Raw genomic sequence first — 55795 nt, forward strand, 5'->3', positions numbered from 1 at the left:
TAATTTCTTATGTTCCATGCTACTTTTATGATGATACTCACATGTTTTATACACACTTTATGTCATTATTATGCATTTTCCGGAACTAACCTATTGACGAGATGCCGAAGTGCCAGTTCCTGTTTTCTGCTGTTTTTGGTTCCAGAAAGGCTGTTCGGGCAATATTCTCGGAATTCGACGAAACGAAGACCAAACATCATAATTCACCGAGACGGACCAGGACACCGAAGGAGACCCGGAGAGGAGGCCCAGGGGCCCCACACCATAGGGCCGCGCGGGCAGGCCCCTGGCCGCGCCGGCCTATGGGGAGGGCGCCCTGGTGCCCCTCCTGCGCCGCTTCTTCGCCTATATAAGCCCTTTCGACCTAAAAACGCGATACCAATTGACGAAACTCCAGAAAGACTCCAGGGGCGCCGCCACCATCGCGAAACTCCAATTCGGGGGACAGAAGTCTCTGTTCCGGCACCCTGCCGGGACGGGGAATTGCCCCCGGAGCCATCTCCATCGACACCACCGCCATCTTCATCGCCATCGCTGTCTCCTATGATGAGGAGGGAGTAGTTCTCCCCCGAGGCTAAGGGCTGTACCGGTAGCTATGTGGTTAATCTCTCTCCCATGTACTTCAATACAATGATCTCATGAGCTGCCTTACATGATTGAGATCCATATGATGAGTTTGTAATCTAGATGTCGTTATGCTATTCAAGTGGATTTTACTTATGTGATCTCCGGAGACTCCTTGTCCCACGTGTGTAAAGGTGACAGTGTGTGCACCGTGTGGGTCTCTTAGGCTATATTTCACAGAATACTTATTCACTGAGTTATGATTTGAGTTGGATGTCTCTATGAAATTGTGGTGTGTTAGTACCTCCTGTGAATGCTCAAAGTGACAGCGTGGGGTGTTCATTAGTACTTGGGAATACATCTTTAAGGTTTGCCTACATGATGAATTAGAGTTCGTTATCTTGCCAAAGAGTAATTCAGAGTAGCATAGTGAAGTGCTTATATTTATATTCAATTATGATTGCAATGTTGAGAGTGTCCACTAGTGAAAGTATGATCCCTAGGCCTTGTTTCTAAGCATCGAAACTCCGTTTACTTACTGTTATGTTGCATGTTTACTCGCTACCATATTTTATTCAGATTGCTATTACCACTCATATACATCCATACTACTTATATTTCACTATCTCTTCGCCGAACTAGTGCACCTATACATCTGACAAGTGTATTAGGTGTGTTGGGGACACAAGAGACTTCTTGTATCGTGATTGAAGGGTTGCTTGAGAGGGATATCTTTGACCTCTTCCTCCCTGAGTTCGATAAACCTTGGGTGATCCACTTAAGGGAAAACTGCTGCTGTTCTACAAACCTCTGCTCTTGGAGGCCCAACACTGTCTACAGGAATAGAAGCATGCGTAGACATCAACCATGTCTGTACATGCTAGGCTCGTCAAGGCCACCTTAGTATCCGCATGTGCAAAACTGGCTTGCACCCGTTGTATGCACTTGTTGATTCTATCACACCCGATCATCACGAGATGCTTCGAAATGACAAGTCTTGGCAACGGTGCTACTAAGGATGAACACTTTATTATCTTGATATTTTAGTGAGAGGGATCATCTTATAATGCTACCGTCGCGATCTAAGCAAAATAAGATGCATAAAAGGATTAACATCACATGCAGTTCATATGTGATATGATATGGCCCTTTTGTCTTTGCGCCTTTGATCTTCATCTCCAAAGCACGGACATGATCTCCATCATCAACGGGCATGATCTCCATCATCGTCGGCGAAGCACCAAGGTCAATGGCGCCGTCTTCATGATTGTCCTCCATGTAGCAACTATTACAACTACTTTGAAAAACTACTCAACATGAAATTTAAAGACAACCATAAGGCTCCTGCCGGTTGCCACAATACAATAATGATCATCTCATACATAGTCATCATCACATTATGGCCATATCACATCACCAAACCCTGCAAAAACAAGTTAGACGTTCTCTAATTTGGTTTGCATATTTTACGTGGTTTAGGGTTTTCGAGTAAGATCCAATCTACCTACGAACATGAACCACAACGGTGATACTAGTGTTGTCAATAGAAGAGTAAATTGAATCTTCACTATAGTAGGAGAGACAGACACCCGCAAAGCCACTTATGCAATACAAGTTGCATGTCGAGCGTGGAGCAAATCTCATGAACGCGGTCATGTAAAGTTAGCCCGAGCCGCTTCATCCCACTATGCCACAAAGATGCAAAGTACTCAAACTAAAGACAACAAAAACATCAACGCCCACAAAACCATTGTGTTCTACTCGTGCAACCATCTATGCATAGACACGGCTCTGATACCACTGTAGGATAACGTAGCATAGAAAACAAAAATTTCCCTACCGCGAACACGAAATCCAAGCCAAGATGCAATCTAGAAGACGGTAGCAACGAGGGGATTATCGAGTCTCACCCTTGAAGAGATTCCAAAGCCTACAAGATGAGGCTCTTGTTGCTGCGGTAGACGTTCACTTGCCGCTTGCAAAAGCGCGTAGAAGATCTTGATCACGGCGCCACGAACGGGCAGCACCTCCGTACTCGGTCACACGTTCGGTTGTTGATGAAGACGACGTCCACCTCCCCGTTCCAGCAGGCAGCAGAAGTAGTATCTCCTCCTGAATCCGACAGCACGACGGCGTGGTGTCGGTGGCGGTGGAGAATCCCGGTGGAGCTTCGCTAAGCGTGCGGGGAAGAAGGAGGAGTGGGGCAGCTAGGGTTTGGGGAGAGGGGGGCGCCGGCCATCTAGGGGTGCGGCCACCTTGTGGTGTTTGGGTGGCCGCCCCCCTCCCCTTGGCCCCTCATTATATAGGTGGAAGCCCCAAGTGTTGGACTACAAGTCTCCGAATAAGACCCGAACCCAAAACCTTCCATGTGATAGGGAAACCTACCCAAGGTGGGAATCCCACTTGGGGTGGGATTCCCCCCTTCCATGTGGGGGGGTGGCCGGCCCCCTTTGGGGAGTCCACTTGCGACTCCTCCCCCTTAGGGTTGGCCGGCCATGGGAGGTGGAGTCCCTCCAGGACTCCGCCTTCCTTAGTGGTTTCTTCCAGACTTTTCTAGAACCTTCTAGAACCTTCCATAGAACCTTCCGGATCATTTTAAATCACATAAAATGACTTCCTATATATGAATCTTATTCTCCGGACCATTCCGGAACTCCTCGTGATGTCCGGGATCTCATCCGGGACTCCAAACAAATATTCGAACTCCATTCCATATTCAAGTTCTACCATGTCAACATCCAACTTTAAGTGTGTCACCCTACGGTTCGCGAACTATGCGGACATGGTTGAGTACTTACTCCGACCAATAACCAATAGCGGGATCTGGAGATACATAATGGCTCCCACATATTCAACGATGACTTAGTGATCGAATGAACCATTCACATACGATACCAACTCCCTTTGTCACACGATATTTTACTTGTCCGAGGTTTGATCATCGGTATCACTCTATACCTTGTTCAACCTCGTCTCCTGACAAGTACTCTTTACTCGTACCGTGGTATGTGGTCTCTTATGAACTTATTCATATGCTTGCAAGACATTAGATGACATTCCACCGAGAGGGCCCAGAGTATATCTATCCGTCATCGGGATGGACAAATCCCACTGTTGATCCATATGCCTCAACTCATACTTTCCGGATACTTAATCCCACCTTTATAACCACCCATTTACGCAGTGGTGTTTGATGTAATCAAAGTACCTTTCCGGTATAAGTGATTTACATGATCTCATGGTCGAAAGGACTAGGTAACTATGTATCGAAAGCTTATAGCAAATAACTTAATGACGTGATCTTATGCTACGCTTAATTGGGTGTGTCCATTACATCATTCATATAACTAGAACGGTGGCCCTCGCAAATGCGAGGGCAACATCTGAATGTGTCTAAAAAGTTTGCGAGAGCAACTTCTGAATGTGTCTATAATGAGGTTTTAATATTTTATTGATATGTCATGAGAAAAACTATGATATAATTAAACGTATTTCTTAGTACAAATATATATAAGCATACACGACTACACATCACTTTTTTTTTGCGGGTTTGACCACTAACTTTTTTGCGGGTACATAATATAACTAATGGGTATATACAAACTCAAGTGTGTGATACTATAAATGTTATGGCATGACTTCTTGTGCTTTGTCGAAGCATAGCATTGTAAAAATATAAATGACAATTCTTTATCTGTGAGTCATTATTCCCTTATATATTAGCACACATAAATTGACATTCTACAGCATACACTTTCGCTTTAATTCAAAAGCAAGATGAACACCAACGCATGACCTCTGCTCGTCTCAAAGGTTACATAAAAATCCGTGTACTACTCCATTCTTCAGAAATACAAATCATTTTAGCATCAAACATTTTCTTCAACATGCAACTTTGACCATGGATTTTCACACGAATATATTGGCCAATATTTATAAACTTACAATACTATGGGAAACTATGACTAACAGAATGTAATAATATCAATTTTATTTCCGATCTTAACATCGCAAATTTTAGGAGGGCTTTGTCGAAGCATAGCATTGTAAGCATATAACTGAGAAATCTTTAACCGTGAGTCATTATTCCATTTCTAGTATATGTTAGCACACATAAATTGACATTCTACAGCATAAACTTTCACTTTAATTCAAAACCAACATGAACATCAACGCATGACCTCTGCTCGTCTCAAATGTTACATAAAGATCCATGTCTAAATCCTTCAGAAATACAAATCATTTTAGCAGCAAGCATTTTCTTCAACATGCAACTTTGACCAAAGATTTTCACACGAATATATTGGACAATGTTATAAACTTACAACACTATGGGAAAACATGACTAATATAATGTAATAATATCAATTTTATTTCCGAGTTTAACATCACACATTTTATTAGGAGGACATGCATTTATGAAAAGATTCATTAGATGATAGTAATTCCGAGTTGTCAATGGAGCAGTGGTCTGCTTTATTGAATGGTCGGTAGCTATTACTGGCTCAGTGTATGAGTTAAAGATACATGACATGATTAAGCCACACTGTACTTGCCTTGTATTTGGAAGCCCATGCGAGTCGGTAAGTATATTGAGCCACGTAGTGGCAATCATGGTCTTTAATACTGAAGGCGATCTCTCATCATTCATGGTCTTTAGTGATGATGGTGAACTCTTGGGTAGTAATCAGTATAACTGTCAGCAATAGCTTGCAAGATATCAGTAGCGTGTGCAATGACCAATCAAACATATAAATTTTAGTTCATGAGTTGTAGAAAAAAATAAATACCAAGAAGAGAGTTGACCTCAATTATACATGAACTAACATGTCGATAGTAAAGAAGCTAAATAGTTCTATCCTTGAAATTCTCACATTTAGGCAATAAAGGTAATGATCTATCTGTGTCGGTTTATTTTTCTTTGGGCAGAAATACCCCCAATAATTATTATTTCGGCTTTGAATCAGATACGTTTCATTGATCTCCAAAAATATGTGTTGCATCTAGTATTGATACCTTCTTTTAATGTTTGATCTCCAAGAACTTACTTATGAGCTGGTCAAGTTCCAAAATAAACAATTATGATCATATAGTTAGGATGCATTTGGCATTGTGATAGTTTATAATAATCTTGCTTCTAAAATCTATCAAACCAATGTTTAGTATATTCATATCAAATTGCAAAATAATTTCAGCGCAAAAGAACTCAATAGCTGCAAATTGAGTCTTAGTTAGGATAAAAAATTCTCGGTTGACTTACCAAAATCCTTAATGTATTTATTCTATTTACAAAAATAACACGTCTACAATGATATATGTCCTTCGAATTTTGTACTGCACTTGAACCTCGGAAATCACACTGTCTGACATCATTTAGCAGTTCACAAGAATTTCCTAGCAGATAGACACAGTATGCGAGAAGACAAATCATATGAACAATGGACTATTCGACTGGTTTGTATTCACTTTTAGATAAGTAGATGGAACTAAACTTCATACCGAGTGACTATGTATTCATGATGTCAAATCAGGAAGTACTAACTGATTTAAATTTAACGAAATCCAGGAGTACATAGAAAACTTTCTTTTTGTTTCTTTAGTTGATATCTTCCACCAATCATTTTATAAACCGGCAGAGTATCTCTTTTCATATTTCCTATATGTGTTAGATTACATCTGCTACATTCATGTACCGTGGCGTGTGTCTGATAGAATGCAATTCTAATCCATTGTTTTCTTATGAGAAGCGGTTTTAATTAATAGTCTTTTCGTCTTCACAATACACATCAATCTAGAAATGCAACATGTTCAGGAGAAAAAAATAAGCTTTCTCTAGCCGTTTTGGCTCTTCTTATGTGCAGTCGATTAAGATTCACAAGAAAACATGACATACAAAAATTGAGTTTCTTAAGATAAAGAAAGAAACCTGATATTTACATCTGTGTGCTTGAGACTGGATAGGTAGTATCAAATTACAGCTATAAAAAAGAATAAAGTGCCGATGTTTGTGAAACAATTCTTCCCTGCAAAAAGCATCTGGCGTGTTGGGATTTAGGACCGTGTCAAAAATGAAGAAAAAGAAGAAGATACATGGGTAAATGCTCAAAGCATGCATACAGCTGCTTACCTTTCCGGCTCGATCTTACTGCTATGGTCGTCGTGGTCATGCATGTCCCCGCGGCATCCAGATGCTTGCCGGTCCAGCTTGATCTTACGGTGATGGGCGTCGTGGTCATGCACGTCGCTGCGGCGCCTAAACATGGGCTGATGTTGTCCGTATTGCCATATCGGTCTGTCTTGTTCTCCTTGGCTATTGCAGTCTCAGAAACACCTGTGTATTTATAGTTAAACTGTCAAGTATTTCCTCCATCTAAGAATAACTGTCTTAACTTTTTCTAGATACAAATGTATCTACCACTAAAATGTATTTAGATATATCTATATCTAAATAAAACTAATTCATTGAACGTGTGTACCAGGTGGCTCGCCTGCCTCGCCATGATAATGCCATCGGACACTGCAAATTAATTTCAATTAAGATGACCTGTTAGGTGAATGAACATGATGCTGATCAGGAACAGGAACATCTTGCCGTATTCTACATCCTTCAGACCTTAGACGTCGACCGTGTAAAAATGTGCATCGGGCATGCCTTTCTAATCAATGAGCGCGGAAAGTACGTTTTCAGCAACACATCTGCACCAAGATGTTAGACTGAAATTTTACCTTACGTGATAGAATACAAATCCGGTATGGCTTCACATGCACATGCATCTATAGCAACATCAGCATATAATTGCAAACCCTAGCAAGGCTTTAGCATAAGTATTGGAGAAAATTACTAAGACACGTTTGGACAATCTATAATTTACCTGATAATTATCAGCGTATGATTGTAGAAACCAAGAATAGCTTGATCTGCTCATCCAGGAGCATGAACACTGAGCGCTCTGCTGCTCTCCCGGCAGGTGCCAGGAGTTTATACGGGTAACGTGCTGCTGCTCTCCGTACTTGCCAGGCGTTTATTTCTCTTCGGCTCCTTGCTGCGAAGCCTGCGATCGATGCAGATCTGGTGACCACTGCCGTCTCCTAGATCCTTCAGACCAGAGACGTTCACCTCGATAACATGTGTATCGGGCAGGATCTTCTAGTCATTGCGCGCGGCGGCCAACATCATGGTTTCGGCTGAACCAAGATGCTTGATTGAATTCTACCCTACGTGATAGAATATCCAAAATATTGCAAACCCTAGATGTGTCGCCATGTGCATGGTCAATTGGCCTTATCGGGAAGAAAAGGAAGGATGAGGAGGCATGTTATTCTAACGTAATGGCAATGACGGAATCTAATCTAACAATAATAGAAAAAAACTTATCGGTGGTATTGGTGGGTAATTTTCTTGAAGTTAGATCTAACGGATGTACTATTTTATTCCGATAAAATTAAACGCTAGATGTTTCTAATTTTTGTGGGAATTTCTAGATAATTCTCTAATTTCTGATAAGCATCAAAGAAATCTAACTGAAACTTAGCACAACAAACCAATTTGGTGATTTCGTTAATAATAGATATTTACAACAGATAACAAAAACCATTCATATCAGTGTAACGCTAGGTTTAGGGAAACACAGATTTCTAAACTAAGAGATCGGAACTGAAAGGGAGTCAGAAATTACGAAGTTCAGAAAAAGGAACATTGCGTTGCCTTTTTGTTGTTGCTCACACTGTTCAGTCATCCATATGTAATAGAGTCATATATTGCACTGTGAAGAAATAGATGGAGCATTCAAAGGAAATCTCACCTGCTATTACATGTCCTTGGGATGTTCGTTCGTTGTGCATGAAGCAAGTTTTAATTCCATGGATCCAATCCTTCTTGCATGGATGCCTGGCCGCATGTCAGCTGCGTGCATGAAATTATCATCACCAGTGAAGCATCTTTTATTCACTAATCGCGTTCCATATAATAATTAGATCAAACAACACAGAAATATATAGCAGTCAGGGAAGCGATCGATCAAGCTTGCGGCTGATCGGCCAACGACCACATGGGCGTGGACCAGGTGCAGCGTTAGACATTGCTCCTCCGTCCATCCACTGTTTCAATCCCATCTATCTGCAATGAGAACAAAACGGAAGGAAAGAAAATCGATCTGAGAGAGACCAACTGGGAAAGATCAATCACCACAAAACGGATTGAAAAACAATAGCCAAGGGAAGGAGAGCCGACGAACGGGATCAGGATATACCTTCAGATCGGAGCAAACCATTGAGAAAAATCTGGATATATTATTGGCCTAACCACACTCGTCGAGGAAACAGACTCCGGCCGGATGTACCTTCCATCGGAGAAACCCATAATCCATTGATCGATGTCTTCACCAGGTAGAGGAAGGACATGAGATCGGGACCATGGAGGCAGGCAGGGAGCGCTGCAATGGCATGCTCAGCGTTGAACATGTCTGCCCTAGGGCATTAAAAAAAAGGATGCGTTGAAGACTACATTAATGGGAGATCAAAAATAAAATAAAAATCAAAAGGTAAACGGTGAGGGATTTGTGTAATGGCAATGGTGGGTAAATTTTAAAGTTAAGTCTAATCTAATGGCTACAAATTTTCGGTCTATCAATTAAATGGCCAGATGTTTCTGATTTTTGTGGGATTTTCTAGCGATTTCTCTATTTTCTGGTGAGCCCGTAATTTACTTTTAATATATAATAGATGATATAATCTTGTTTATTAATAACATCCAATGTTCATGATTATGAAATTAATCATCTATTAATCAACAAGCTAGTTAAGAGGCATACTAGGGACTCTTTGTTGTTTACATATCACACATGTATCAATGTTTCGGTTAATACAATTATAGCGTGGTATGTAAACATTTATCATAAACATAAAGATATATAATAACCACTTTTATTATTGCCTTTTGGGCATATCTCCAACAATAGGTGCAAAGTATATGATGCAAGAGCTTAAACATGAGCACAACAATTTCCAAGTATCAAATTATCCAAGACATTTTATCAATTACTACATGTAGCATTTTCCGTTTCCAACCATATAACAATTAACGAAGCAGTTTCAACCTTCGCCATGAACATTAAAAGCTAAGAACACATGTGTTCATATGAACCAGCGAAGCGTGTCTCTCTCCCACACAAGCATTTATTCAAACAAAAACAAAAACAAAAACAAACAGACGCTCCAAGTAAAGTACATAAGATGTGACCGAATAAAAATATAGTTTCAAGGGAGGAACCTGATAAATTTGTCGATGAAGAAGGGGATGCCTTGGGCATCCCCAAGCTTAGACGCTTGAGTCTTCTTGAAATATGCAGGGATGAACCACGGGGGCATCCCCAAGCTTAGACTCTTCACTCTTCTTGATCATAGTATATCATCCTCCTCTCTTGACCCTTGAAAACTTCCTCCACACCAAACTCGAAACAAACTCATTAGAGGGTTAGTGCATAATCAAAAATTCACATGTTCAGAGGTGACACAATCATTTTTAACACTTCTGGATATTGCCCAAAGCTACTGAAAGGTAATGGAACAAAGAAATCCATCCAACACAGCAAAAGAGGCAATGCGAAATAAAAGGCAGAATCTGTCAAAACAGAACAGTCCGTAAAGATGAATTTTAAAGTGGCACCAGACTTGCTCAGATGAAAATGCCCAAATTTAATGAAAGTTGCGTACATATCTGAGGATCACGCACGTAAATTGGCAGATTTTTCTGAGTTACCTACAGAGAATTCTGTCCAGATTCGTGACAGACAGAAATCTGTTTCAGCGCAGTAATCCAAATCTAGTATCAACATTACTATCAAAGACTTTACTTGGCACAACAATGCAATAAAATAAGATAAGAAGAGGTTGCTACAGTAGTAACAACTTCCAAGACACAAATATAAAAAAAAGTACTGTAGTAAAATAAACACATGGGTTATCTCCCAAGAAGTGCTTTCTTTATAGCCATTAAGATGGGCTCAGCAGTTTTAATGATGCACTCGCAAGAAATAAGAGTTGAAGCAAAAGAGAGCATCAAAAAGCAAATTCAAAACAAATTTAAGCCTAACATGCTTCCTATGAAAAGGAATCTTGTAAATAAACAAGTTCATGAAGAGCAAAGTAACAAGCATAGGAAGATAGAACAAGTGTAGCTTCAAAAATTTCAACACATAGAGAGGTGTTTTAGTAACATGAAAATTTCTACAACCATATTTTCCTCTCTCATAATAACTTTCAGTAGCAACATGAGCAAACTCAACAATATAACTATCACATAAAGCATTCTTATCATGAGTCTCATGCATAAAATTATTACTCTCCACATAGGCATAATCAATTTTATTAGTTGTAGTGGGAGCAAATTCAACAAAGTAGCTATCATTATTATTCTCATCAAGTGTAGGAGGCATAGTATAATCATAATAAACTTTATCCTCCATAGTAGGCGGCACCAAAAGACCACTATCATTATAATCATCATATATGGGAGGCATATCATAATCAACATAAACTTTCTCCTCAATACCCGGAGGGCTAAAGAGATCATTTTCATCAAAATCGACCTCCCCAAGCTTAAATTCTTCCATAGCATTAGCAACAATGGTGTTCAAAGCATTCATACTAATAACATTCCCATTAGCATGCATAAGTTCCATGGGTTTTTTAATTTTCTCTTCAAACAAATCATGTCCTAATTCAAGATAAAGTTCATAAAGATCTCTCATTGTGTTGTTGTTTTCCATTAAGCCTAACTAGTGTTTAACAAGAAACAAAAAGATGCAATTGCAGGATCTAAAGGAAATAGCTTCGAGCACACACACAATGGCAACAGAAAAGTACTTTACCTGGGACCGGAGTATGAGTGCCTTTTACCTTTCCTCCCCGGCAACGGCGCCAGAAAAGTGCTTCGTTGCCGGGGTCCGGTGTGTGAGTGCCGTTTACCTTTCCTCCCCGGCAACGACGCCAGAAAAGTGCTTGATGTCTACGAGTGCTTCTATTCTTGTAGACAGTGTTGGGCCTCCAAGAGCAGAGGTTTGTAGAACAGCAGCAAGTTTCCCTTAAGTGGATCACCCAAGGTTTATCGAACTCAGGGAGGAAGAGGTCAAAGATATCCCTCTCAAGCAACCCTGCAATCACAAAGCAAGAAGTCTCTTGTGTCCCCAACACACCTAATACACTTGTCAGATGTATAGGTGCACTAGTTCGGCGAAGAGATAGTGAAATACAAGTGGTATGAATGAATATGAGCAGTAGTAACGGCACCAGAAAAGTGCTTGCTGGCGTGCAGTTGATGGTAGTAATATTGCAGGAAGTAAACAAGCAGTAAAACAGTAAACAAGCAGCGATAGCAGTATTTAGGAACACGGCCTAGGGATCATACTTTCACTAGTGGACACTCTCAACATTGATCACATAACAGAATAAATAAATAGATGCTAGACTCTACACCCTCTTGTTGGATGATGAACACCACTAACTGTGTAGGATTACACGAACCCTCAATGCCGGAGTTAACAAGCTCCACAATATTCGATATTCATGTTTAAGTAACCTTAGAGTGCATGACAGATCAACATAACCAAACCAAGTACTAACATAGCATGCACACTGTCACCTTCACACTACGAAAGGAGGAATAGATAACATCAATACTATCATAGCAATAGTTAACTTCATAATCTACAAGAGATCACAATCATAGCCTACGCCAAGTACTACACGATGCACACACTGTCACCATTACACTGTGCAGGAGGAATAAACTACTTTAATAACATCACTAGAGTAGCACGCAGATATATTGTGATACAAAACACATTGCAATCATAAAGGGCTATAAATAAGCACTTCACTATGCCATTCATAACAGTGAATAAGTATTCTGTGAAATATAGCCTAAGAGACCCACACGGTGCACACACTATCACCTTTACACACGTGGGACAAGGAGTCTCCGGAGATCACATAAGTAAAATCCACTTGACTAGCATAATGACATCTAGATTACAAGCATCATCATATGAATCTCAATCATGTAAGGCAGGTCATGAGATTATTGTATTGAAGTACATAGGAGAGAGATGAACCACATAGCTACCGGTACAGCCCCGAGCCTCGATGGAGAACTACTCCCTCCTCATGGGAGACAGCAGCGTTGATGAAGATGGCGGTGGTGTTGATGGAGAAGCCTTCCGGGGGCACTTCCCCGTCCCGGCGGCGTGCCGGAACAGAGACTCCTGTCCCCCAGATCTTGGCTTCGCGATGGCGGCGGCTCTGGAAGGTTTCTCGTACCGTGGCTTTTCCGTTTCGTGTTTAAGGTCAGGGACCTTTATATAGGCGAAGAGGCGGAGTCGGAGGGTCGACGAGGCGGTGACACACTAGGGGGGCGCGGCCAAGGCCTGGGCCGCGCCACCCTGGCGTCTGGTGGCCCAGTGGCCCCCCTCTGGCCTCTCTCGGGTGTTCTGGAAGCTATGTGGTTCATCTCTCTCCTATGTACTTCAATACAATAATCTCATGAGCTGCCTTACATGATTGAGATTCATATGATGATGCTTGTAATCTAGATGTCATTATGCTAGTCAAGTGGATTTTACTTATGTGATCTCCGGAGACTCCTTGTCCCACGTGTGTAAAGGTGACAGTGTGTGCACCGTGTGGGTCTCTTAGGTTATATTTCACAGAATACTTATTCACTGTTATGAATGGCATAGTGAAGTGCTTATTTATATCCCTTTATGATTGCAATGTGTTTTGTATCACAATATATCTGCGTGCTACTCTAGTGATGTTATTAAAGTAGTTTATTCCTCCTGCACGGTGTAATGGTGACAGTGTGTGCATCATGTAGTACTTGGCGTAGGCTATGATTGTGATCTCTTGTAGATTATGAAGTTAACTATTGCTATGATAGTATTGATGTGATCTATTCCTCCTTTCGTAGTGTGAAGGTGACAGTGTGCATGCTATGTTAGTACTTGGTTTGGTTATGTTGATCTGTCATGCACTCTAAGGTTACTTAAACATGAATATCGAATATTGTGGAGCTTGTTAACTCCGGCATTGAGGGTTCGTGTAATCCTACACAGTTAGTGGTGTTCATCATCCAACAAGAGGGTGTAGAGTCTAGCATCTATTTATTTATTTATTCTGTTATGTGATCAATGTTGAGAGTGTCCACTAGTGAAAGTATGATCCCTAGGCCGTGTTCCTAAATACTGCTATCGCTGCTTGTTTACTGTTTTACTGCTTGTTTACTTCCTGCAATATTACTACCATCAACTGCACGCGAGCAAGCACTTTTCTGGTGCCGTTACTACTGGTCATATTCATTCATACCACTTGTATTTCACTATCTCTTCGCCGAACTAGTGCACCTATACATCTGACAAGTGTATTAGGTGTGTTGGGGACACAAGAGACTTCTTGCTTTGTGATTGCAGGGTTGCTTGAGAGGGATATCTTTGACCTCTTCCTCCCTGAGTTCGATAAACCTTGGGTGATCCACTTAAGGGAAACTTGCTGCTGTTCTACAAACCTCTGCTTTTGTTCACACTTTATATCGTTTTGATGCGTTTTCCGGAACTAACTTATTGACAAGATGCCGAAGGGCTAGTTGCTGTTTTCTGCTGTTTTTGGTTTCAGAAATCCTAGTAAGGAAATATTCTCGGAATCGGGCGAAATCAACGCCCAGCATCTTAGGATTGCATGAAGCTTCCAGAACACCCGAGAGCCGCCAGAGGGGAGCCACAGGCCCACCAAACAGTAGGCCGGCGCGGCCAAGGGGGGGGGCCCGCGCCCCCCTGCTGTGTCACCACCCCGTCAGCCTTCCGACTCCGCCTCTTCGCCTATTTAAAGGTCCCTGACCTAAAACCTAGATACGAAAAAGCCACGGTACGAGAAACCTTCCAGAGCCGTGATACGTCTCCGACGTATCGATAATTTCTTATGTTCCATGCCACATTATTGATGATATCTACATGTTTTATGCATACTTTATGTCATTATTATGCATTTTCTGGAACTAACCTATTGACGAGATGCCGAAGGGCCAGTTGCTGTTTTCTGTTGTTTTTGGTTTCAGAAATCCTAGTAAGGAAATATTCTCGGAATTGGACGAAATCAACGCCCAGGGTCCTATTTTTCCACGAAGCTTCCAGAAGTCCGAAGAGGAAACGAAGTGGGGCCACGAGGTGGGGACACAGTAGGGCGGCGCGGCCCAAGCCCTGGCCGCGCCGGCCTAGTGTGTGGCCCCACCAGGACTCCACCGACCTTGCCCTTCCGCCTACTTAAAGTCTCCGTCGCGAAAACCCTACCACGTTCGACGAAACGAGAGAAAACCTTCCAGAGCCGCCGCCATCGCGAAGCCAAGATCTGGGGGACAGGAGTCTCTGTTCCGGCACGCCGCCGGGACGGGGAAGTGCCCCCGGAAGGCTTCACCATCGACACCACCGCCATCTTCATCAACGCTGCTGTCTCCCATGAGGAGGGAGTAGTTCTCCATCGAGGCTCGGGGCTGTACCGGTAGCTATGTGGTTAATCTCTCTCCTATGTGCTTCAATACAATAATCTCATGAGCTGCCTTACATGATTGAGATTCATATGATGATGCTTGTAATCTAGATGTCATTATGCTAGTCAAGTGGATTTTACTTATGTGATCTCCGGAGACTCCTTGTCCCACGTGTGTAAAGGTGACAGTGTGTGCACCGTGTGGGTCTCTTAGGCTATATTTCACAGAATACTTATTCACTGTTATGAATGGCATAGTGAAGTGCTTATTTATATCCCTTTATGATTGCAATGTGTTTTGTATCACAATTTATCTCTGTGCTACTCTAGTGATGTTATTAAAGTAGTTTATTCCTCCTGCACGGTGTAATGGTGACAGTGTGTGCATCGTGTAGTACTTGGCATAGGCTATGATTGTGATCTCTTGTAGATTATGAAGTTAACTATTGCTATGATAGTATTGATGTGATCTATTCCTCCTTTCGTAGTGTGAAGGTTACAGTGTGCATGCTATGTTAGTACTTGGTTTGGTTATGTTGATCTGTTATGCACTCTAAGGTTATTTAAATATGAACATTGAATATTGTGGAGCTTGTTAACTCCGGCATTGAGGGTTCGTGTAATCCTACACAGTTAGTGGTGTTCATCATCCAACAAGAGGGTGTAGAGTCTAGCATCTATTTATTTATTCTTTTATGTGATCAATGTTGAGAGTGTCCACTAGTGAAAGTATGATCCCTAGGCCTTGTTCCTAAATACTGCTATCGCTGCTTGTTTACTGTTTTACTGCATTTATACTGCCTGCAATATTACCACCATCAACCACATGCCAGTCCTGGACAGCAAAGCACTTTTCTGGTGTCATTGCTACTGCTCGCATTTATTCATACCACATGTATTTCACTATCTCTTCGCCGAACTAGTGCACCTATTAGGTGTGTTGGGGACACAAGAGACTTCTTGCTTTGTGGTTGCAGGGTTGCATGAGAGGGATATCTTTGACCTCTTCCACCCCAAGTTCGATAAACCTTGGGTGATCCACTTAAGGGAAACTTGCTGCTGTTCTACAAACCTCTGCTCTTGGAGGCCCAACACTGTCTACAAGAATAGAAGCACCCGTAGACATCAAGCTATTTTCTGGCGCCGTTGCCGGGGAGGAAAGGTAAAAGGCACTCATACTCCGGTCCCAGGTAAAGTACTTTTCTGGCGTCGTTGTGTGTGTGCTCGAAGCTATTTCCTTTAGATCCTGCAATTGCATCTTTTTGTTTCTTGTTTACACTAGTTAGGCATAATGGACAACAATGAGCTTCTTATTCTATTTCCTGATTTAAGACATGGATGGTTTGATGCGAAAATTAAAAAACCTATGGAACATATTAGTATGAACGCTTTGAACACCATTGTTGCTAATGATATGGAAAATTCTAAGCTTGGGGAAGCTGGCTTTGATGAGCATGATATTTTTAGTCCCCCAAGCATTGAGGAGAAAATTTACTTTGATGATACTTTGCCTCCTATTTATGATGATTATAATGATATTGGTCTTTTAGTACCGCCTGTTATGGAGGATAAATTTGATTATCATTACAATATGCCTCCTATATTTGATGATGAGAATAATAATGATAGCTACTTTGTTGAATTTGCTCCCACTACAACTAATAAAATTGATTATGCCTATGTGGAGAGTAATAATTTTATGCATGAGACTCATGATAAGAATGCTTTATGTGATAGTTATATTGTTGAGTTTGCTCATGATGCCACTGAAAGTTATTATGAGAGAGGAAAATATGGTTGTAGAAATTTTCATGTTACTAAAACACCTCTCTATGTGCTGAAATTTTTGAAGCTACACTTGTTCTATCTTCCTATGCTTGTTACTTTTTTCTTCATGAACTTGTTTATTTACAAAACTCCTATGCATAGGAAGCATGTTAGACTTAAATTTTTTTTGAATTTGCCTCTTGATGCTCTCTTTTGCTTCAACTACTATTTCTTGCGAGTGCATCATTAAAACTGCTGACCCCATCTTAATGGCTATAAAGAAAGAACTTCTTGGGAGATAACCCATGTGTTTATTTTACTACAGTACTTTTGTTTTATATTTGAGTCTTGGAAGTTGTTACTACTGTAGCAACCTCTCCTTATCTTTATTTTATTGCATTGTTGTGCCAAGTAAAGTCTTTGATAGTAGGGTTGATACTAGATTTGAATTACTGCGCAGAAACAGATTTCTTGCTGTCACGAATTTGGGTATGATTCTCTGTAGGTAACTCAGAAAAATCTGCCAATTTACGAGCGTGATCCTCAGATATGTACGGAACTTTCATTCAATTTGGGCATTTTCATCTGAGCAAGTCTGGTGCCACTTTAAAATTCGTCTTTACGGACTGTTCTGTTTTGACAGATTCTGCCTTTTATTTCGCATTGCCTCTTTTGCTGTGTTGGATGGATTTCTTTGTTCCATTGACTTCCAGTGGCTTTGGGCAATTTCCAGAAGTGTTAAGAATGATTGTGTCACCTCTGAACATGTGAGTTTTTGATTATGCACTAACTCTCTAATGAGTTGTTTTGAGTTTGGTGTGGAGGAAGTTTTCAAGGGTCAAGAGAGGAGGATGATATACTATGATCAAGAAGAGTGAAAAGTCTAAGCTTGGGGATGCCCCGGTGGTTCATCCTTGCATATTTCAAGAAGACTCAAGCGTCTAAGCTTGGGGATGCCATCCCCAAGGCATCCCCTTCTTCATCGACAAAATTATCAGGTTCCTTCTCTTGAAACTATATTTTTATTCGGTCACATCTTATGTACTTTACTTGGAGCGTCTGTTTGTTTTTGTTTTTGTTTATGTTTGAATAAGTTCATCCTTGTGTGGGAGAGAGACACGCTCCGCTGGTTCGTATGAACACATGTGTTCTTAGCTTTTAATGTTCATGGCGAAGGTTGAAACTGCTTCGTTCATTGCTATTTGGTTGGAAACAGAAAATGCTGCATGTGGTAAATGGTATAATGTCTTGAATAATGTGATACTTGGCAATTATTGTGCTCATATAGATCATGTTTAAGCTCTTGCATCATGTACTTTGCACCTATTAATGAAGAACTACATAGAGCTTGCTAAAATTTGGTTTGCATAATTGGTCTCTCTAAGGTCTAGATAATTTCTAGTAAAGAGTTTGAACAACAAGGAAGACGGTGTAGAGTCTTATAATGTTTACAATATGTCTTTTATGTGAGTTTTGCTGCACCGGTTCATCCTTGTGTTTGTTTCAAATAACTTTGCTAGCCTAAACCTTGTATCGAGAGGGAATACTTCTCATGCATCCAAAATCCTTGAGCCAACCACTATGCCATTTGTGTCCACCATACCTACTTATTACATGGTATTTCTCCGCCATTCCAAAGTAAATTGCTTGAGTGCTACCTTTAAATTTCCATCATTCGCCTTTGCAATATATAGCTCATGGGACAAAATAGCCTTAAAAACTATTGTGGTATTGAATATGTACTTATGCACTTTATCTCTTATTAAGTTGCTTGTTGTGCGATAACCATGCTCCTGGGGACGCCATCAACTCTTTGTTGAATATCATGTGAGTTGCTATGCATGTCCGTCTTGTCTGAAGTAAGGGAGATTTACCACTCATTTAATGGTTAGAACATGCATAATGTTAGAGAAGAACATTAGGCCGCTAACTAAAGCCATGATCCATGGTGGAAGTTTCAGTTTTGGACATATATCCTCAATCTCATATGAGAACATTAATTGTTGCTACATGCTTATGCATTAAAGAGGAGTCCATTATCTGTTGTCTATGTTGTCCCGGTATGGATGTCTAAGTTGAGAATAATCAAAAGCGAGAAATCCAAATGCGAGCTTTCTCCTTAGACCTTTGTGTACAGGCGCCATAGAGGTACCCCTTTGTGACACTTGGTTAAAACATGTGTATTGCAATGATAATCCTGGTAATCCGAGCTAATTAGGACAATGTGCGGGCACTATTAGTATACTATGCATGAGGCTTGCAACTTGTAAGATATAATTTACATGATACATATGCTTTATTACTACCGTTGACAAAATTGTTTCTTGTTTTCAAAACCAAAGCTCTAGCACAAATATAGCAATCAATGCTTCCCTCTGTGAAGGGCCTTTCTTTTACTTTTATGTTGAGTCAGTTCACCTATTTCTCTCCATCTCAAGAAGCAAACACTTGTGTGAACTGTGCATTGATTCCTACATACTTGCATATTGCACTTGTTATATTGCTTTGCATTGACAACTATCCATGAGATATACATGTTACAAGTTGAAAGCAACTGCTGAAACTTAATCTTCTATTGTGTTGCTTCAATGTCTTTACTTTGAATTATTGCTTTATGAGTTAACTCTTATGCAAGACTTATTGATGCTTGTCTTGAAAGTACTATTCATGAAAAGTCTTTGCTTTATGATTCATTTGTTTACTCATGTCATTTACCATTGTTTTGATCGCTGCATTCATTACATATGCTTACAATAGTATGATCAAGGTTATGATGGCATGTCACTCCAGAAATTATCTTTGTTATCGTTTACCTGCTCGGGACGAGCAGAAACTAAGCTTGGGGAACTAACCTATTGACGAGATCGATAATTTCTTATGTTCCATGCCACATTATTGATGATATCTACATGTTTTATGCATACTTTATGTCATTATTATGCGTTTTCCGGAACTAACCTATTGACGAGATGCCGAAGGGCCAGTTGCTGTTTTCTGTTGTTTTTGGTTTCAGAAATCCTAGTAAGGAAATATTCTCGGAATTGGACGAAATCAACGCCCAGGGTCCTATTTTTCCACGAAGCTTCCAGAAGTCCGAAGAGGAAACGAAGTGGGGCCACGAGGTGGGGACACAGTAGGGCAGCGCGGCCCAAGCCCTGGCCGCGCCGGCCTAGTGTGTGGCCCCACCAGGACTCCACCGACCTTGCCCTTCCGCCTACTTAAAGTCTCCGTCGCGAAAACTCTACCACGTTCGACGAAACGAGAGAAAACCTTCCAGAGCCGCCGCCATCGCGAAGCCAAGATCTGGGGGACAGGAGTCTCTATTCCGGCACACCGCCGGGACGGGGAAGTGCCCCCGGAAGGGTTCTCCATCGACACCACCGCCATCTTCATCAACGCTGCTGTCTCCCATGAGGAGGGAGTAGTTCTCCATCGAGGCTCGGGGCTGTACCGGTAGCTATGTGGTTAATCTCTCTCCTATGTGCTTCAATACAATAATCTCATGAGCTGCCTTACATGATTGAGATTCATATGATGATGCTTGTAATCTAGATGTCATTATGCTAGTCAAGTGGATTTTACTTATGTGATCTCCGGAGACTCCTTGTCCCACGTGTGTAAAGGTGACAGTGTGTGCACCGTGTGGGTCTCTTAGGCTATATTTCACAGAATACTTATTCACTGTTATGGATGGCATAGTGAAGTGCTTATTTATATCTCTTTATGATTGCAATGTGTTTTGTATCACAATTTATCTGTGTGCTACTCTAGTGATGTTATTAAAGTAGTTTATTCCTCCTTCACGGTGTAATGGTGACAGTGTGTGCATCGTGTAGTACTTGGCGTAGGCTATGATTGTGATCTCTTGTAGATTATGAAGTTAACTATTGCTATGATAGTATTGATGTGATCTATTCCTCCTTTCGTAGTGTGAAGGTGACAGTGTGCATGCTATGTTAGTACTTGGTTTGGTTATGTTGATCTGTTATGCACTCTAAGGTTATTTAAATATGAACATTGAATATTGTGGAGCTTGTTAACTCCGGCATTGAGGGTTCGTGTAATCCTACACAGTTAGTGGTGTTCATCATCCAACAAGAGGGTGTAGAGTCTAGCATCTATTTATTTATTCTGTTATGTGATCAATGTTGAGAGTGTCCACTAGTGAAAGTATGATCCCTAGGCCTTGTTCCTAAATACTGCTATCGCTGCTTGTTTACTGTTTTACTGCATTTATACTGCCTGCAATATTACCACCATCAACCACACGCCAGTCCTGGACAGCAAAGCACTTTTCTGGTGCCGTTGCTACTACTCGCATTTATTCATACCACCTGTATTTCACTATCATTTCGCCGAACTAGTGCACCTATTAGGTGTGTTGGGGACACAAGAGACTTCTTGCTTTGTGGTTGCAGGGATGCATGAGAGGGATATCTTTGACCTCTTCCTCCCTGAGTTCGATAAACCTTGGGTGATCCACTTAAGGGAAACTTGCTGCTGTTCTACAAACCTCTGCTCTTGGAGGCCCAACACTGTCTACAAGAATAGAAGCACCCGTAGACATCAAGCCGCCGCCATCGCGAAGCCAAGATCTGGGGGACAGGAGTCTCTGTTCCGGCACGCTGCCGGGACGGGGAAGTGCCCCCGGAAGGCTTCTCCATCGACACCACCGCCATCTTCATCAACGCTGCTGTCTCCCATGAGGACGGAGTAGTTCTCCATCGAGGCACGGGGCTGTAGCGGTAGCTATGTGGTTCATCTCTCTCCTATGTACTTCAATACAATAATCTCATGAGGTGTCTGTAACGGCCCCGGGTAGCACCCCTATTAGATTTGTTGGTGTTTTTCTTTTGTGCATCATCATGCATCATGCATCATCCATGGTTTCACAAAATAAAATAAAAACTATTTTATAAACCCTAACATATTTTGTTTCGCTCTTGTATGGTTTTTATTAATAAACCTCCCTTGGTCTTTTCATTGAACAAAACCTCAAAAGAAATATTTTAAAATATTGTAAAATTATTTAAACTAAAATTGAAGTTTTCAAATTAATTTTTGGCAAAAATCCCTCTGCTCTTTTGTTCCTGCTTCTTCTCCTCTCCTTTTGCTTTTTTCGGCAAATGGAGAATTTCCCCGTTGTTCGAAAAATGGCTGCAGCATTCCTTTCATGTTCCATCTCATCCTACCAGCCCATTCTCTATTTATGGCATCTTGGTTTGAGCCTAGAGGCAGCCCACGATCCCAGGTCCTCATCTTCCACTTGTTTTCTTGGTGCACATACAGAGCACGAGACACAGCGTGCCTCTCCTCGACGTCATACTCCACCATCAAGCCAACCACTCCACTTTCCCCTCTATAATTCCCCAATCATCACCAGCGTTGCAGCAAACCCTAGCCTCCTCCATCTCCCCATCCTCGCGCCGCCACTAATCTTTCCCCTCTTCCACCAAAAAGAACAGAGACAGTTTCAGCTAAAAATTCAGAGATTCGGAAACTGAGTTATGCCGCTGGAGTTGATGTCCTTGTCGTCGCCATGGACCTCACCGCACCGGGCTAGCGTTGGGGACGCATTCCCCAACCTCTCCTCGTTTGATTCCGGCCAGGGGCGCAAGCCGGGAGCCTCGCCTTCGACTACCTCATCTTCGTCAACCGCGGACGCCGCCTCTACTTTTCTTCTTCCAGGAGTTTCATCGCCGTTCGTGCCCTCGTCTCCGGCTGCGCTGCGCATGGCCGACTCCACCAGAACCATCTCGGTGAGCTCCTCATTCCATTCCCGTCTTCCACATCTCAAGTTGTGCATGGAACGCTGTCGCCGTGTCTGAACATTGTCGCCAAGTGCTCAAAGTATGTGGGGTTCAGTTAACACTCTGTTTGTCTCCTGCACCTGCGCATGCAACAGCTGCCTCTGTTGGTCTTCGTCGCCAGAACCATCTTCCCCGTTATCTCGTCCGTGTCTTTGTGCACCTCCAGGTCCGGCTCGTATGCCCCAGCAGAGATGGTTCCAAAATTGGTCGCACCTGTACATGTTCAGGCCCTGCTGGCTTTGTTGTCGTTCCGCTCGCACGCAAGTGTTCAGAGTTGTTTTTGTTTCCAGTCAGTACATGCTTTGATCCATCCACAAGTGCAGACTCCAATTTCCAGCTAGCTGCCTGGCTGCTTAGCTTCACCCGTATGCATCTCCATCCATCCACCTGCTAGCCTACTTGTTTTAGCTAGCTAAACACGGCATCCATTGATCCAGCTACTAGCTTCTCAGCATGTGCGTGTTTGCCTCGTCGTCGTGTCAGTCAGTCTTTTCCACGGTGTGCCCCTATTTTGTTTCAGTTTCGTCACATAAGACAACAGCTCCCAGATATACACATCAAAATTCATCTGATTTCATCTTTTCATATCCGAAGCTACAGTCCAGTACTCCAGTGGGCTGGTCTTGCTCTTCCAACCTGCAGATGCAGATTCTGGGTTAAATCGCTGGAGCCGTGCATTAAACTTTTTTGTTCTCTAAATCCTTCTCATATCATGTGTCGTTCTCTGAATATCCGGTGTCAATCTAGACTTCAACCTGGAAGCTTTTATTTTATTTTGCAAATCTAGTCTATTTTATATCTTCTAAATCATAGCTTTGATTAAAATGTTTTATATATGAAAATTGATCAGAAAAATGTGCTGAACATGATTATGACATCCATACATCTGTTTTCATCTCGCATCATGTCGCGCGTTGATAGTTGTGCATTTCCACCTCACATATATGCGGAGTATTTCGGAATTCCAACTAGGTTTTCCCCGCTCCGTTTAATATTGAAGTAGCTCACCCTTGCCATGTTATGCCATGCTATACAACACTTAACTTTGCCGGTAGAAAATGCAACTCCAACCTAATTTGTTTGTCCGGGGTTCCGACTCCGATTAGTATGGATAAGTTGCATCGCCGCATCATGTTTGCCATGTCATGCATATCATCTTGATCATGCCGATTCTTTATCCGTAGTAGTAAGACTTGCATACGTTGTGTGTGTTTCAGCATTTGCTTCTTCCCGGATAGGATCGCGAAGTGGTGTGGTGAGATACGACAAGTTCTCCGGATGTTCCTCGGCGAGCTTTAACAGGCAAGCATTTCCCCTATACTCCTGTCCCTGCAGGAGTCGCTTACCTATTTTATTTTGCCTTCTCCCTTATGCTATCCTTAAGTTGCGTTCTTGTCACGTGTCCCTTCCACTTGTTACCTCAAGCAGCCCATATTGCCACCACCACCTCCTACGGCTATTGTTTGGTTATCGGGTCTGCCTTGCGAGTCGTAGTGCATGCTAGTGCTGTCTATATCATGTTACTGTTCTTGTTATCTTATCGGGTTATATGTTGGGAATAATCATGGTTACTCTAGTTGTTGATAATTGTTTAGCGGAGACATCGGTGGGTCAGCTGCTTGTTTTGTGACGGCTCACTTGTGTTTCCTAAATATCTTAGGACCCCGAGTTCTTGTTATCTGTTCCGAGACTGAGCGCTCTAACCACACGTGGGTATGCTTACCGGGTCTCCCCTCGACCACTGCCGGAATCTACAACTTTGTCCAGTGGCCACAACTAGTTTGGATGTTTGTTTTGTTTCTCCCGGGCGTGCAAGCATGTTTCTTTGTGGTCAGATGATATGTTGTTACTTTTGGGGAAGCCGTGAGTGCCTTGTAACCCCGTTGTCTCTTGCACGCTCGTAGGTGCGGTCCGCATTGTTAAGAGGTCATCCTCTAGTGGGCTCTGATCCTCTTAGCCGTTCTCGCAATAGCTAGGTCCGCGTCGGAGTTTCGATCGGGCTCCGAAACGGGTTAACTTAGTTAGGTGGCTTCCTGGACATTGTTGTAGTGAAGGAGAGTGCGTGTCGTGATATCCACCTATCGTAAGTGGGTTGATCGCGCGTGTGGGCACATTTGGGCACCCCTGCAGGGTTACAATCTTATCGATAAGCCGCGTCCGCGGTTATGAACGACTTGGAGCTGTATGACTCGATCATAGACAACTTACACCTGTTGTTTCAATCATAATAACTTGGGTAGTAAGTTAGCACAACTTCAATAATAAATGGTTAAAACTTGACAACCGTGTGGGTGCCTTTGTAAGTACTTCTTTGCGAAGGGGGAAAGTATCGGCTGTGTTATGTTTGCAGAGTATAGAACTGTTAGTTGTACGCTCTCTCACCTTCTCTGATTAGACGAAAGTTGCAGAGTGTCTCTATAGATTTTTAGTGCTTGCGCTGCCGCTTAACTCCACCATATTGCCTATGACGTTCCTCTTGCGTCCTCTAAGTCCCCTGCGTGCCTCAAGTACAACGGATGACTGGTTGACGAATGCTTATACGTCTTGAAGTCTTGTTAAGTACGAACCCGTACTTATTGCTGCTTCTACGGGATATAACCGGGCAGGTATGAAGATATGTTCGATGAAGACGACGTTAGCAAGGTTACCCTTCCGGCTTGGCCTGGACAGGGTTATGGACGCCACTGGTTATCTTCAGGACTCTTAGTCCAGTTTGTATCTTGTCCGTACTCGGACGTATTCGATCTTCTGTATGATTTGGATCTTTGTATTGTATATTTGTATCTTGACTCATTGGAGTCGTTGTTGTAATATATGTATCTTGTGGGCTCTATTGTAAACCTGTTGTAATGTTACTACTCGTGGTAATTCCTCTGGCATCACGTGTGCTTTGTCGCGCACGTCGTGTCGGAGGGCGTGTCGGAATCGATATCGTGCGGATTTCGGCGGGTTCGCTGGGATCCTCAGGGTACCGGTTCCGGGGATTCACAAGTTGGTATCAGAGCCTCAGGTTAACGGTACCCCACTAGTCCAGCCTGTAGGATAACCTTGCCAACGGACGTTGTGTCTAGTGTCAAAACTATTTTCTAAAATTCGTTGGATAGATCTGAGTAGCTCTGTTTTTCTCCTTACCTCTATTCTTTCTCCTCTTACCTATGCGAGTTTTGAGTCTTCTCCCTTATCTGAGTTTTCTGAGTATTAGGTTCCGACGTGGGTTGGACGATCTTTGCCCTCACCTATTAGTTCCGATCTGCGGAGGTCCCGACGCAAGCGCATCAACAACAGAGGGAACAATGACTTCTTGTTAGTGGTGTCGACCTTCCTTCATGGGGCAAGAATTCTTGTTAGTGGTATCGAGGAGATCGACACGTCGCCTGAAGATCCGATAGTTCGCCTCTCTCCCCCGTACCTTGAGGTGGAACCTCGGGGCGAGGTTCCTTGTTAGTGGTGTCGATTGTAACGGCCCCGGGTAGCACCCCTATTAGATTTGTTGGTGTTTTTCTTTTGTGCATCATCATGCATCATGCATCATCCATGGTTTCACAAAATAAAATAAAAACTATTTTATAAACCCTAACATATTTTGTTTCGCTCTTGTATGGTTTTTATTAATAAACCTCCCTTGGTCTTTTCATTGAACAAAACCTCAAAAGAAATATTTTAAAATATTGTAAAATTATTTAAACTAAAATTGAAGTTTTCAAATTAATTTTTGGCAAAAATCCCTCTGCTCTTTTGTTCCTGCTTCTTCTCCTCTCCTTTTGCTTTTTTCGGCAAATGGAGAATTTCCCCGTTGTTCGAAAAATGGCTGCAGCATTCCTTTCATGTTCCATCTCATCCTACCAGCCCATTCTCTATTTATGGCATCTTGGTTTGAGCCTAGAGGCAGCCCACGATCCCAGGTCCTCATCTTCCACTTGTTTTCTTGGTGCACATACAGAGCACGAGACACAGCGTGCCTCTCCTCGACGTCATACTCCACCATCAAGCCAACCACTCCACTTTCCCCTCTATAATTCCCCAATCATCACCAGCGTTGCAGCAAACCCTAGCCTCCTCCATCTCCCCATCCTCGCGCCGCCACTAATCTTTCCCCTCTTCCACCAAAAAGAACAGAGACAGTTTCAGCTAAAAATTCAGAGATTCGGAAACTGAGTTATGCCGCTGGAGTTGATGTCCTTGTCGTCGCCATGGACCTCACCGCACCGGGCTAGCGTTGGGGACGCATTCCCCAACCTCTCCTCGTTTGATTCCGGCCAGGGGCGCAAGCCGGGAGCCTCGCCTTCGACTACCTCATCTTCGTCAACTGCGGACGCCGCCTCTACTTTTCTTCTTCCAGGAGTTTCATCGCCGTTCGTGCCCTCGTCTCCGGCTGCGCTGCGCATGGCCGACTCCACCAGAACCATCTCGGTGAGCTCCTCATTCCATTCCCGTCTTCCACATCTCAAGTTGTGCATGGAACGCCGTCGCCGTGTCTGAACATTGTCGCCAAGTGCTCAAAGTATGTGGGGTTCAGTTAACACTCTGTTTGTCTCCTACACCTGCGCATGCAACAGCTGCCTCTGTTGGTCTTCGTCGCCAGAACCATCTTCCCCGTTATCTCGTCCGTGTCTTTGTGCACCTCCAGGTCCGGCTCGTATGCCCCAGCAGAGATGGTTCCAAAATTGGTCGCACTTTGTACATGTTCAGGCCCTGCTGGCTTTGTTGTCGTTCCGCTCGCACGCAAGTGTTCAGAGTTGTTTTTGTTTCCAGTCAGTACATGCTTTGATCCATCCACAAGTGCAGACTCCAATTTCCAGCTAGCTGCCTGGCTGCTTAGCTTCACCCGTATGCATCTCCATCCATCCACCTGCTAGCCTACTTGTTTTAGCTAGCTAAACACGGCATCCATTGATCCAGCTACTAGCTTCTCAGCATGTGCGTGTTTGCCTCGTCGTCGTGTCAGTCAGTCTTTTCCACGGTGTGCCCCTATTTTGTTTCAGTTTCGTCAGATAAGACAACAGCTCCCAGATATACACATCAAAATTCATCTGATTTCATCTTTTCATATCCGAAGCTACAGTCCAGTACTCCAGTGGGCTGGTCTTGCTCTTCCAACCTGCAGATGCAGATTCTGGGTTAAATCGCTGGAGCCGTGCATTAAAAATTTTTGTTCTCTAAATCCTTCTCATATCATGTGTTGTTCTCTGAATATCCGGTGTCAATCTAGACTTCAACCTGGAAGTTTTTATTTTATTTTGCAAATCTAGTCTATTTTATATCTTCTAAATCATAGCTTTGATTAAAATGTTTTATATATGAAAATTGATCAGAAAAATGTGCTGAAACATGATTATGCCATCCATACATCTGTTTTCATCTCGCATCATGTCGCTCGTTGATAGTTGTGCATTTCCACCTCACATATATGCGGAGTATTTCGGAATTCCAACTAGGTTTTCCCCGCTCCGTTTAATATTGAAGTAGCTCACCCTTGCCATGTTATGCCATGCTATACAACACTTAACTTTGCCGGTAGAAAATGCAACTCCAACCTAATTTGTTTGTCCGGGGTTCCGACTCCGATTAGTATGGATAAGTTGCATCGCCGCATCATGTTTGCCATGTCATGCATATCATCTTGATCATGCCGATTCTTTATCCGTAGTAGTAAGACTTGCATACGTTGTGTGTGTTTCAGCATTTGCTTCTTCCCGGATAGGATCGCGAAGTGGTGTGGTGAGATACGACAAGTTCTCCGGATGTTCCTCGGCGAGCTTTAACAGGCAAGCATTTCCCCTATACTCCTGTCCCTGCAGGAGTCGCTTACCTATTTTATTTTGCCTTCTCCCTTATGCTATCCTTAAGTTGCGTTCTTGTCACGTGTCCCTTCCACTTGTTACCTCAAGCAGCCCATATTGCCACCACCACCTCCTACGGCTATTGTTTGGTTATCGGGTCTGCCTTGCGAGTCGTAGTGCATGCTAGTGCTGTCTATATCATGTTACTGTTCTTGTTATCTTATCGGGTTATATGTTGGGAATAATCATGGTTACTCTAGTTGTTGATAATTGTTTAGCGGAGACATCGGTGGGTCAGCTGCTTGTTTTGTGACGGCTCACTTGTGTTTCCTAAATATCTTAGGACCCCGAGTTCTTGTTATCTGTTCCGAGACTGAGCGCTCTAACCACACGTGGGTATGCTTACCGGGTCTCCCCTCGACCACTGCCGGAATCTACAACTTTGTCCAGTGGCCACAACTAGTTTGGATGTTTGTTTTGTTTCTCCCGGGCGTGCAAGCATGTTTCTTTGTGGTCAGATGATATGTTGTTACTTTTGGGGAAGCCGTGAGTGCCTTGTAACCCCGTTGTCTCTTGCACGCTCGTAGGTGCGGTCCGCATTGTTAAGAGGTCATCCTCTAGTGGGCTCTGATCCTCTTAGCCGTTCTCGCAATAGCTAGGTCCGCGTCGGAGTTTCGATCGGGCTCCGAAACGGGTTAACTTAGTTAGGTGGCTTCCTGGACATTGTTGTAGTGAAGGAGAGTGCGTGTCGTGATATCCACCTATCGTAAGTGGGTTGATCGCGCGTGTGGGCACATTTGGGCACCCCTGCAGGGTTACAATCTTATCGATAAGCCGCGTCCGCGGTTATGGACGACTTGGAGCTGTATGACTCGATCATAGACAACTTACACCTGTTGTTTCAATCATAATAACTTGGGTAGTAAGTTAGCACAACTTCAATAATAAATGGTTAAAACTTGACAACCGTGTGGGTGCCTTTGTAAGTACTTCTTTGCGAAGGGGGAAAGTATCGGCTGTGTTATGTTTGCAGAGTATAGAACTGTTAGTTGTACGCTCTCTCACCTTCTCTGATTAGACGAAAGTTGTAGAGTGTCTATAGATTTTTAGTGCTTGCGCTGCCGCTTAACTCCACCATATTGCCTATGATGTTCCTCTTGCGTCCTCTAAGTCCCCTGCGTGCCTCAAGTACAACGGATGACTGGTTGACGAATGCTTATACGTCTTGAAGTCTTGTTAAGTACGAACCCGTACTTATTGCTGCTTCTACGGGATATAACCGGGCAGGTATGAAGATATGTTCGATGAAGACGACGTTAGCAAGGTTACCCTTCCGGCTTGGCCTGGGCAGGGTTATGGACGCCACTGGTTATCTTCAGGACTCTTAGTCCAGTTTGTATCTTGTCCGTACTCGGACGTATTCGATCTTCTGTATGATTTGGATCTTTGTATTGTATATTTGTATCTTGACTCATTGGAGTCGTTGTTGTAATATATGTATCTTGTGGGCTCTATTGTAAACCTGTTGTAATGTTACTACTCGTGGTAATTCCTCTGGCATCACGTGTGCTTTGTCGCGCACGTCGTGTCGGAGGGCGTGTCGGAATCGATATCGTGCGGATTTCGGCGGGTTCGCTGGGATCCTCAGGGTACCGGTTCCGGGGCGTCACAGTGTCTTACATGATTGAGATTCATATGATGATGCTTGTAATCTAGATGTCATTATGCTAGTCAAGTGGATTTTACTTATGTGATCTCCGGAGACTCCTTGTCCCACGTGTGTAAAGGTGACAGTGTGTGCACCGTGTGGGTCTCTTAGGCTATGTTTCACAGAATACTTATTCACTGTTATGAATGGCATAGTGAAGTGCTTATTTATATCCCTTTATGATTGCAATATGTTTTGTATCACTATCTGCGTGCTACTCTAGTGATGTTATTAAAGTAGTTTATTCCTCCTGCACGGTGTAATGGTGACAGTGTGTGCATCGTGTAGTACTTGGCGTAGGCTATGATTGTGATCTCTTGTAGATTATGAAGTTAACTATTGCTATGATAGTATTGATGTGATCTATTCCTCCTTTCGTAGTGTGAAGGTGACAGTGTGCATGCTATGTTAGTACTTGGTTTGGTTATGTTGATCTGTTATGCACTCTAAGGTTATTTAAATATGAACATTGAATATTGTGGAGCTTGTTAACTCCGGCATTGAGGGTTCGTGTAATCCTACACAGTTAGTGGTGTTCATCATCCAACAAGAGGGTGTAGAGTCTAGCATCTATTTATTTATTCTGTTATGTGATCAATGTTGAGAGTGTCCACTAGTGAAAGTATGATCCCTAGACCTTGTTCCTAAATACTGCTATCGCTGCTTGTTTACTGTTTTACTGCATTTATACTGCCTGCAATATTACCACCATCAACCACACGCCAGTCCTGGACAGGAAAGCACTTTTCTCAAGCAACCCTGAAAGTATGCTCATATTTATTTAAACCACCTGTATTTCACTATCTCTTCGCCGAACTAGTGCACCTATTAGGTGTGTTGGGGACACAAGAGACTTCTTGCTTTGTGATTGCAGGGTTGCTTGAGAGGGATATCTTTGACCTCTTCCTCCCTGAGTTCGATAAACCTTGGGTGATCCACTTAAGGGAAAACTGCTGCTGTTCTACAAGGCTCTGCTCTTGGAGGCCCAACACTGTCTACAAGAATAAAAGCGCGCGTAGACATCACTGTTCTACAAACCTCTGCTCTTGGAGGCCCAACACTGTCTACAGGAATAGAAGCGTGCGTAGACATCAAGCTATTTTCTGGCGCCGTTGCCGGGGAGGTAAGGTAAAAGGTATTCACATCCTCCGACTACTAAGCTATTTCCTAGCACTGTTGCCGGTGTGTGAGTGCTCGAAGGTATTTCCTTTAGATCCTGCAATTATATCTTTTTGTTTCTTGTTTTACACTAGTAAGGCATAATGGAAAACAACTGTGAGATTTTTAATTTATTTCCTAAGTTAAGATATGAATTGTGTGATGCGAAAATTAAAAAACCTATGGAACCTTATTTGCATGATAGTAGCAATGTTATTAGTATGAACGCAATTACTGCTAATGCTATGGAAGAGTCTAAGCTTGGGGAAGCTAGTTTTTGTGATCTTTTTAGCTTCCCATCTTTAGGGGAGAAAATTTGCTCTGATAATACTTTATCTCCCATATGCGATAACTCTAATGATGCTTGTGATATTTTAAATCCACCTACTTAAAATATTCCTTTCAAGATACCCATGAAAATTATTGAACGAGTTATAGATAACCGCTATGAATGGGATGGAACTGTTCATCCTGGAGATCATTTACTGTTTCTACATGAATTATGCGGGTTATTCAAGTGTGCAGGTATTTCTATGGATGAAGTTAGGAAGAAATTATTCTCTATGTCGTTGTCTGGTAAAGCGGCGCATTGGTATAAACTGCTGAAGGATGGGCATTCTCTTGATTGGAAGGATATTGTGCCTCTATTTTATTCTAAATTCTATCCTCCAAGTGAAATTCACAAAGACCGAAACCGCATATATAATTTCTGGCCTCATGATGGAGAGAGTATTGCCCAAGCATGGGAGAGATTGAAGTCTTTAATGCTCAAATGCCCCATTCATGAGCTTCCTGGTAATATCATCATTGATAATATCTATGCAAGACTTTCTTTTCAAGATAAAACCTTGCTGGATACTACTTGTTCTGGATCATTTACACGCAGTGAAGAAGAGTTTAAAAGGGACCTTCTTGATCGGATTCAGGAGAATACTGAAGGATGGGAGAACAACAAAGGTAAAGAGTCAGGTATAAATTATGATTATGAATGCATTGAAACTTTTATGGATACTGATAAAATTCAAAATATGAGTGCTACTTATGGTCTTGACTCTCAAGTTGTTGCAAATCTTTATAAAGCTTTTGCCTCTCATTTTGAATTGCCTAGGAAGAATTTTGATAAGTATCATGAACCTTTTAAAGATGCTTGCATGAAGGATGAAACTGTTATTAATGATTGCAATGAACACGTTCAAACTTCTGAAAATGCTATTTCCTATAAGCATGTTAATTTTTGTGGAATGCATAGACCTTGTGGAATTAATCAAATCGAAGATGAATATTGTATCCATCATAGGAATGAAAAAACTAGAAAGTGGTCTAGGGTTCTAGATGATCTTGGTGAAAAAGTTTGTGCCCTCTATCCTTTTATTTGTGAACTTTGCCATAAAGTGGGTCATTTTAATTTTCAATGCTCCTCCAATGATAATTCGAACCCAATGAGTGCTGCAAATTTGTATTGCGATGATGAAATTACTCCTAATCAGCATGATGAACTTACTTTATTTTTGTGGTGTGAAGAGTTATCAAGAAAAATCTCTTTGTTACATATGAGTGATCTTGATATTGATGATGTCCTGCATGGGTGTTTTTCTTATTGCGTTAATAATTGCCATACAAATACTTACATACAAAATATTTTAGAAGACGACACTTTGCCAAGATATGATAGGACCTCTGTGTGTTTTGAACTCATTAATGAAAAGGATCCTCCCAAGTTTCTTCTATTGTTTCTGGAAATAAAACAGGTTATGTGGAGAAGCCTCTCATCAAGCCTCTCCCTCCTAAAGAAAGGAACGAGGAGAAGGAGAAGAAGAAGAACGGAACGAAGAAAAAGAAAAAGAAGAAGGGGAATAAAAAGAAAGAGGTAACATCATATCCCCGCGTGTATGAGATAACGATAGGTAACCGTAAGTATGTTGCTCCTGATGATTATTATGATAATGAATCTGAGTACAATGATCTTCCTATGCCCTTTACCTACATTAGCGATCATGATTTGAAAGAGCACACTACTTTTGATATTGCAAATCTCTGGGAAACTAATTCTGAAAATGATAATGTTAATAATTGCCATAGTATCAGTACTATCCATGCTTCCTCCCATAATGATATAGAAAGCTCTAAGCTTGGGGATGAGGTGTTTGAAAATCCTTTTGCTACTGATCATTATATGTTTGATACATCTCCTTCTAGTAACAATGATGGTATGGTCACAGATGAACATACTGTGAGAGATAACTATTCTATTTCTTATGATGACACTGTGCCTCCAATCTTTGATGATTATTATAAAGAATGCTATGATATAGGTTATAACTATCCTTATGAAACTTGTCATAGTTATGATTGGATTGGCAAAAACAATTCCCTTAGTATGCAACTTGTTTACCATGTTCAAATTCTTGATAATGATCCTGCTCCAATTATTATTAATGAGAAGAGTTTTTCTTATGCCAAAAATAATGATACTTTTATGCACATGAACCATGATAAGAATGTTTTAAGTGATGGATATATTGTGGATTTCATCAATGATGCTACTGAAAGTTATTATGAGAGAAGAAAACATGGCTATATGCATCTTAATAATATTAAGTTTCCCCTCTTTATGTTGAGAATTTTGAAGTTGCGCTTGTATTGCCTTCTTATGCTTGTCACTTTGTTCTTCATGGATTTATTTGTGTACAAGATTCCTTTTCATAGGAAGTGGGTTAGGCTTAAATGTGTTTTGAATTTTCTTCTTGATGCTCTCTTTTGCTTCAATTCTTATTTCTTACGCGAGCATAATTAAAATTGCTGAGCCCATCTTAATGGCTATAAAGAAAGCACTTCTTGGGAGATAACCCATGTGTTTATTTTGCTACTGTTTTGTTGTGTCTTGGAAGTTGTTAATAATGTAGCAACCTCTCCTTATCTTTATTTTATTGCATTGTTGTGCCAAGTAAAGTCTTTGATAGTAATGTTGATACTAGATTTGGATTACTGCGCAGAAACAGATTTCTTGCTGTCACGAATTTGAGTAGAATTCTCTGTAGGTAACTCAGAAAAATCTGCCAATTTCCGTGCGTGATCCTCAGATATGTACGCAACTTTCATTCAATTTGAACTTTTTCATCTGAGCAAGTTTAGTGCCCCAGACAAATTCGTCTTTACGGACTGTTCTGTTTTGACAGATTCTGCCTTTTATTTCGCATTGCCTCTTTCGCTATGTTGAATGGATTTCTTTGTTCCATTAACTTCCAGTAGCTTTGGGCAATGTCCATAAGTGTTAAGAATGATTGTGTTACCTCTGAACATGTGAATTTTTGATTATGCACTAACCCTCTAATGAGTTTGTTTCGAGTTTGGTGTGGAGGAAGTTTTCAAGGGTCAAGAGAGGAGGATGATACAATATGATCAAGAAGAGTGAAAAGTCTAAGCTTGGGGATGCCCCCGTGGTTCATCCCTGCATATTTCAAGAAGACTCAAGCATCTAAGCTTGGGGACGCCCAAGGCATCCCCTTCTTCATCGACAACTTATCAGGTCACCTCTAGTGAAACTATATTTTTATTCAGTCACATCTTATGTACTTTACTTGGAGCGTCTGTGTGCTTTTATTTTCGTTTTGTTATTTTCATTCTCTGAATAAATTCATGCTTGTGTGGGAGAGAGACACGCTCCGCTTTTTCATATGAACACTGGTGTTCTTAGTTCTATCTTTAATGTTCATGGCGGAGTTGAAACTGCTTCGTTAATTGCTATTTGGTTGGAAACAAAAAATGCTGCATGTGGTAATTGGTATAATGTCTTGAATAATTTGATACTTGGCAATTGTTGTGCTCATATAGATCATGTTTAAGCTCTTGCATCATGTACTTTGTACCCATTAATGAAGAACTACATAGAGGTTGTTAAAATTTGGTTTGCATGATTGGTCTCCAGAGTCTAGATATTTTCTGGTTAAGGTGTTTGAACAACAAGGAGACGATGTAAGGTCTTATAATGCTTACAATATGTTCATATGTGAGTCTTGCTGCACCGTTTTATACTTGAGTTTGCTTCAAACAACCTTGCTAGCCTAGCCTTGTATTGAGAGGAATTCTTCTCGTGCATCCAAATCCTTGAGCCAAAAACTATGCCATTAGTGTCCACCATACCTACCTACTACATGGTATTTCTCTGCCATTCCAAAGTAAATTAGTTGAGTGCTACCTTTAAAATTTCATTCTCTATCTTTGCAATACATAGCTCATGGGAAAATAGCCTTAAAAACTATTGTGGTATTGAATATGTTGCTATGTATCTTATTTCTTATAAGTTGCTTGTTGAGCGGTAACCATGTTTCTGGGGACGCCATCAACTTTTACACCTTTGTTGAATATCATGTGAGTTGCTATGCATGTTCGTCTTGTCTGAAGTAAGGGCGATTTTCATGATCAAATGGTTTGATTATGCATATTGTTAGAGAAGAACATTGGGGCGCTAACTAAAGCCATGAATCATGGTGGAAGTTTCAGTTTGGACACAAAATCTCAATCTCTTATGAGAATATTATCTGTTGTTGAATGCTTATGCATTAAAGAGGAGTCCATTATCTGTTGTCTATGTTGTCCCGGTATGGATGTCTAAGTTGAGAATAATCAAAAAGCGAGAAATCCAATGCGAAATTTCTCCTTAGACCTTTGTACAGGCGGCATAGAGGTACCCCTTTGTGATACTTGGTTGAAACATATGTTATGCAATGATAATCCGTGTTAATCCAAGCTAATTAGGACAAGGTGCAAGCACTATTGGTATTCTATGCATGAGGATTGCAACTTATAGGATGTCTTATACATAACACATATGAATTATTACTACCGTTGACAAATTTGTTTCTATGTTTTCAAAATAAAAGCTCTAGCACAAAAATAGTAATCCATGCTTCCCTCTGCGAAGGGCCATTCTTTTACTTTATGTTGAGTCAGTTTACCTACTTCTTTCTATCTTAGAATCAAACACTTGTGTCAACTGTGTGCATTGATTCTTACATGTTTACCTATTGCACTTGTTATATTGCTTTATGTTGACAACTATCCATGAGATATACATGTTACAAGTTGAAAGCAATTGCTGAAACTTAATCATCCTTTGTGTTGCTTCAATGCCTTCTACTTTGAATCTATTGCTTTATGAGTTAACTCTTATGCAAGTCTTATTGATGCTTGTCTTGAAAGTACTATTGATGAAAAGTCTTTGCTATATGATTCAGTTGTTTAGTCATTGTCTTTACCATTGCTTTGAGTCACTTCATTCATCTCATATGATTTACAATAGTATGATCAAGATTATGATAGCATGTCACTTAAGAAATTATCTTTGTTATCGTTTACCTACTCGAGGGCGAGTAGGAACTAAGCTTGGCGATGCTTGATACGTTCCAAACGTATCTATAATTTCTTATGTTCCATGCTACTTTTATGATGATACACACATGTTTTGTTTATACTTTATATCGTTTTGATGCATTTTCCGGAACTAACCTATTAACGAGATGCCGAAGTGCCAGTTGCTGTTTTCTGCTGTTTTTGGTTTCAGAAATCCTACAAAGGAAATATTCTCGAAATCGGACGAAATCAACGCCCAGAACCTTATTTTCCCCGGAAGCTTCCAGAGAGCCAGAGAGGGACCAGAGGGGAGCCCTGGGGGCCCACACGTGGTGGCGGCACGGCCCAGGGGGGCGCGTCCCCCTAGTGTGTGGGACCCCCGTGGCCCCTCCGACTCCGCCTCTTCGCCTATTTAAGCCGTCCTGACCTAAATCTTCGACACAAATTGACGAAACACCAGAAAACCTTCCAGAGCCGCCGCCATCGCGAAACTCCAATTCGGGGGACAGAAGTCTCTGTTCCGGCAGCCTGCCGGGACGGGGAAGTGCCCCCGGAAGGCATCTCCACCGCCATCTTCACCGCCATTGCTGTCTCCATGATGAGGAGGGAGTAGTTCTCCTCCGGGGCTGAGGGCTCTACCGTAGCTATGTGGTTCATCTCTCTCTCTCCCATGTGATCTTTATGTGATCATGAGCTTTGTGATCTAGTTGAATATCATCTATGTGCTACTCTAGTGATGTTATTAAAGTAGTCTATTCCTCCTTCATGATGTAATGTGGACAGTGTGTGCATCATGTAGTACTTGGCGTAGGTTATGATTGTGATCTCTTGTAGATTATGAAGTTAACTATTACTATGATAGTATTGATGTGATCTATTCCCCCTTTCATAGTTGATGTTGACAGGTGCATGCTATGTTAGTACTCGGTATAATTGCGTTGGTCTATCATGCACTCTAAGGTTATTTAAATATGAACATTAAATGTTGTGGAGCTTGTTAACTCCGGCATTGAGGTGCTCTTGTAGCCCTACACAATGAATGGTGTTTGTCATCCAACAAGAGAGTGTAGAGAATGTAGTATTTGTTTATTCAGTTATGTGATCAATGTTGAGAGTGTCCACTAGTGAAAGTATGATCCCTAGGCCTTGTTTCCAAGCACTGAAACTCCGTTTATTTACTGTTCTGTTGCATGTTTACTCGCTGCCATCTTTATTTCAGATTGCTATTACCACTCATATTCATCCATATTACTTGTATTTCACTATCTCTTCGCCGAACTAGTGCACCTATACATCTGACAAGTGTATTAGGTGTGTTGGGGACACAAGAGACTTCTTGTATCGTAATTGCAGGGTTGCTTGAGAGCGATATCTTTGACCTCTTCCTCCCTGAGTTCGATAAACCTTGCGTGATTCACTTAAGGGAAACTTGCTGCTGTTCTACAAACCTCTGCTCTTGGAGGCCCAACACTGTCTACAGGAATAGAAGCGTGCGTAGACATCAGGCCTCTAGGGAAACTACTGGTAATTAAGGTACTCCTTTTAATAGAGTACCGGAGCAAAGCATTAACACTCCGTGAACACATGTGATCCTCATATCACAGCCTTCCCCTCCGGTTGTCCCAATTTCTGTCACTTTGGGGCCTCGGGTTCCGGACAGCAATATGTGTATACAACTTGCAGGTAAGATCATAAAACAATGAATATCATCATGAATTAATAACATGTTCAGATCTGAAATCATGGCACTCGGGCCCTAGAGACAAGCATTAAGCATAACAAGTTGCAACAATATCATAAAAGTACCAACAACGGATACTATGCACTATGCCCTAACAATCTTATGACAATTACATGATCAATCTCATCCAATCCCTACCATCCCCTTCAGCCTACAGCGGGGGAATTACTCACACATGGATGGGGGAAGCATGGATGGTCGATGGAGAGGCGTCGATGGTGATGATGGCGATGATCTCCTCCAATTCCCCGTCCCGGCAGGGTGCCAGAACGGAGTTTCTGGTCCCGAGACGGAGTTTTGCGATGGCAGCGGAGTTCTGGATGTCTTCTGGAAATATGGTCGAACCGCCGTGCGTTTTTAGGTTGAAAGCCTTAAGTAGTCCAGAGGGGAGCGTCGGGGGCTGGCCAAGGCGACGCCACCATAGGGCGGCGCGCCCCCCTCCTTGGCCGCGCCGGCCTATGGTGTGGGGCCCGTGGGCCTCCCCCTGGCCTGCCCTTCTGGCTCCGTGAGTCTTCTGGGAAAATAGTCCCTTCGCAATTATTTCCGGGGATTTTCCTGAAAGTTGAGTTTCTGCACAAAAATAAGACACCAGGGCAATTCTGCTGAAAACAGCGTTAGTCCGTGATGCGTGTGGTTGACACGTCCGTTGGGAACCCCAAGAGGAAGGTGTGATGCGCACAGCAGCAAGTTTCCCTCAGTAAGAAACCAAGGTTTAATCGAACCAGTAGGAGTCAAGAAGCACGTTGAAGGTTGATGGCGGCGGGATGTAGTGCGGCGCAACACCAGAGATTCCGGCGCCAACGTGGAACCTGCACAACACAACCAAAGTACTTTGCCCCAACGAAACAGTGAGGTTGTCAATCTCACCGGCTTGCTGTAACAAAGGATTAACCGTATTGTGTGGAAGATGATTGTTTGCAGAAAACAGTAAAATAGTATTGCGATGAGATTGTATTTCAGTATAGAGAATTGGACCGGGGTCCACAGTTCACTAGAGGTGTCTCTCCCATAAGATAAACAGCATGTTGGGTGAACAAATTACAGTTGGGCAATTGACAAATAAAGAGGGCATGACCATGCACATACATATTATGATGAGTATAGTGAGATTTAATTGGGCATTACGACAAAGTACATAGACCGCTATCCAGCATGCATCTATGCCTAAAAAGTCCACCTTCAGGTTATCATCCGAACCCCCTCCAGTATTAAGTTGCTAACAACAGACAATTGCATTAAGTATTGCGCGTAATGTAATCAGTGACTACATCCTTGAACATAGCACCAATGTTTTATCCCTAGTGGCAACAGCACATCCATAATCTTAGAGATTTCTGTCACTTCCCCAGATTCACGGAGACATGAACCCACTATCGAGCATAAATACTCCCTCTTGGAGTTACAAGCATCTACTTGGCCAGAGCATCTACTAGTAACGGAGAGCATGCAAGATCATAAACAACACATAGACATAACCTTGATAATCAACATAACAAGTATTCTCTATTCATCGGATCCCAACAAACGCAACATATAGAATTACAGATAGATGATCTTGATCATGTTAGGCAGCTCACAAGACCCGACAATTAAGCACAATGGGGAGAAGACAACCATCTAGCTACTGCTATGGACCCATAGTCCAGGGGTAGACTACTCACACATCACTCCGGAGGCGACCATGGCGGTGTAGAGTCCTCCGGGAGATGAATCCCCTCTCCGGCAGGGTGCCGGAGGCGATCTCCTGAATCCCCCGAGATGGGATTGGCGGCGGCGGCGTCTCTGGAAGGTTTTCCGTATCGTGGCTCTCGGTACTGGGGGTTTCGCGACGGAGGCTTTAAGTAGGCAGAAGGGCAGGTCAAGAGGCGGCACGAGGGGCCCACACCATAGGTCGGCGCGGCCAGGGCCTGGGCCGCGCCGCCCTAGGGTGTGGCCACCTCGTGGCCCCACTTCGTCTCCTCTTCGGTCTTCTGGAAGCTTCGTGGCAAAATAGGACCCTGGGCGTTGATTTCGTCCAATTCCGAGAATATTTCGTTACTAGGATTTCTGAAACCAAAAACAGCAGAAAACAGCAACTGGCACTTCGGCATCTTGTTAATAGGTTAGTTCCAGAAAATGCACGAATATGACATAAAGTGTGCATAAAACATGTAGATATCATCAATAATGTGGCATGGAACACAAGAAATTATCGATACATCGGAGACGTATCAGCATCCCCAAGCTTAGTTCTGCTCGTCCCGAGCAGGTAAAACGATAACAAAGATAATTTCTGGAGTGACATGCCATCATAACCTTGATCATACTATTTGTAAAGCATATGTAGTGAATGCGCGATCAAAACAATGTATATGACATGAGTAAACAAGTGAATCATATAGCAAAGACTTTTCATGAATAGTACTTCAAGACAAGCATCAATAAGTCTTGCATAAGAGTTAACTCATAAAGCAATAAATCAAAGTAAAGGTATTGAAGCAACACAAAGGAAGATTAAGTTTCAGCGGTTGCTTTCAACTTATAACATGTATATCTCATGGATATTGTCAACATAGAGTAATATAATAAGTGCAATATGCAAGTATGTAGGAATCAATGCACAGTTCACACAAGTGTTTGCTTCTTGAGGTGGAGAGAAATAGGTGAACTGACTCAACAATGAAAGTAAAAGAATGTTCCTCCATAGAGGAAAAGCATCGATTGCTATATTTGTGCTAGAGCTTTGATTTTGAAAACATGAAATAATTTTGTCAACGGTAGTAATAAAGCATATGTATCATGTAAATTATATCTTACAAGTTGCAAGCCTCATGCATAGTATACTAATAGTGCCCGCACCTTGTCCTAATTAGCTTGGACTACCGGATCATCGCAATGCACATGTTTTAACCAAGTGTCACAAAGGGGTACCTCTATGCCGCCTGTACAAAGGTCTAAGGAGAAAGCTCGCATTGGATTTCTCGCTATTGATTATTCTCAACTTAGACATCCATACCGGGACAACATAGACAACAGATAATGGACTCCTCTTTTATGCATAAGCATGTAGCAACAATTATTTTTCTCATATGAGATTGAGGATATTGTCCAAAACTGAAACTTCCACCATGGATCATGGCTTTAGTTAGCGGCCCAATGTTCTTCTCTAACAATATGCATGCTTAACCATAAGGTGGTAGATCGCTCTTACTTCATACAAGACGAACATGCATAGCAACTCACATGATATTCAACAAAGAATAGTTGATGGCGTCCCCAGTGAACATGGTTATCGCACAACAAGCAACTTAATAAGAGATAAAGTGCATAAGTACATATTCAATACCACAATAGTTTTTAAGCTATTTGTCCCATGAGCTATATATTGCAAAGGTGAATGATGGAATTTTAAAGGTAGCACTCAAGCAATTTACTTTGGAATGACGGAGAAATACCATGTAGTAGGTAGGTATGGTGGACACAAATGGCATAGTGGTTGGCTCAAGGATTTTGGATGCATGAGAAGTATTCCCTCTCGATACAAGGTTTAGGCTAGGAAGGTTATTTGAAACAAACACAAGGATGAACGGCGCAGCAAAACTCACATAAAAGACATATTGTAAACATTATAAGACTCTACACCGTCTTCCTTGTTGTTCAAACTCAATACTAGAAATTATCTAGACCTTAGAGAGACCAAATATGCAAACCAAATTTTAGCATGCTCTATGTATTTCTTCATTAATGGGTGCAAAGTATATGATGCAAGAGCTTAAACATGAGCACAATAATTGCCAAGTATCACATTATCCAAGACATTTTAGAATTACTACATGTATCATTTTCCAATTCCAACCATATAACAATTTAACGAAGAAGAAACTTCGCCATGAATATTATGAGTAAAGCCTAAGGACATACTTGTCCATATGCTACAGCGGAGCGTGTCTCTCTCCCACAAAGTGAATGCTAGGATCCATTTTATTCAAACAAAACAAAAACAAAAACAAACCGACGCTCCAAGAAAAGCACATAAGATGTGATGGAATAAAAATATAGTTTCAGGGGAGGAACCTGATAATGTTGTCGATGAAGAAGGGGATGCCTTGGGCATCCCCAAGCTTAGACGCTTGAGTCTTCTTAGAATATGCAGGGGTGAACCACCGGGGCATCCCCAAGCTTAGAGCTTTCACTCTCCTTGATCATATTGCATCATACTCCTCTCTTGATCCTTGAAAACTTCCTCCACACCAAACTTAGAACAACTCATTAGAGGGTTAGTGTACAATAAAAATTAACATGTTCAGAGGTGACATAATCATTCTTAACACTTCTGGACATTGCATAAAGCTACTGGACATTAATGGATCAAATAAATTCATCCAACATAGCAAAAGAGGCAATGCGAAATAAAAGGCAGAATCTGTCAAAACAGAACAGTTCGTATTGACGAATTTTATCGAGGCACCAGAATTGCTCAAATGAAAATGCTCAAATTGAATGAAAGTTGCGTACATATCTGAGGATCACTCACGTAAATTGGCATAATTTTCTGAGTTACCTACAGAGAATTTTGCCCAGATTCGTGACAGCAAAGAAATCTGTTTCTGCGCAGTAATCCAAATCTAGTATGAACTTTTCTATCAACGACTTTACTTGGCACAATAAAACACTAAACTAAGATAAGGAGAGGTTGCTACAGTAGTAAACAACTTCCAAGACACAAAAATAAAAACAAAGTACTGTAGTAAAAACATGGGTTGTCTCCCATAAGCGCTTTTCTTTAACGCCTTTCAGCTAGGCGCAGAAAGTGTATATCAAGTATTATCGGAGGGTGGTGCATCAACCTTACCTTGGGCTTTACCCTTACCTTTCTTGTTGTTTTTCTTTCTCTTTGATTTAGGAAATGTATGATTCCCTCCCGGTATAGAGGTGAATTCCAGGATGCCTTCTCCCACATCTATGACTGCTCCCAATAGTTTTAGCAGAGATCTTCCGAGTGTGATTTTTCCTGTCCCTACACATTCAATAACAAGATAATCAATGGATATTGTTCTTCCAAGAATGGTTGTATGCACACCTGCGGCTATTCCCTTAGGAATTATAACAGAGTTATCAATGAGAGTTATTTCTTCTCCTCCTTCATCAACTCCCCAAAGTTTCAAAGATTTATAAATGCTCTCAGGTATAAGGCAAAATTCAGACATAATATCACAGTTGGCACGAAGAGTTTGATCACCGATAACAATTTTAACAGTAGGATCCCATAATGAAGGTTTAGAGTTCACTAAAACTTGTTCAAGACGATTACGAACATGGTGATAGTTGTCATCCAAGCGAGATGTCCTTATCTCGAGATTGTTTAATCTATTATAAATGCTAATAAGGGCTGAATCAAAGTTATTAGCTGAATCATGTGATGCAACCAACTTCTTTATGGCATTAAAAGCTTGATCCCCATTGCAATGAAGGAAATCTCCTCCTACTAAAGCATCCAAAGCATATCTATAACGAATCATAAGACCAAAATAAAAATTACTAAGGAGCAAACTTAGTCATTTGAGGTTCAGTTTTACGATAAGAAGTAAAAATTCTAGACCAAGCATCCTTAAAACTCTCCTCATCCCCTTGTTTAAAAGTGAAGACTAATTCTTCAGGCGAAGAAGTAACAGGTTCAGAGCTAGACATGGTAACAAAAGTAACTAATTTTTTGTATTTTTAATATAGAGTGCAAGACAGTGAATAAAGCAAACTAGATAAAGTAAATGCAAGTAACTAATTTTTTTTGTGTTTTTGATATAGCAAACAAGATAGCAAATAAAGTAAAACTAGCAACTAATTTTTTTGTATTTTGATTTAGTGCAGCAAACAAAGTAGTAAATAAAACTAAGCAAGACAAAAACAAAGTAAAGAGATTGGGAAGTGGAGACTCCCCTTGCAGCGTGTCTTGATCTCCCCGGCAACGGCGCCAGAAATTTGCTTGATGCGTGTGGTTGACACATCCGTTGGGAACCCCAAGAGGAAGGTGTGATGCGCACAGCGGCAAGTTTCCCTCAGTAAGAAACCAAGGTTTAATCGAACCAGTAGGAGTCAAGAAGCACGTTGAAGGTTGATGGTGGCGTGATGTAGTGCGGCGCAACACCAGAGATTCCGGCGCCAACGTGGAACCTGCACAACACAACCAAAGTACTTTGCCCCAACGAAACAGTGAGGTTGTCAATCTCACCGGCTTGCTGTAACAAAGGATTAACCGTATTGTGTGGAAGATGATTGTTTGCAGAAAACAGTAAAATAGTATTGCAGTAGATTGTATTTCAGTATAGAGAATTGGACCGGGGTCCACAGTTCACTAGAGGTGTCTCTCCCATAAGATAAACAGCATGTTGGGTGAACAAATTACAGTTGGGCAATTGACAAATAAAGAGGGCATGACCATGCACATACATATTATGATGAGTATAGTGAGATTTAATTGGGCATTACGACAAAGTACATAGACCGCTATCCAGCATGCATCTATGCCTAAAAAGTCCACCTTCAGGTTATCATCCGAACCCCCTCCAGTATTAAGTTGCTAACAACAGACAATTGCATTAAGTATTGCGCGTAATGTAATCAGTGACTACATCCTTGAACATAGCACCAATGTTTTATCCCTAGTGGCAACAGCACATCCATAATCTTAGAGATTTCTGTCACTTCCCGCATTCACGGAGACATGAACCCACTATCGAGCATAAATACTCCCTCTTGGAGTTACAAGCATCTACTTGGCCAGAGCATCTACTAGTAACGGAGAGCATGCAAGATCATAAACAACACATAGACATAACTTTGATAATCAACATAACAAGTATTCTCTATTCATCGGATCCCAACAAACGCAACATATAGAATTACAGATAGATGATCTTGATCATGTTAGGCAGCTCACAAGACCCGACAATTAAGCACAATGGGGAGAAGACAACCATCTAGCTACTGCTATGGACCCATAGTCCAGGGGTAGACTACTCACACATCACTCCGGAGGCGACCATGGCTGTGTAGAGTCCTCCGGGAGATGAATCCCCTCTCCGGCAGGGTGCCGGAGGCGATCTCCTGAATCCCCCGAGATGGGATTGGCGGCGGCGGCGTCTCTGGAAGGTTTTCCGTATCGTGGCTCTCGGTACTGGGGGTTTCGCGACGGAGGCTTTAAGTAGGCGGAAGGGCAGGTCAAGAGGCGGCACGAGGGGCCCACACCATAGGTCGGCGCGGCCAGGGCCTGGGCCGCGCCGCCCTAGGGTGTGGCCACCTCGTGGCCCCACTTCGTCTCCTCTTCGGTCTTCTGGAAGCTTCGTGGCAAAATAGGACCCTGGGCGTTGATTTCGTCCAATTCCGAGAATATTTCGTTACTAGGATTTCTGAAACCAAAAACAGCAAAAACAAAGAATCGGCACTTCGGCATCTTGTTAATAGGTTAGTTCCAGAAAATGCACGAATATGACATAAAGTGTGCATAAAACATGTAGATATCATCAATAATGTGGCATGGAACACAAGAAATTATCGATACGTCGGAGACGTATCAGTCCGTGTTAGTTGTATCCAAAATACACAAATTAGAGGCAAAACAATAGAAAAAGTGTTCGGGAAAGTAGATACGTTTTGGACGTATCAATGATCACTAGGATGGACAGTCCCATCTCCAAAATAGCAATTGTTCATAGCAAGTTTAACAATTTTCGTAGGTATCTTGAAAGGAATACTTTCAGTAGGTGGATTTAAAATATCACAAGCATCATTAGAGTTATCGCATATGGGAGATAAAGTATTATCAGAGCAAATTTTCTCCCCTAAAGCTAGGAAGCTAAAAACATCATAAAAACTAGCTTCCCCAAGCTTAGACTTTTCCATAGCATTAGCAGTAATTGCGTTCATACTAATAACATTGCTACTAGCATGCAAATAAGGTTCCATATGTTTTTTAATTTTCGCATCAAACAATTCATGTCTTAACTCAGGAAAAAGATTAAAAAGCTCACTAATTTTTTTGTTGTTTTCCATTATGCCTAACTAGTGAAAAATAAAAACAAGAAACAAAAAGATGCAATTCCAGAATCTAAAGAAAATAACTTCGAGCACCCACACCCAAGGATGTGAATACCTTTTACCTTACCTCCACGGCAACGACGACAGAAAATAGCTTGATGTCTACGCACGCTTCTATTCCTGTAGAAAGTGTTGGGCCTCCAAGAGCAGAGGTTTGTAGAACAGCAGCAAGTTTCCCTTAAGTGAATCACCCAAGGTTTATCGAACTCAGGGAGGTAGAGGTCAAAGATATCCCTCTCAAGCAACCCTGCAATTAAGATACAAGAAGTCTCTTGTGTCCCCAACACACCTAATACACTTGTCATATGTATAGGTGCACTAGTTCGGCGAAGAGATAGTGAAATACAAGTAATATGGATGATTATAAGTAGTAATTGCAATCTGAAATAAAAATGGCAGCAAGCGAACATGTAGCAGAACTTGTTGGAAACGGTGTTTCAATGCTTAGAAACAAGGCCTAGGGATCATACTTTCACTAGTGGACACTCTCAACAATGATCACATAATTGAATAAATAAATGCTACTCTCAAACACTCTCTTGTTGGATAACAAACACCATTCATTGTGTAGGGCTGCAAAAGCACACCTCAAGCCAGAGTAAACAAGCTCCACAATGTCATAAAGGAATCACACACGATGCACGCACTGTCACCATCACACCGTGGAGAGTGACTCCGGAGTTCATATTAAAGTAACCTCTAGAGTGCATAATAGACAAGAGTAACATCTACATATTCAACTAGATTACAAAGCTCATGATCACATAAAGATCACACCATGGGAGAGAGAGATGAACCACATAGCTACCGGTAGAGCCCTCAGCCTCGGGGGAGAACTACTCCCTCCTCATCATGGGAGACAGCAACGGTGATGAAGATGGCGGTGGTGTCGATGGAGATGACTCCGGGGGCAATTCCCTGTCCCGGCCGCGTGCCGGAATAGAGATTCTATCCCCCGAAACTTGTCTTCGCGATGGCGGCGGCTACGGAACTCTTCGTGGAATATGACTTTTCTTTTTAGGGTTTTCGCATCTGGGAGAATATATAGGCGGAAGGGCGGCCTCGGAGGGGCCCCAGGGTGCCCTCCCCACCTGGTGGCACGGCAGAGGGGTGGGCCGCGTCCCCCTATGGTGTGGGGGCCCCTTGGCCCCCCTCTGGCCCTTCTCTGGCTCTCTGGGTCCGCCTCGGCAAAATATTGACTTCTGTCTTCGTGGGGTCCAATTCCGAGAATATTTCCTGTGTAGAATTTCTGAAACCAAAAACAACAGAAAACAGGAACTGGCGCTTCGGCATCTTGTTAATAGGTTAGTCCCGGAAAATGCAAAAAAATGATATAAAGTGTGAGCAAAACATGTAGGTATTGTCATAAAAGTAGCATGGAACATAAGAAATTATAGATACGTTAGAGACGTATCATTGGGCAGCGAAGCTTCGGGGATCAAGTCAATTTGATGCTCAATACCACGCAATGGTGGTAGTCCAGCGGGTACCTCCTCCGGAAACACGTCGCGGAATTCCTGCAAAACATTAGAAACACCAAGAGGAAGAGGGGTCATGTTGTTAGAAACCAAAACCGTACCCCTGTACAGTAGCACAAGAGGCATGGCTGTAGTATCCTCACTAAATTCTCTCATGTCTTCTTTGGTGGCTAATAAAACTAAGGAATTCACTCGCTCACTTTTCGTTATATTACTCACGACATTACAATTCTCTCGCCTATCTATAGGTGCATCCTCCAAGTTGACTTCAACTTTCTGACGAGATTCATTGACAATTTATTGTGGTGACATAGGCTGCAAGTTGATTTTCTTGCCCTTGAACTCCAAGTGATATGCATTACCACGTCCATTGTGTTGCACAGAACGGTCAAAGAGCCAAGGCCGACCCAATAGTAAGTGACACACCGTCATAGGAACCACATCAAAATCAATGGAATCCTTATACGGTCCAATCTCAAACTCAACACGCACCATGTGGTTTACCTTCATCTCACCATTGTCGCTCAACCACTGAATATAGTATGGATGCGAGTGCGGTAGATACTTCAACTTCAGCTTGGTACACAACTCCTTACTTGCTAAATTGCGGCAACTCCCGCCATCAATAATTACCTTGCAAGCCTTGTCAGGACCAACTAAAGTCTTTGTTTGGAACAAATTGCAGCGCTGAGTAGATGCACTAGGCAACACATTAAGAGCATGCTGAGACACAACAATAGTGCGAGCATCAGACGGATATGCATCTTCACCATCAGTGTCATAGTCATCATCTTCTGGAGCATATGGATCAACATCATCTCCAGTCTCATACTCATTGTCCTCATTAACTATCATAACTTTGCGGTTAGGACAATCTTTCTAGAAGTGACCCTTTCCACCACATGTATGGAAATTCATATCGCGGCTGCACGCAATAGACATGCTAGAACCACTCATACTTGCAGCAGATCCGGACTTCTTTGCGTTAGACACATTGGAGACCGGCTTGCTAGATGGAGTAGAGTAAGGTGCGGAGCGCGTAGATGGCGCCGACGCCGTAGGTGGGGGCGCCCGAGGCGTGGAGCGCCCAGCTCCCGTAGCACGACCTTTAACCTTTGCTTCCTCAGCCAAATGTGATTCAGCTTCTCTTGCATGATGTAGCAACTGATTCATAGTGGTGTAACTGTAATGACGAACAATACCTTTGATATCATACTTCAATCCATTGAGAAAACGCTGCATTGTCATCTCTAGAGGCTCACAGACACGGCCACGCTGCATAAGCATCTCCATCTCCATGTAATATTCATCAACAATCTTCACACCTTGTCTCAATAGGGTCAACTTATCATAAATCGTACGGAAATAATTAGTGGGCACAAAACGAGCTTGCATTGCCGCCTTCATAGCACACCATGTGATAATAGGCAGCTCACCATCTTCTTCACGAACACGAACAAGTCCATGCCACCAACGCAATGCATAACCATCAAATTCGGAAGAAGCAAAGCTTGATCTCCCTATCTTCAGTATAATTATGTAAGCGCCATAACTTCTCAATCTTCAGCTCCCAAGAGAGGTATTCTTCAACATCAGCTCCTCCTTCAAACTTGGGTATGGAGAACTTGGGCTTACCCAATCCATCTTCTTCCTCAAACCCACGACCATGGCATCCAAGTTCAATGAAACCACGACCGCGGTTACCACGTCCAGCACCACGACCAATGCCAGGTGCTTCATCCTGAAGATCAGGGTCTTCGTCTTCTTGTTGCTGTTGTTGTGTCAGATTTTCAACAGCCAGTTTCAACGCTTGGAGGCTGCGCTGGATATCCGTCATTTGATCTTTCATTGTAGTGACGGTCTCACTAGTAGCATCGAACTTCTGGGAGATCCCTTGGACCGTCCCCCTAAGCTCATCATCCTGAGTGCGGAATTCACGTCGCATCTCATTACGAAGAGCTTCATATTCCCTCCATGTCATGATATCAGCAGAATTCTTGTTTTCCTGGTTAACAATTTTGGCATCACTAGCAGACATGGTTAGTAGGTTAGTGCACTAAATCAAAAATATATGTGGTGGTACTCTCACAACTCACTCAAAACTGATAAGAAAAGGAAATCTTACCGCTCCAAAGTGAATTAGTATTGCTTACCACTTGTTGGGACAACTAGTGCACGGATGTAGCGAAGCGAATATCAAGGGTATAAGAACAAATCACACGGCAAAGCAGAATATATGTGGGGCTGTAGGTAGGCTACCTATTTGCACCAATAACAAGCTCTAGCGCTGACCGTAGACAACCAAAAATACTCACACAAGGCGATAAATGTGGCAATGCAACTATATGGATGAAAGGTTGCAATGCACTCGAGAGACACTAGCAAAGCTCAATGAAACAGGCACAAGATTGCTCAACTACAGGTGCAGAAAAGTAAACTAGACCTTCACTGGATCTTACTAGCACTTCACACTTTTTTCTTTTTGGATGTTCTTTTTGTAACACACGCAGCTATGTAGCTCTTTTTGCTTCTTTTCTATTTTCTGTTTTTTTTTTGATTTTATGACTCAACTCCTTGATAACACAGCCAACAAATAATGTAAAGCACCAAAACCCTAATGAGCAGCCTGTCGAGCGGTAAAACTAGTCTCTTTTGGGGAAGTTCCTAGTCACGTATATCGAAAAGGCTGTGGCTATGGTTTGGACAAACACACTGTATGCTATGTGGACTCGGAGCAACAAAAACATACTCTAGATGAAAGCGGAAACACAAACCCTAACAATACTAGATGGAAGAAAAAGATACGCAAAACAACTACGAAAAGCAACTAAAACTCGAAATTAGTGCAATCTAAGTCTATGGCAAACCCTAACCCTAATAATTTTGGCTTTTTCTGGATAGGAAACACTCACAACTCAACTATGGGGTGGATTGTGGATGGCTTACCGAGGAAACCCGAGAATCTGATACCAAGATGATAAGGGGTGGCCCGATCTTCTCAGTAAGCAACGGTGGTGATGATGATCACGGGATGATGGCAGCAGAGATAACTTGATGAAGTGGATGATAACTTGTATGACGCAACGAGATCTCTCGATTGGTCCCTGTCGCCAATGCAACAGCTCCCAACCCTGCAAGATATTCGCAACTCCACACACTTGCGCACGTAGCCGCCGACCACGAAGCGGTAAGTTGCAACCTTCTAATTCCCAATGGAACAACAGATCACACAAAACTTTCAGATCTACACCAAATCAAGCTGGTGTAGGGATTCAATAGTTTTGCATAGCAAATAACTAAGAACTAGGATTTATCTTAAACGTGGTCTAAAGCTACTTTGGGGACGTCCTGGGCACTTATATAGGGGTTCAAGACGACCTCAGGTTGAAAAAAACAAAAATAACCGACCCAGAATAGATCTAGTCAAGACAGACTCGGACTCGGCCGGCCTGGGGGCCGGTCGATCGGGCCTGGGACCGGCCGGTCCGGTTTGGACCGGGCCAGGGACCGGATGGCGACCGGGCGGGCGTCCAGGCCTACTGGATAAGCCACGGCTGGCACAAGCGTGGGACCCGGTTTGGACTGGGCTGATCCGGCGTGGGAGCCGGTCGGACCCGGCCTCGGGCCGGGCGTCCCGGCGGCACGGCCGGTTGACCTGGCTGGGCGCCGGCCTGAGCATCTCCTCTTCTCGCGCATGCCTCCCGCTCCTCCCTCGCCCGTCCATGGGATGTCTTCATGTCTAGCTCCATGTCCAGCTTCACGTCCATCTTCTTGTCCAGCTGCCCCTCTCCTCCTCGTGCGATGCTTGCTCCTTCTTCATACCTGATCATACATAAGTAATACGATTTAGGCAGTATAAAGTTCTCATCGATCAAAGTATCACTTAGGAACAAGTTCACCTGTTGTTTAAGTAGCTTCACACGGGCTCGTGTCATTGGTCCAATCTTAACTTCATTGGACTTGAGCTTCACAGCAGGATCATCTTCAACTTGTAATGATGGAGGTAGTAGTGAGGTAGGGATGTCCTCATCATCTTGTCTTTTGCTAGCCTTCACCTGTACTAAGTATGAGCTCTACTCGTGCATCCAACTACCAAAAATCAAAGTTTTCCAATTGTATCTACCATACCTACCTATAAGTGGTATTTTACCGCCACTCCAAAGTAAATTACTTACGTGCTACCTTTAAACCTTCAAAATTACTACCTGTTTTGTGTTTTGTTTTAGCTGATGGAAAGTATTGAATGGTTTATTGTCTTTTCATGACCTCACACCTTGACTAGCATGCATAATGTGCTAAAGTCCTTAATATTGCAAAAAGAGCAAGGCAACCGGGTGCCCATTCCAAATAAAATATAAAATAAACAAATAATGCTCCGCACATTATGTACTGGAGAGATCCTAAATAATGGTGTGCATTGGAGAACTACATGGGAGCCGCTCTTGAGGTCACTATATGAAAGGGTGGTAGATTGTTTGATGCCATTCGTTGACATAGACATGCATACTCTCAAAATATATTTTTTCAACACCTCTATTGCATTTCAAAATAAAAAGTTTTAGCACATGAGTAATCTTGCTTCCTCTCCGCAGGGCCTTTCTTTTATTTTTATGTTGAGTCTTCATCTTCTTGCTTTATGCACCACTAAGAGAGCATAGTTGTCATTCTGAGTATAATGTGCATAGTCCCAAAATTTATTATTGATTGATTCATGATTATGATTATTGCTTGTTCTCAAATTATTTGTGTCTAGTCACCCTCTAAAGTTTAAAGGTGTCCTGGCATTTATGTTTTGCTACCTCATAAAGGACAAGCTGAATACCACTTTGCTATGTTTTTGCTGTGCCCATAAACAAACAGTTGCTTTAAGTGCATTATTATTCATGATCTTTTGTTTCACTTACTTCTCATGTTATAACATAGTTGCTAAGTTCTATTGAATTATATATATCATGTCTATGTTTAGAGTACTTTGATCCCAGCTTACAATGCTTTGTAATAACTTGATCAAGATTGTGTTAGCTTCATGTCACCTCAAAAATTATTTTTGTTATCCCTTCCCAGTCCACATTTACTAAGAATCAAGCCCCCGCCGACAGCTGGGCCCGGGGAGGCGAGCAGGCAGACGCGGTCGGACGCCGCGTGCCATCTGCGGCCACGAAAACCTGACCCAAATTTGGGCTGGGTTTGGGTCGTCCCGGACACCGCGGCCACCCGCATTTGGGATACGTGGCCGCGTTGGGCCGCATTTTTGCCCGCCGCGACCCATCCAGACGCTCTGGATGTGTAGACGCGTTGGAGATGGCCTTAGGGCATCACCAGTGGGGCGACGCATTTCGGACGCCCAAACGGACGCGTCACGTTTGCGTCGCCCCAAATGTTCGAAATCGACCGCGCGTCCGTTTGCGTTGAGGGGTGGCTCCAGCGGCACGACGCATACTTTTTCCCCTTCATAAAAGTCATAATTTACATTAATAAAAAACATAAAAAGACTCTAAAAAGGCCATAAAGGCGTGGTAAAACTAGGTACTGCCTACTGGTCATCATCGCTGAAGAGGTCGATGCACTTCGGCGTCGGCCATGGAAGCTGGTACGCTGGCGGTGGAGGAGGAAGGGCAGGCTGCGGCAACTGCGGCCAGGCCGTCGCCTACGCAGGAGGCTGTGGTGAAGGTGGCCACGAATCCCAGGCCAGAGCAGCAGCCGGCGTGCCGTCGTTGGAACGCGTCGGCGTGGCCAGAGGAGTCGCCGGCCTTCCCTGCGCGAGCGGCGACTCGCGGAGCTGGATTGCGAGCCCGTCCCACAAAGCGAGCTCGTTGAGCTCGTCGAGCTCGCTATTGGCTAGTGCCATGGCAATGGCATCGTCCTCGGTAATGTCCAGCGGCTGGGTCTCCGGATCCCATGCTGGCCCGCCGTTGTCGTGGTCGTAATCTGCGCGGTCCGCCTGCTCGTCCTCGTCCTCCTGGTCGGTCTCCTCCTCTTCCGTGGGGATATCGCGGTCTAAGTACTCGAAGTTGCTGAGGTAGCCAGCACGGCGGCGCGCGCCGAACTTCCATGCCCCGAACGAGATCCAGTTGTAGGAGTTGAGCGCGTACGCCGGATCTTCTCGGAGATCCGGCGGCAAGATCGCTCAGCGCCGGCGCACCTCGTCCCGGCGCTCTCGGCCCTCGCGCGGCACAAGAGGGGACCGGCATGCGCGTGGAGTTGTGGTACCACCCTCCTCCAGACAGGTTTGCGTCCGGCCATGGCACCGGCCGGTTTTCCTCCGAAAGGCGGCCCGCGAGCTCGATGCGGACGTACCGCCTGACCCGTGGCTTCTTGCCGGACTGTGAGCCACTAGCTTTGTGGTCGTTCTTGGTCTTGCGGAACGTCCATCATTTCTTCCCCATGACGTCGGTCGGGTGGATAGGGTAGGCTCTGGCAATGGTGTGGTCGGGGAAATGGGCGCCGGCATCGTTCCTTTAAGAGGCTCGGATGCTATCCCGCCTTCAATGTCCTGCCACTGCGACGCCGAGCAGCGCATGCTCGCGGAAGCCGAGGCGCGCCATGAACGCTGCCCTGGAAAGCTGTAGCGTGCCGCTCATAAGTAATGCCGCGGAAGACGAAGCATATGTGCCCCTGCCAGGCGGGCCCGTGCGAGGACCGTGCAGACGATCGCTGCGTCTGCGCAGCGTCCGCAAAGACGCAAACCTGATGCATATTTGGGCCACGTTTGCGTCACTGCGGACGGCCCGGTCACTATGCGTCGGCCCACTGGAGGTGGTACCAGACGCATTTTCGGCCCGGGAGGATGCAAACGGTCGCTCAACGTCCGTTTGCGTCACCCCATTGGGGATGCCCTTAAGACATCTCCAGTTGGGCGACACATTTCGGACGCCATAACGGACGCGTTGCGTCATCCCAAATGGTCGAAATCGACCGCGCGTTCGTTTGCGTCGGGGTGGCTCCAGCGGCACGACACATACTTTTTTCTCATTCATAACAGTCATAATTTACATTAATAAAAAACATAAAAAGACTCTAAAAGTCCATAAAGGCGTGGTAAAACTAGGTACTGCCTACTGGTCGTCGTCGCTGACGAGGTCGATGAACTCTGGCGTCGGCCATGATGGAAGCTGGTACGCCAGCAGTGGAGGAGGAAGGGCAGGCTATGGCAACAGCGGCCAGGCCATCGCCTGAGCAAGAGGATGTGGTGAAGGTGGCCACGGGTCCCAGGTCGGAGCAGCAGCCGGCGCGCCGTCGTTGGAACGCGTCGGCATGGACGGAGGGGTCGCCAACTTCCCCTGCGTGAGCGCCGACTCGCGGAGCTGGATTGCGAGCCCTTCCCACAAAGCGAGCTTGTTGAGCTCGTCGAGCTCGCTATTGGCCAGTGCCATGGCAATGGCCTCGTCCTCGGTAATGTCCGGCGGCTGGGTCTTCGGATCCCACGCCGGCCTACCGTCGTCGTGGTCGTAGTCTGCGCGCTCCGCCTGATCGTCCTCGTCTGCGTCCCCGTGGTCGTTCTCCTCTTCTTCCGCGGGGATCTCGCGGTCGAAGTACTCGAGGTCGCCGAGGTAGCAAGCGCGGCGGCGCGCGCCGAACTCCCACGTCCCGAACAAGATCTAGTTGTAGGAGTTGAGCGCGTACGCCGGATCTTCTCGGAGATCTAGCGGCAAGATCGCTTGGCGGCGGCGCACCTCGTCCCGGCGCTCTCGGCCCTCGCGCGGCACAGGAGGGGACCGGCACGCGCGTGGAATTGAGGTACCAGCCTCCTCCAGGCAGGTTTGCGTCCGGCCATGGCACCGGCCGGTTTTCCTCCGAAAGGCGCGCGAGCTCGATGCGGATGTACCGCCCGACCCGTG

The 55795-nt window shown here is 43.2% G+C and overlaps 1 long non-coding RNA gene across 1 annotated transcript; it reads left to right on the plus strand.

Moving 5' to 3' along the window:
- Positions 1-21711: 21711 nt before the first annotated feature.
- On the plus strand, positions 21712-30202 carry LOC139838432 (uncharacterized). Its single transcript, XR_011754974.1, has 5 exons — positions 21712-22622; positions 23891-23975; positions 25280-27083; positions 28354-28438; positions 29741-30202. It is a non-coding gene; the product is annotated as an uncharacterized lncRNA (long non-coding RNA).
- The last annotated feature ends 25593 nt before the right edge of the window (positions 30203-55795 follow it).

The sequence above is a fragment of the Lolium perenne genome, chromosome 3 (genome assembly GCF_019359855.2).
Source record: "Lolium perenne isolate Kyuss_39 chromosome 3, Kyuss_2.0, whole genome shotgun sequence".
NCBI classification, from domain to species: Eukaryota; Viridiplantae; Streptophyta; class Magnoliopsida; order Poales; family Poaceae; genus Lolium; species Lolium perenne.